At 44.8% G+C, this 68,615-nt stretch overlaps 9 protein-coding genes across 9 annotated transcripts; 4 read left to right on the top strand and 5 right to left on the bottom strand.

The window, feature by feature from the left end:
• The first annotated feature begins 19,744 nt into the window (after window positions 1-19,744).
• LOC131284907 (uncharacterized) lies at window positions 19,745-26,737 on the top strand. Its single transcript, XM_058313765.1, has 4 exons — window positions 19,745-19,871; window positions 24,313-24,489; window positions 26,203-26,317; window positions 26,524-26,737. The coding sequence occupies exons 1-4, from the start codon at window positions 19,745-19,747 to the stop codon at window positions 26,735-26,737; spliced, it is 633 nt and encodes a 210-aa protein (XP_058169748.1).
• A 7,066-nt stretch (window positions 26,738-33,803) lies between these two features.
• Window positions 33,804-36,366, bottom strand: LOC131286025 (microprocessor complex subunit DGCR8). Its single transcript, XM_058314882.1, has 3 exons — window positions 35,648-36,366; window positions 35,296-35,585; window positions 33,804-35,230 (listed from the first exon to the last, which is right to left on the bottom strand). The coding sequence occupies exons 1-3, from the start codon at window positions 35,898-35,900 to the stop codon at window positions 33,806-33,808; spliced, it is 1,968 nt and encodes a 655-aa protein (XP_058170865.1). The 5' UTR covers window positions 35,901-36,366; the 3' UTR covers window positions 33,804-33,805.
• Window positions 36,367-38,361: 1,995 nt separating this feature from the next.
• LOC131288080 (protein FAM32A) lies at window positions 38,362-38,943 on the top strand. Its single transcript, XM_058317179.1, has 2 exons — window positions 38,362-38,642; window positions 38,715-38,943. The coding sequence occupies exons 1-2, from the start codon at window positions 38,403-38,405 to the stop codon at window positions 38,835-38,837; spliced, it is 363 nt and encodes a 120-aa protein (XP_058173162.1). The 5' UTR covers window positions 38,362-38,402; the 3' UTR covers window positions 38,838-38,943.
• A 205-nt stretch (window positions 38,944-39,148) lies between these two features.
• Window positions 39,149-39,726, bottom strand: LOC131289641 (small ribosomal subunit protein bS18m). The gene is made up of 2 exons (XM_058318937.1): window positions 39,654-39,726; window positions 39,149-39,590 (listed from the first exon to the last, which is right to left on the bottom strand). The coding sequence occupies exons 1-2, from the start codon at window positions 39,694-39,696 to the stop codon at window positions 39,208-39,210; spliced, it is 426 nt and encodes a 141-aa protein (XP_058174920.1). The 5' UTR covers window positions 39,697-39,726; the 3' UTR covers window positions 39,149-39,207.
• Window positions 39,727-40,698: 972 nt separating this feature from the next.
• On the top strand, window positions 40,699-43,611 carry LOC131289639 (cytochrome P450 4C1-like). The gene is made up of 5 exons (XM_058318936.1): window positions 40,699-41,050; window positions 41,142-41,397; window positions 42,533-42,659; window positions 42,738-42,959; window positions 43,027-43,611. The coding sequence occupies exons 1-5, from the start codon at window positions 40,699-40,701 to the stop codon at window positions 43,609-43,611; spliced, it is 1,542 nt and encodes a 513-aa protein (XP_058174919.1).
• A 267-nt stretch (window positions 43,612-43,878) lies between these two features.
• LOC131284906 (general odorant-binding protein 84a) lies at window positions 43,879-45,312 on the bottom strand. Its single transcript, XM_058313764.1, has 3 exons — window positions 45,037-45,312; window positions 44,083-44,212; window positions 43,879-43,973 (listed from the first exon to the last, which is right to left on the bottom strand). Exons 1-3 carry the CDS (start codon window positions 45,310-45,312, stop codon window positions 43,879-43,881), a joined length of 501 nt encoding a protein of 166 aa, XP_058169747.1.
• Window positions 45,313-50,755: 5,443 nt separating this feature from the next.
• LOC131288875 (uncharacterized) lies at window positions 50,756-51,119 on the bottom strand. Its single transcript, XM_058318054.1, has 2 exons — window positions 51,074-51,119; window positions 50,756-51,000 (listed from the first exon to the last, which is right to left on the bottom strand). The coding sequence occupies exons 1-2, from the start codon at window positions 51,117-51,119 to the stop codon at window positions 50,756-50,758; spliced, it is 291 nt and encodes a 96-aa protein (XP_058174037.1).
• An 894-nt stretch (window positions 51,120-52,013) lies between these two features.
• Window positions 52,014-52,450, top strand: LOC131288874 (uncharacterized). The gene is made up of 2 exons (XM_058318053.1): window positions 52,014-52,059; window positions 52,203-52,450. Exons 1-2 carry the CDS (start codon window positions 52,014-52,016, stop codon window positions 52,448-52,450), a joined length of 294 nt encoding a protein of 97 aa, XP_058174036.1.
• Window positions 52,451-53,051: 601 nt separating this feature from the next.
• On the bottom strand, window positions 53,052-61,592 carry LOC131286562 (glucose dehydrogenase [FAD, quinone]). The gene is made up of 4 exons (XM_058315529.1): window positions 61,443-61,592; window positions 61,195-61,321; window positions 53,372-54,666; window positions 53,052-53,303 (listed from the first exon to the last, which is right to left on the bottom strand). The coding sequence occupies exons 1-4, from the start codon at window positions 61,590-61,592 to the stop codon at window positions 53,052-53,054; spliced, it is 1,824 nt and encodes a 607-aa protein (XP_058171512.1).
• Between the last annotated feature and the right edge of the window lie 7,023 nt (window positions 61,593-68,615).

Genomic DNA, 68,615 nt, shown 5'->3' with positions numbered 1-68,615 from the left:
TAGCTCAATTTGTTGCAGCCTAGTGCATAACATACGTTAGCAAATTGTTTTTGTTTAGGATTAGCAGGTTCAGTTTTCGTTGATTAAATATGAAGCGTTGGTTTATAAATTTAATGTTCAAAGGTAACTTAAAACTGGACAGTAATTTTGCATAAAAACAGTTAACAAAGGAAATTATTAACAAAACTGTTTGGTAAAGAGTTGAAGGAGATGAAAAATAAGTAAAGTAAGGAATATTTGCTTAGGTGCGATGAGTATGCAACTCTTTATCAGCTATATTACTTGTTTGTTGTTCGTGTGAAATTCCAAAACATCAAAAGGTTCAAAGGAATACAGTAATAATTGATTTGACGAATACAATTAAAAATTGTAAAAGAAGACAAAAAGTTTAAAAAACATAAAATGTTTTGTTATACCTAAATCTATTTGCATAATTCTATTGAAATGTTATTAAAAATCATTACAAGCTGCAAAGGAATTGCTGTTCGAAATTCATGATAGATTGTAAATTATTTCGTAATTCATCAAATCAAAATGCCTTGTTGGAATAATATTTCAATGTTAGCTTTAATAGCCGACAATCGCAATATCAAATTATCTCGTTTCGTTTAATCACGTATCGCTAGCGTAAATATTTGTGAAATTTGACTTCCAAGCCCACAATCGGTTTAATGATCTTTCGTTCGTTCCTTTTGTCCAGGGAAAACGGGACTGGCAGGTCGTTTACCCTTAAAACAATCCCATCGGAATCCGTGTGTCGAGCGGGAATGGGGAAACTATGCACACTAGACGCCTCGACGCTGTTTGAGGGAGCAACTAATTATGTCTCCCAAGGGAGGCCGCCCGCTTGTAGATAACATTTCACCAATGTTTGTGTATTTATGTGAAAGTGTATGCTTCGTCCGTGTGTGTCCAAGAAAAGCTACCGACGCTCCGTTTCACTCCGTTGTCCCCGGCGACACATTAGAAGCGGTTGCTTTCCCTGCGGTCAATGTCTCCGCTTTTTGGGTGTGGTTTGTCCTAAATGACACCTCGACACTTTCCACACATCCGAAGGAGGAAATGACACCCCCCGCTGCGGCGGAAGAGGAAATAATTTACATGCCTACACTAACAGACCGTAAAGTGACCGGAGTTGTTCCGGACTGTTGGCTTTGTGGTAAGTTCATCGGGGGACGGACTGTTTATGCTTTGCTGAAGCTTATCGTTAAACATTTCCGATGGTTGAGGATTGCTTTTCCAGCTGATTGGTAGGACATGATCGATCTGAGAAGGTATGCTTCCAGATATGAAGGACGGAATGATGAGTACAGTAATCTTGCTAACGTCGTCTCAAGGACAAACACTTGGAAAATGAATGAGAATCGATTGATTTTGATCAAACTTCGAGCAGGAAAAGTATCCTTTTGGCTGATCCTCTGCCGCTGTTGTCGGCCAGTCTTCACGTTTCACATATCCATCCCCGTACGTGTGCTGGATCAGCAATCGGGAACGATCCATCATCATCTTTTCGCACCGAGCGGGTGGGGGGAGGCAATAAATCACAGCACAAATAGCTTTTGCTAGTCTCATAAATCTGCAGCTTAGCGACTTGAAATTGCCTATCAAGGAGCGGCCCGAAAGCGTCCACTCGAAAGGCCTTTCGGAAGTTTACCAGCCCGATCTTGATAAGACATTAGTTTCCTCTCGCAAGTAACCGAAACAAATGTACCGTTTCCGGGCTCGGTCGAAGCGCCGGGCGAAGGAAATTCACCATGACCAAATTGACACTTGAAGAGGGACGGCTTTGTTAACCCCGAAGAACCCTCACAGATCGATCTCCGTGGTCGAACGCCGATTCGGAACCACTTTTCGACAGGGCGTTTCCAGTTGGGTTGGGTGGGAGCCCCGGAGCCACAATGATTGTGACCGGAGACACACCTCGGGAAATTGGGTGCATAAATTTTCAATGCCCATTCCAATCAGCTCAGGAAGGTCCCGTCATGGTGACTTCGGGATGAAGGTTAATCGAAACAAATGTATGTTCCGGTGCGGTTAGATCGGACGGTATCGATTGGTTCGCTGGAGCACGCACTCAGACACTTGGAAATCAAATTAAATCGCGAACCCATGACGAAGATGCATGCGTGAAAGTTTACCCAGATCCTTGTACAACCAGCCGAAGCCATTCGGAAGTCGATGGTAAATTGTTGCCGCCATCCCCAAGGGTATTCTCGGGCGGAACTGGTCGGATGTTACCAAAATCATCAAACTCAGATTGGGCCGCTTAAGCTTTCCAACCACGTACCACGGGAGCCAAGTGAAACTATGGGAAAACGTGTAAAACAACAAGAATAACGATTTGGGACGATTCTTCTCTCGTTTCTCAACACTTCTTGGTCCGATTCTTGGACGGCTTTCGGCGAGCGATTAGGATAAGTTGATTGGATTTATTTGTAGAAGTTTTCTGATTGAGTAGTTCATCGAATTAGCGAAGCGCTCCGAGCTCCGTAGATTTCAATCAATCGACGCGTTATCGTTTGCTCTTTGATTGCTTCTAAAGAAAACTCTTCAAGGCAGGAAGAATATTCGAACCTTCATCTCAATTTTTAACACTCGACTATAGTTTTAGCAAATCTCGCAGCTCATTTTCGTTCCATCAGCTCTTCCAAGGAACAGTTCAAACCCACTTGCAGCTCCAACCAGCTGGAGAAGGTGGTTTCATTAAATATTTATTGAAATACTTGAGAAAATATCCTTCCCCAGCCACCTCGCCAGTTCTTCGCCCGTCCATAAAGGAGAAAATTTCACGTTCACCCAAGTTGGTGAATGGTGTGCGATCGTTTGTGTGTGTGTATTTGTTTCGACCTTCTGTAAGTCTTTTTGTATGTGAAGCTATCACGGAAACCACCGCTTAATCGTCGATATAAATCGCAATCGTAAAAACCCGCACGAATTCCCGCAGAATTGTCTCACCGATGTTTCGAGCAGCGCTCAGAATGGTCAGGAGAACCCACCACCAAACGTGAGAGGAGAAGGGCCAACATTGCGTCCGGTGGTGACGCTAAGTGCTACTTGATGGACTGCTAAGAGTCAACATTTTGGTTTCTCCGGAAAAGGGATACATGAAAGCGCCTAGCCCCAGCGTAAATGCTCGGTGAAGGATGGATGGTACGTTGTGGCCAGGCAAAGCGCCTCCGGCACGGAAAGTGTTGCAAAACACTACAGCCCATCGAAAGATGGATAACCAGATGCGTTGATTGATGAGCCACGGTAGTGTAACAACAGGCCGGGATGAATGATTTTTGATGAGCGTTTCGAGTCGAGAAAGTTCCAAGAACCGCCAATCCACTAGACGTGGCAGGTGGGAAAAAGTTTAAGATTTTCGAGAGTGATTAAACGCGTAAAGTTTTCCACCTAGCACCATGCGTCCAATGGAAAAATATTTCTCCGGTTGATAGAAAATTGAATAGAGTCCAAACTGAAGATGGGCCGTTTAAGATTGGGCACTGTAATTAACTTCATCGTAAATTAAATTGTACGCTGTAGTGGAAAACTTTCGGCGTCTGACGCCCGATGGGAAAACTTCTGGGTCAACGTGTCCCGCAGGGCATCGATTTATCAAAACCCCGTTCGCCCACCCGGCTGTCGAGCTGAGCGTCGATAGGGAAAACCGAAAAAGGGTCACCTATGAATGTTTCGCCGTTAAACAGAAGCAATCTGGGGCGAACATTCTTCAACAGGCGCAGGACACAGGTTTTGATTAGGGTTTTATAGTGGGTTGTAGATAAAAGTTTTGCCCAGTGAGACCGTTCCGCAACGGTGTAAGCCTGGGAGCGCACATGCGTGCCATTGCGGGGAAGCAACAAATTTGCTGCCATTCGGGAAGATCCCGATAGTGGCGCCGATCCTTTGACTTCGCGCTTTGGGACATCCAGCCTTACGACACACATCGGGTGTGACATTTTCCTTCGGTCCTGCCGTGCACGAAACCGGTTTTGCATGCTTTCGGTTCCCAATCTTGACGCTGGCCGGTGCCAACCGATCGATTGATGGTGTCATTCATCGCCTTATCGGGGGGTGGTGTCAACATGCGGCAGATAGTGCTACAAAATGGTGGGTTGCCTTTTCATCGCCTGAAAATCCAAGTCAACTCACTTGAGGGCCGTTCGGTTCACGTGAAAGCGACGAAAATGGCAGCACACGATACGATTCGGAAATGAATTCCCCGGTGGAAAAGGTTTTCCTTTTGGCAATGGTCAGCATATCCTAGGGACCCGTTAGTGGAGGATATACCTACAAAAGTGTGCACTGAAAATGACTCGGTAACGTTTTCGTTCGCTCGAACTCGGTCGAAGCGAAGGAAGTGGAAGTGTAGAGGGCGTTTTCACTGGTGTGTGGATGGAAAAAAGGAGCAACAAAAAAAAAACACCGACCGGACCTTGTTGAATTGCAGATTTTATTCATTACAGTGATTTCGACATTTACATACACAACATGTTTCTCTTGCAAGTGGAAAAAAGCTACGGTCACGGGCGGAAAATTACATTTTCATGTCGCTACCAGGATCGGATAGCTGCAATACAATTAAGAAAGTAATACACTTTAATTTGGGTAAAGGACGTAAAGAAATATACAACAAAACTTTTTTAGTTCCGAAACGATTTGAAACGAATCTGTTCCTTTTCAGGTTTTACAGCTTTTCATGCTTTGTGTCATTATTAATTATTTTCTTTGCAAACATTTGAACATGATCAATCCATCTGCCACCTACACACCTTGTGCCACGTGTAGATCGTAAACTTCAGGTGCTGTGTGCAATAAAATAAAAACTGACAGGAAACATCCACGATGTAACGTTTCATGTAACTCTCAATGGAGCACGAAGGAGCAGCATAAAAAAGCCGATACATATGTTCGCCGCTAGGCATGGTATATCATTTAGGCCTGATGAGATTTATGTTGTAGGCAGAATACCACTCCTTGCCCCCGGATGATGCTCCACGGGGATCATTCATGGAATGTTTTGCGGAGCGATATTTATTTGTATTTTTTCACACCCTTCCTGCCCATTTTTATGCTTTGACCCACCGGAGATGTTTTACATGCTGCTTCTACTAACAGTGCTGCTTCGTTCGGTTTGTTGCGAATCCTGTTTCGGAACAGGACGGTCGAGTTCGAGCCGACATGCAGTCGCTTCCATTTCATTACATTTCCCTGCTCCCTTGAGCCGCATCTACAACGGTTGATGGAATGCTACACCAGTATGATGTATTTTTCCATGACCGCCTCACTTGACCTTGGCGCCACCGGAAAATGTTGGGCTGTTGGAAGTAAATCTTTTCCCAACCTCCAAAGTTCGTGAAGCTGCGAAATACAAACATAAGTAAAGAACGGAATGGAATGAAGTGGATAAGCGAACCGGAAGACAACAAGTGATTGTTTCATTTAATAAACTGAATAACTTGTGCTTTTCAACAAAACCCCGGTGGAGATGGAACAAGACAAAGGTTTCTCTTGCCTGGATCGGTTACGGAGGAGTTTTGTTTTTCGAATTCAAATAAATGATTCGGGCGGACGAATCAACTTTGAAAAAAACCGAATAAATCCTAAAAGTCACAGTACGCTAATGCTCTCATCATCGTCGGTTTTGGACCGTGGCTACATTTCGTTCGGTGCAGTGGAACGAAACGAGCCGGAGCAAAAGTTCTGCTGACGAGCGATGATGAAAGTTTGTGACAGATTTTTAATTGAAAACCTGTGGTTCCCTTTCGGATTTTTCTGGCCACAACTCGGCCGTGGAATGCCTGTTTGTGCCATGGAACTCCCATGGATGAAAAGAGCGGTAACCGGCTGGCAAAAGTTCGTCAGTCATTTTGACAATCGTGCGGCTGGAAGGTATTATAACAATTATTTTATTTGTTTGCCGTATGATGAAGTCAGAACCTAAACGGCCGCATCCCGTTTCGCAAATGCACCGGTAGACATTGGATGTTCTTTTTCACTGTCCGAAATTTGGATCCGATTCAACAATGTGGAATTGAAATCGGTCAGAGTTGATTGACGTTAGCAGTTGTTTATAACTCTCGAGGAAAAGAGAAGTTTGTGTGCGGAATTTCCGAAAGAACACAATATTATGGAACTTTTTGCAGTTTTGACTAACTATGGCCAAAGAAGTTTACAAGTTGTTTCACAGAATAATCTATTATATATTTTAGCTTTTTTGTACGGGGTTTTGAATACACTAAAAACTCCACCCATGCTGCACATGGATAAATTTTACATTTGAGACTTAGTTTAACTTACACAAATAAAATAAGTATGAACGATATTTACACAAAGCTTTAATTTGCGTTGAACAAACTCTCTACCATTTTTCATAAGTTTTACGTAAAACAATAATCATTCGTAGCATTTTCGGGGTTTTCATTCAAGTTAACCCAAATTTAGACTCATACACGGTTCTAATAAAAATAACCCTCAATAAATATGCCACAATTGTAACTATTAAATCAGACCTCCCAAAACAACTAAATATCATAAACCAAAAAGTTTGTTCTGGGTGTTGTTTTGTTGTTGTTTGATAGTTAGAAGAAATTTTATTCGAATGGATGAAAGCGTTACTTTTGAATAAGTTTAGAAACGTAACTCACAAGTAAAGAGTAAAAAACCCTTTCTTAACCGAGGATCACCGGGACGCTAAGTTTTTTTTATAATTGAAAAAAATACAGAAAATGTTTGAAACTGCGTAGTTGAAGTAAGGAATCCGAAGGTTGTTAGATATCTAATCATTCTTAAAATTCAATAGGCTGCTTGAATAGTACTACATTGCAAGGAATCTACTTGGAGTAAGTCACCTTCACCCTGGCTAAGCATCCCGAACAGGATCTATGACGCATCGGGCTAATTTATACGAGTCGCTTGGTTGGAGCCCGGGAAAAACGGAAATGAATATTTCATCGGCTACGACACGCTCCGTAGAGTGCGACGATCTGAAGCCATCTTTAAAATTGGTAAACCTCGAGCCCACCATGTGTTTTCTGCGAAGTCAAAGTTCACAGGCACGTTGCCTGGCAAACACACTCACCGCAAGATGAAGGATTATTCGTCAACAAGAAATGGCTGCTCTTGTTAGTTAGTCGACTGTGGTTGATATGACTGTTGTTTTATTACCGCAGCAATGATCATCGCTACCAAACATGCCCATTTTCTAGAATCCTTCATGCGAAATCACATCCTTCTTACGTTGTGCGAACCGACCCGAGTGGCCTGCTCCCGGATCTATCCTGTGGACTTGAAGCGTTTCTCCTATGACCTACAGCGGTGTGCCTTTTCAATTCGCTTTTCAGCCCATAAAAGCGCCTCTAATTGTGACGTAACAGAGCGTGGTACTTTGGCACGCTGCGGAGTTCTGCAAATGACGGTAACAAAATTGTACTCCCCTGTGTATGACCCCGAAACCACTCGAAGGACCTTTGGCGAGGATTTCACGGCTTATGATCGTTTCGCAAGGATCGTTTTAATGGACCCACTGCGTTCGGGAGTACGTGAAAGTCATTAGCCAGGATCTCGCGAATCACGGCGGTTGAAGGCGAACTCGAGGCTAGCGAAACGAAAACCAACCTACGCACATTGCGTAACGTGAGTGTTTGCATGTGTGTGTGTGTGTGTGTGTTTAGCAACGTGTTGGAAAAGCAAATCAAATTTTCCCAGAACCACGTACGTGTGGATGTGAAAGCATCGAACCATTTTCTGAGCTTTACTAGTAGACTGTTGGAGAATAGGAAGCATCGTGGAAAACGTGGGAGGCTCTCGGTGCTTGAAAGATTCCAGGAAATGCTCGCAGAGCCTGGCGCACCCGCAGCCAGAGCGGAAAGATTAATCATCGTTAGTTGGCTCGTTGTTTTCGTCCTGGAACGTGAAATGGTGCGCGATGAGTTATAGTCCGGTGGAGGTACAACCATTCGGGCGGGCAGAAGAGGGAGGTATGATGTTCATTAGAGGATGCTTTGCACTTCAAGAATGTACCTTAAGAATGTCGCGGTGTAACCCTTGCTAACAAATGTCATCATTGATGTCAACGAGCGAAAAATTCTTTTAGTGAAACAGAAGAAAATACATTTACCAAGAAGTAAAAACCATTTCATTATTAGCCAAATGACACAAGGAAGTATTTCTTTATAAATTTCATGTTACAAGGTAAAGGCTTAATTTTATCTGGGTTTTTTTGTAACTGGCTTGTAACTAAAATATATTTCGAAAGACCCTACCGTAGCGCGATAACGGTGAACGGAGTACCCACTCAAGCGCTGAAACCAAAACAGTGTACTCAACAGTTTCTTTTTAGCATCCTTTCGACAACTTCCGATGACACTCGAGAAACAATGTAACAAGTGTGTGTTTGTACGCTGCTCGACTGTTCGGTCGTCCTTTTTAACATTCCCTCCCAAGTAGTAAGAAGCAGTAATTTTCCACGACTTTCCACTCTCGCCAGGTCCACTGTTTTTTTGTAGCAGCAACGATGAATAACATGAAGCATCAAGTGGGCTTAAGAAGGCAACGGTATCCTACAGCTCGGAGCCGTCTTGAAAGCTTCTGATGAACGATCCCTCCAAGAGCGAGGAAAGGACGGCACCCTTCCACGATGTCGTTCAAGAGCATCAGCGTGAAAAACCCCGCAAAGAAAAAGTGTGATACGGACGAACAATGAAAAGGACAATATGTTCGCTAAAATGGTGGCTTCTGTTTGAATGAAGCGGAGACGCTTCCGAATGGCCGCACTGGATGAAAGGATGCCTTGGTTAGGATGCTTGGCGGCTTTACATAATACTATGGATGGGTTTCGATATTTTTTTCGCTCCTGTTGCCTCTCTCTCTCGAGGATGTGAATAAAACATACGTAAGGTAGACAAGCGCCGGTGCCCGAATGTCGGATGGAGCGGCTTTAAAATGCCAAAGCATGATGTCAGCCACGGTGAAGTACATTATGCTTGTATAGTGTGTGTGGTTTGGGGGTATCTAAATAGCAAAGCGAAAAACACCGGAATCTACTTTCTTTCCGTCTGCCTGTCTGACTGATGGCCCCCAAATGGTAGGCCTTTCTCAGCTGTCAGTCAGACAGCTCTATCGACGCCGGGAGGCCGCCCTTAAGAGTCGTACCGTTCTCGGGATTGTATGAACATTTGAATTTATGCACAAACGCTCCCCGCATTCATTGGCTTTGGGATTGTCACCGAGAGACGTCTTTTGTGTAGAGCATTTGTGAAGAAACAATTGCTACCGTTTGATTCTTTGTTGCTACAGATCTGTCCAACGAAAGATGACCAAGCCTTTTTCTGACACATTCGTTAGAAGTTGTGGAAAAGCTGTTAATAAAAAGAAAACTTGAAAAAGAATGTTTCAAACCTTACAACAAAAGTGAAACAAGTCGCAAACGATGGTCCATTCGAGAATGAAATTGGGTTCCAGCGCCATGGAAATGAAGCGTCTGCATGTTCGCTCTGCAGCGAATAAGAGTTATCGTAACAGTTGGTGTATCGATAAATTTTTATATGTGCCACCTTCGGAAACTCTGGCAACGACCGTTTTAACGTGAGCATATACAGCAGGTTGACATTTTGTCCGGAGGCAGAATGGCGAAATGCCCACCAGCTTTCCCAATCCTTCGCTTCTTCTCCTGAGGTGGAAATGTACTGACAACAGTGGATGCAGCAGCGTTCGGAATGAATAAACTTTTATGGACCAGTTTTCTTCTTTTTGGTTGGTGCTCCTTTCCCCCACCACACGCACCCACACATTTTCCACCTTTTTCCACGAAACGGGTGGGACCGGCTCCGGACACGGGTTCGGTTGCCGAAAGAATGTTGGATGGTGTGAAAAATGTATTCATCACTTAGAGCCACGCCCGTGGCCACATTCTGCTCGGAACCGCACCGTAGTGAACCCTTTTTTTTTAATTTGGACCGGTTTGCGTTTCATTGGTTTTGCATGGAAGCGAGCGGAGCGTGGCGGTTTACCGACCACGATAATGAAGGCCCGGTTGATGGGGCGAAAAATAGGAACTTCAAATAAACTGCTTTCTCATGGGTGCCAAATAAGGAAAAATCCGTTCACGCGTCTATTGAACGGTTACTGCGTAATAATGCGTGTTCATAAAATCAGTCGGGTTACGAAGGACATGTTGAAAAAGATATGCAAAAAAATTAGGGAAAGCATGTATTGCTGATGCAGACGGGATGATTATTAGAGTCCTTATTATTTATGGAAGTACCACAAAACCATTCGATTTGATTATTTGATAGTTGAAAGTGATTCACTCTAGACAATATCTGCAAAATCTTCAAAATATTTTAAATCAACGAAGAATGAATCATTAATTTGTGTAATTTGTGTAAAATAATACTTTACAATTTTCACATCTTAAAAATTAATCTAAAAAAAAAATGTGATTTAAGTGTAAGATCAGTTTGATTTAAGTATATAAACGCAGTTTGTAGTCAAACAAAATACATAATTTCTTTAAGGATCTTTTGATGTTTCTCGAGTAAGGATGTTTTTGTAATCCTGTTTTCTCTTCATACGCCTTAAAAGTAATGAATTTTGAAAATCAATTTATTGAAATGCGATGTTGAGTCGGAGCTACTTTATATAGAAACCGCATGGTTAAACATCTCAATAACCGTATTTGGTAGCAAATCCCTTGGCTTTAAAACCTTATCACGAGACACAAGCTTAAAGCTGCTGAAACATGTTGATCGCTTTCGACGTGCAACAGGCATGCGAAACTAAGCGCCATTTTATAATTCACCGCAAGAAATGCGCACATGAACCGCAGATGTCGCCAGATGCAGCCGATTTCGTGTCGACTCAACTCATTCACAGATTCGCCGTAGTTGTGCCTTTTCGCGCGAACACATTTGTATCGTTTCACCACATCGTTGTCTCGAAGCCGGTGGCGTTAATTGAAAACAGGCGCGCCAAGCCCAGTGGGAGCTTATGGTGCCGGCATTTTCCGACCCTACTCCGTTGAATCCACGAAGCGGGATGTAAGAGTGAGCCTCCCACTTTTCGAATTGATCTAGATTTCCCGCCAAATTGAAAAGAAACAAATCTGTGGAAGGTGTTGGAAAAGGTGGACACAGCTGGCTCGTGGACGTCTCGGTTTCAGCATCCTTTGTTTAAAACGCGTGCGAACATTGCCATTGGAAAACAATTTCCATCCAGCCTTTGCCGCTACCGATGTCAACGGAACGTGCTGGCTTTGCTGCTACCAGCGTATGTGCTCAGCTTAGCTTATCTTGTTTATGCTGGCTGGCGGTGGGTTGGAAGCATTAGGCTTCTAGCGTTCCTCCCCCCCAACGTCCTTTTTCACGCCCTTATACGGGTAAACATAAATTTTGATGTAAACAAATAAAGTACGTAATCCATTTTGTACGCTTCACCCGTGTGCCCAACCTGTCGGAGTTTACGTGTTGTATGTGAGTGTATGTGTTCGAGAGTCTACCCAGAACCCCGATCGGAGCCCCATGCAAACACAATCACTCACGGCATCGTGGCCGACGATGCCATGCACATCCTGCGGATGCTCACACTCATCCGGTTAAGCTGCTCGCCATATTTCCATCCATTCCATCCCGTGGCCGACGCGCATTTCATCACCCTTTCCACGACGCGACGCCGTGGTTTGGGTGGTTGGATTTTTGGCGCATTGGAAGGCCACCCGAAAGCTAAGCCATCCCTCCCTCCCGCCCGCTCGCCCACCCGGGCCGAAGGTACTTGAGCCAATATTTACCACCGCATTTGGGGCACACCTTTTGCAAGTCCAGCAGCGCCCTCGACGGAACGGGCCTTTCAGCCGATAACGCCCGATGCTGAGTCTTCCGTGTTTATGGTCGCACTAACCTGCAGACGTTTACAGTTTCTCCGGTTGCGTGCGTGTGTGACTGTGAGTGGATGTTTGTATGTAGGCTCGTACGTGTGATGATGGGGCAACCGTCAGTCCGCTGTATCCTCAACTCGTACCCCAACTCCCCGACAGCAATAATAAGTCCCGCCTCGCTTGCGTGTCATTTCTCGTCTGTTTACGGCTTTACGCGGAAGTTTGGCAAACTTTTGCCCGATCAGTCACGCGTCACTGATCCGTTTCCGATTCTTTGCACGTGAATTTTATTTCCACCATCTCGTGCGAGGTGTAACATATTTTATCGTTCCCACTTACCCCACGTATCGTGCGAGGACGATTGTCTGTAAGGTCGACGACGGGAAATGTGAACCCAACGTGAAGGAAGGCCAAACGCCTCCGAATGCTCCGAAAGGAGCGCTTTTGTAATTCGTGTGTGTTTTTTTTGTCAAATAAAAACTCCACTTTCATTTTTTCGGTTCGAAAACTGTCTAACCAACCGTGACTAACTGCTCAGTGTATCGATTTCGGTTGGTATGTTTCTTTTCTTGTGTCACCAATTTCTTTGCCACATTCTAACCACAAACTGTTCCACGCCCGATTGAATGTTCGTATGGGCGGTATTTATGATCATTTCTTTTTTCTCTGCTAGATAAAAACCTATGGGTTGAGATTCATTTTCTGTTTGAGTTCAACTTTTCATACATCTGTGATAATGGTTTTCATTTGCCTCAAAATTTTCATTTAATTTTCATTCTCTTAGAAATATCATAATTTACTTAGCAATATCTCATCAACTAAGTTTAAGTGCAAATTTTAATAGCGCATGACTTATCATTTCTCTCTCTGCGATCCTGAGCCTTCATTGACTGATTGGGTTCATAATGAACGACGATATCCATCATCCACTCCCAATAAGAACCCAGCTCGCAAATTTTATCAATCATCAGAACAACCGTCGGCTCCTACTCATAGCCAAAGGCCATCGATCGTCGACGAGCTTTTCGAGTGGGCCTACAATCGACCCACTTCCGGCGAGTACCGGGTCATTTTTCGATACTTCAAACCACCCCCACCCCCTCCCAGTGAGCGCTACGATGGGGGAATCGTGGGGAAACATTTTCTTCGTATCGAACTGCGCGCCACCGGGAAAAGCCGCGCCGCCTCACGCCCAGTAACAGTTGGCATTTTCCCGGCCGTGACTCGGGCGGTAATAAAATGCCTCATAATGATGTCATAAATCTCCATAAAAGTTCAACTTCATAAAATTCAACTCATCCGCGCTCGTCTTGCCGAGGGCCAAAGGGCAGACCGGTTCGCGTGCCGGTCCGCCAGTTTGTTCTACAACAATCCACCCCGGCAGGGTTGTGGGGTGAAAGTGTGTGTGTGGAGGAAAAGCCGACGGAAAGAAAGAACTGTTACCGAGTTGTTCTTTGTTGTGCTCGAGCCCCCCCGTCGATCAAGGGATTTCGCTTTCCCTTGGTGTCATTTAATATTCAGTTGAGTGCAAATTTCGAAGCGAATTCAAAGTGGTCGACTAAAACAAAAAAAAGTTAAATTCTGTAAAGAAATTTTCAAGAAAGGACGTCCGATGAACGTCCGGCAGGAGATGAAAACGCTAGGCCAATAATGGAGGAAAAGGTTAAGCTGCACTGCAGGTTTGCAGTACGTTCATCGGACGCACATTCAACGGACAATGCACCGGAAGGCCAATTATTAGCCCCGGGTTGACACGTGCCACAAGCCTAGCGTTCGAAATCGGCGAACGGGCTGGTCGAAAACTCGCAGAAACATTAAATTGACACGTAAATGTGGTTCCGCAACGGTTGTCACGACCGGAACTGACACACTCCAGCCAGCTTCATCGGTTTGGATGAATGTGTCCCCTGGGACGGGGCGGAAGGGGCAAATGCGCATAAAATGATAGTGTTCATCATCCATGGGCTACGAGGCTGGTGGAGCTAATTTCACGCATGCCTTCTTGAAGCAACGTGACCAGACGTGAGCTATGCTAAACATACAATTTATGCCACTGTCTAGCGTTCGGATGGACGTTGTTCCTTTGTGTGACAAATGTTCACCGGTTTGGGATTGGGTTTATGCGCGCATCGGGCTCGAACGTGTTTGAATTAGGATTGGCCATGCCTAAGGTGACATTTGCCGGGAGGAGGAAATGTAGGCATATGTTTACCGGTGTACCGGCCCGAGGATAATGTGTTTTCCCACGAATTTTCCTTGCGCTACATTAGTCAAGGTTTTTTTGCTTGTCGTTCCCCGAACCCCCGAAGGTCGTAGCAGCAGACAACATAAATTGTTTTTTGGTGGCTTCACTCCCATCCGCCAGTCCGGATCGGATGTGGAGCAGCTTCCTCCTCAGCCGTGAGTCTCCTTAATTGTAAAGACAAAAAGCATCCCCGTGCGAAAGGCGTCTCCCAGGATCGTCGTTATTGTTTTACGGTTTACGACACAACCACCCTGCGTTGGGAGTGGAAAATAGAACCATTTAGAGGCTCGGTAACGACATTCGTACGATCCCGAAAAAGTCAAAGTAGGCCGGTTTTACCGCTTGCTGTTTCGGTCGTGTCTCTAGTCCGGAAGATGCCACACGCACACACACAGCCACGAGCCGATGTGCGATGTGTTTAAATTTTAACCACCAGGCTTAATAGCCTTGAATTACCTTTGGCCATGCGGGTTCGGTGCTTCGCTATGCCGGTGTTTTCCATGGGATAATGGTTCGAGGATTGTGCGACTCTAAAACATTGATGTCATAATTGAATTTTTTATTAGTCTCGCACGCTTACGGGAGAAGGTCGACACGGGCGATGGGAACAAATTGGATTACTTACGGAATAACGATAACGACAGCAATTAAAACCTTGTGCCCGACGTCTACGTGACCGTGATGGTGATGGAGATTTACAGAAGGTTCCGCAATCCGGCGGGTGAAGGTGATTTAATTAATTCGCCTCATTTTTGAGACAGGTTTCCCTTTCGTATAACAACCAAAAGAAACGATTTCTTACTCTGTGTACAAATAAAGGAAGCATTAAACATCCTTGATTTGTCATTGAAGGACCAACAAAATACTGGAGGAAATTTCTCCCCTGGACACCGATTTTCGCGAGCCAAAGGTCAAACATTACCGCATTCCTACCAGGGAACAATTTCGGCCGACCGGTCGAGATTCTTACTTTGACATAACAGCAAGCGGGAAAGCCATTCGCGGCCAAAAACCTTGGCAATGGCAATATTTACGACCGAACATTCCGTACCGGACCGAAACGCTTTCCACCTAACCAGATTAGCTAAGCTCCAAGGGTCGCTCAAGGCGAACCTTAAGGGGCGCAAAAAGGTTCTTCGCCTTAATCGGATTTGTTATCGACCGGTCGGGGAAGGGAAAATGGGCGTTGTCCCGAAGATACACTTTTCCCCGGGGACATGCAAGATCGAATCGAATGAACACAGTGTCACTGGGATGCGACCGGCGGAACGGGGGCTTTCGGGAAATTTGCATAGTTTTAGTAAACAAAATGTTTATCTGATCATTTTGGGGTCTCGAGATTTTGGCTACGAAGTCGAAAATTTAAATAGTGTTGATTTGGGTTCTATGTGTAAAGACATCGAAGGAAAGATTTTAAGGAGCAAGAAGATTAGACCAACCATTTGTATCGCTTATCGATTCCATTGACCTTGACCCCGACCGGTCTCGAACGGAGGATTTTCCGACCCATCCATAGCCCATAGGCTTCGACATGCCATCAGGGAACGCATACTCGTCGCATCCTGAAAAGGACTCCTTTCTGGAGGGCGTTTTCGTTTTTCTCCACCTTTTTCGAAAGCCACCTCTGAAGCAGCTTGTTTCCGGAGGCGAAATGGACAAGAAATTAAAATTTCACTCACACGCCTTTGCACTTTTCCCTGATGGTTACCCCCACTCCCCCCCGCCCGCCCGTTCCCTAAGTCAACAAGTCCCACGGCGGAAGCGCTTCGTGCCGTTCGCTTATCGAAACGTTCGATGGTCGTCCGTTTTCGGTTGGCCAATGTCCTCCGGCTTTTAATGGGCTTTCTGGTCCAATCCGTCCCGGTCGGGCTTTAGCTGTAAGTTCCGGGAGACAAAAAAAATAACCGTCGGTTTCCTTCCCATTAAGGGTGTGTTCGAAATCATATTCAACACACACACACACACAGACACCAGTACAGGAAATTAGATTAGCTGACTTTGCCCAGGATCAGGCAAAGAATTAGATGATGGGGAGAGGGAAAATGGCTACAAGAAATATTCGCAACGCTGCAAAGCCCGCCGAAGCTTGATTTCAATATAGATTAAATTCTAAGCTAAGCTTTTTTATTGCTTCGTCCGTGCTTGCTGAGGGGTAACCAAGACACACACACACACGAAACAAAAGGTGTGCAGGGATCTGGAAAAAGGTGGAAATTAACTTTTTGCAGCCAGGAGTGAGAGATTGAAAAATTGGAACACCACACCTACACACCCACACCTTAGTCGGTTCCGTTGACCGCACGATGATTGGAGGCAGAGGCAGAGAAAGTACAGAGGGAGAAAGGGGAGACGGGAGCAACGTGGTGAAGCTATAAAACTAACGAATATCCGTCGCCGGATTCTGTGGCTCTCGAGTGGACGGTAAGTGGATCAGAGAGAGGACACTCTCACATTTTGGGGCGAACGGCGGGGAACGAATGTGCTGGGTGAAAGGTGGACGAATCTCGGTTTGGGGAAAACGTAGACATAAAACCGAACCATATGACCTTTGTAATCTTCTGCTACGGTCAAGAGGGCGAATTGGGTAAAAAGTTGATGATTCTTGAAACCACGCGGACGTGTGCTGTCGAGGGGGGGAGGAGGAAGCGAGGGGGGAGGGAGGCTTAAATCGGGGAGAAAATATGGGCCTCTGACAGCAGGGGGTGCTATAAAATGTTCCTACAAGAGAACACGAATTTTTTTATGATATAATCTTTCGGAGTAGAAGAGCACGCCGTCGAACAATAAAGTACGAAGTGCATATTCGGAACAACGGGTGTCCTTGTGTGTAGCGCTGTGGTGAGTGGTACATGTAGCGGGTAAGAGACCATACAACATTTCTACACAGGAGGCCACTTTGACACCCATTGAATTAAACAACTTTCGTTTGATCAAGGAAAAAGGTTTTACAAATGAAAAAAAGCCTTTTTCTCTAAAGGTTTAAAATCAGGTTTAAAGGAATTTATTCCTGATTTATTCCTTTTGTGTCGCAGTACTTGTAAAACGAAATAAATTTAACGTCGAACACAGGTTTGGTGGAAGCACAAATCATCACCGATGTTTTTACAACCGGTGCCTTTCTTTGAAATAATTTATTTCCACATAAATCCCAACCAGACATCCATTGTCCGCGCTAAAGCCCCGGGACTGTGCTTCAAAGGGAACCCAATTCCCTCAAACAACTCACCACCATTTTGGGACCTTCAATTGGTTTGACATCATTCCACATTTTATTGCCCACCAAGCACCAGGCACATAAATACATACACGAAAGGGCAGGGTAAAAAAAAGGAAAACGCGTAAAGTACTCAAAATGAAAATCAATCAATTTTTTTTTCTTGTTCTCCACCATTTACGGCGTTGTTTTTCGGGTCTTGTTGATCCACGGTGCTGTTTATCATTTTTCTTCGCTCGCTTTTCTTCTCCGCGTTATTTTCTTTTTCACGGGTCGATTGTTATCTTCCTTTCGGGTGCTTCACGTTTTAATGGCCATTTTTCCATCTCATCGAATCGTTTGAGTCCTCGTTTGAAGTTCTGCTACACCGTTTTCGTTTTCCACAAAGGCGCGCCACGTTTCGCCACGTACACTCTCCGATGGCGGTTAGGACTCGCACGGTTCCTTTTTACGATTTTCATGTGTTTTTATTTCCGCTCGTGTTTTTAGTAATTTTTCCTTTCTCCTCTTCCCTTTCTCTTTCCCAGGTCCTCGTGCCGTCCCGGGCCCGGCGTAATAATTGCAACGAACGAATAATCATTCATCAACGCCGGGCGGCCCGGAGGGGATGTCTGTGTGAGACGGTGGAAAAAGCGAAAAACCCCGCGCGAACGTGAACGGTGACAGTCCGTGACGGGGGATTTTGGCTTTTTTTTTTTCGGCGGGCGGACACATAAAAAGTTGCTGATGCGAGCTGTCCCATTTGTATTCATGCATTCGTTCGCACCGTGGCGTGTTCGGTCGGTGCGCGAACGGAATCCACCCATCAAATCCAATTTTCACGATCACTGCACAACAAAAGGCGCCCGGGAAGCGGCTTAGCGCGACAGGATTCACGCGACCGGACGTCGTCAAGTATATGCCCTTCGTGTGTCTGTTGCGTGGGGTGTGTGTGTGTGTGTATGTGAGAGAGAGCGAGGGTGAGTTTGGAGATGACAAATGCTGGATGAAACGTCAACACGGTACCATCACAAAGTCCGAGTTGTCCGAAGGCGAGCTGTGGTTTTATGGCGACATCCGAATCTGAACCAGCGTGAAGTGAGTGAAGGAGTATTCTTGATCAAAGCAGAGACATCTTGGTGGGCGGTGAGAACGTAATCTTGACGACGAGCAAGGAAAACAAAGGCACCGGAAGAAAGCGTCCGATTACCGGAAGAATGTGCTAGTCGAGAATAACAAAGAACAAGAAAAAGGCCGATGAAACCATCGAGGACAAAAGGAAACTAATATCAAACAACTGTAACTGGGAAGCGGATTAATGTGGACATAGAACATCGGTGAATGAATTGAGCTGTAAGACAAGCCGAACATAAAAGAGTAGCAGAGCGAACACTCGGCCGGCCGGAAACCTTATCACATGTCACATGCCGCTTTTGGGCAAAGAAGACGCGGCGAGCTGTCAACCGGAGCTGCCCAGCGCTGATCATGCGAAAGCCTACGGTGGGCTTCTGTACGCCACTGGCCCTCGTCGTCCCGCCGCCCTCGGAAAAATACGGTCCAACCCAATGTAATGCTCGTCGACTCCGGCTCGAAGCGAATCCGTCCGCTTGAGTTTTCGTTGGCAAGTTTCGGTCCGAGTGCAGTGAGCTGAAAACTAGGTTCAATTCTGTGCCCACCTTGGGGTGAACTTTAAAGTTTTCCCTCCCCCACCCGTCGTTGGGTGGGCAGCTAAACGCAAGCCTTTTTATTCCCCCTACGTCAGAAAAGGGATATACGTTGAAGTGGAGGAAGAAAACAAAAAAAACTTTGTTGCAACAAACCGAGTGTTGGCCGGTTGTAGTGTTGGGCCGAAAAATACACTACACCGCAAACCCGCAAACAAAGGCGAAGAAGCAAAAGCGGAGCAATATTAAAAGGAATCCCCGGGAGGATCACTTTCGTTCCGGTAGGCAAGAGGGCAAGCGGGAAAAGTTTGGTTGCGGTGGGCGCAAATATGCAAACATACCTTAATTAGAAAATATCATAAACCGCTCCGCCGTCCGACGAACCGGCCTTCCCCCTGGGACGGTATTCCCCGCACCGGACGCCAACGACGCGAGAGAACTTCCATCGGAAGGGCTAAACAGTAGAAGACTAGAGCAAGGGTGGGGAGCTGAGGGCAGGAGTGCGAACTGGTGAAAAGTAAACACTTCCATAAAACATTAATTTTTTACGAGTATCCCCAGAGTGGTCCAGGGGTTGGGGAGGCTGCTTAGGGCGTGCCACCGTAGCGATCGTACAACCGTGAGTGTGTCGTGCGCGTGTGTTTGTGCGTATTGGGATTGGAGCTTGAGCAGAGAAAGAAGCGAGAAGCGGCCGAATTCAACGGAGCATATCCTACTCCGGACGGCCGGAAGGATTCATGCACAACGATCCGGGAAAGCAACGGAACCGGTTTGATTCGGCAACGATGAAACGGGTCGCCTGGGCACGTGGATGCGGCGTCAAAATGGCGGACGTATTAAAACATATCAACAGATACGCGTTGGCGCAGCTCGTTCTGGTCACGCTCGTCCTGATTGTGCCGTTCCGGATGGGTAAGTTCATATTTCAACTGATTTAACAATGTGCTGGGGTTCAAACAGAGAAATACTTTTTCTAAATTTTAAGACAACTGGCAAAGATTTATGAAGCATGTGAGATGAAAAAACGTCTTACATAGATACTAAAGCTTTAAATGGGCCAATTGATTTTCGTACTGATTTGTAGTTACTTACCACAGTAACAAGAGAATGTTGTAGTGGATCAACAACTTTTTGCAGCATGTTCAGAAGAAAGATGATTTTTCGTGAAATGAAAATATTCACAAATATTCTTGAACAAGTTTTTTTTTAATTGTGGCACGACATCCCCTAGCGGGACAAGGCCGCTCTCCGAAGAGAGTTACTGTGACCGTAAAACGGTATATTATAGATCGGTGATAATACCGGAGGGTGCCTACAATAAGTAACCTTCACAATATTTCAAAAAGTTTGTCGAAAGTCGATGGTTAACAACAACCGATGGTCACTCTCCAATTTTGTTTGCCAACCAACCGTTTCAAGTAAGGTCCCCAATTATAGGGTAAACATCCCTTTTTCGATAGATCGTATACAAACGGTATTTGGAGCATTCGAAAAAAGCATCTTGACATCTTAAAACCATCAGTTTCCATTACTGCTATTTTTTTAAATACAACATACATTTTCATGCTTGTTGCAATAGTATAGATATTCTTGAAATAAAACAAAAAATACTAAACCAGTCGCGGCAGTTGCTATTGACTGAAGTGTTGAATCAATGTATCTGTGACGTGACTAGACAATTCCACACTGACTAAGAATAAGGACAATATTGTTCGATTCCATTGCCACGAAAACGTGTGCATAAACATGGGTTTTAACGGGAGCCTAGCGAATGTTCAAGTTATCTTTTGGTAGGCATGGCCGAAGACTGTCATAACGCCAAGACAACAAAGACCGTTTAGACCAGGGATTGGCACACGATTTCCAAAAAGGGCCAGATGATTTAGGAGAAACCAAAGGCGCGGGCCGGATAATTTAAACGATGCTTTAATGTTTTCTAACCCTTTGTAATGGAGAGAGGAACTTTCTAAATAGCAAAGTTACATAAAAAGTGGGAAAAGATAAAGTATTTAAAATGTTATCGATAAACATATAACAGGAACACCTCGTTAAACAATTTTCATCTTCATTTTGATCTTACCACAACTGCAAGAGGAGACGAATTAAATGAAGATAAATTTTCCCGCTCCGTGCGATGAGCGCTTAAGCAATTGGCCAAATAGTGTCACACGTTAGTTCTAGTCTCAGAGCTTAGATTATGTGCTTGAAAAAGCTCTGTTGTTGTACCCAGTGTACTATGTTTCTACTCTTTCTTCCAGTTAAGCGGCAAATGAACGAAGGTTAAAAAAATGATTCGCAAACAGTTCTTACTCCAAGCCAAAAGCTGGTGCAGTTAAACTTAAAGCCTAACATTAAAATAATTCAAACCTTTAACAATGACGTGGAAATCGTAACTATCACTAGTTGTTTAGTCAATACGCAAACCTTTAACAATGACGTGGAAATCGTAACTATCACTAGTTGTTTAGTCCATACGCAAACATTGTACCCATACTCGTTTCAGAAACAGAAATATCAACTTGTTAGTTAAGTGTTATGCTTTGGGTTGTGGAAAAACTCATCTGAAAACGGTAGCAAACATCGTCAGTTAGTAACACAAACTACTTGATTGTGAAAGATGAATCTAGAATTCTTTAACTGCATCAATTGTTTCAGCAAGGTTCAGCTAAACAGCATTCTTTCGTTCACCAATAAAAGCACTACCAAAGAGGATGATTCAAAAAAAATGTCGTCGAAGGGATCAAATTGAAATAAAAGCAACTAATTAAACAGTTTACATCCCATCACTCTAGCAGTTGATTCATAGCTGTGGCAGCGTGTGATGCCACGAACCAAGCACATCTACATGAAAGGCGTGAGAAGCTCACACCAAAACACACATTCCCTTTTAATTAAAACGTTGACCATGATAAAATATGCGGATCCTTTCACCTTTTCACGGTGGCATACGGTGTTGCCTGTTGTGCTGCAAAGCTGTGATGCCGACGCTTTGATTAGAACGCTTTGCAACACCCCGGTTCTGGTCATCCCCCCCGATGGTTTACCCCACATGGGTGATGGACGAAAACATCGTTTGTTGCTGAGATGGTGACCTGCTTCGGGGTCAACTACATCGGCCGCCGGAAAGCTTTGTGTCGAAATGAAGCTGTTGACATGGTAGCACCCGACTGCGTACCGGTTGCATCCAAGGCAAGGATGCGAACAATCACCGCCACCAAGACGACATCAACGAGAATGGGTTGCATTTTGCAGTGCCCAGTTTAGATGGGGCGCAGTTGATTGCATCCGAAGCGGGTGCCAATCAATCCGATCAGTTTACTGATAGCACAAATGTTGGAATACGTTTTTCCAAGCACATGGAATCGACGTTGGAAGACGTTGATATGAAACCCCGTGTGAATAACTATCACAATATTTAATAGGTTTCAATTTCCAACCTTAACATTTTTTTAGTGTTAGTTTCCATTTGTTTCATAAAAGTGAGAAAAACTACTCAACAAATAATAAAATAGAGTCCATCAAGCGAGCGTTGGGACTCTTACATTGCGATGCGGGCTTCCATAAAATCAATGAAACCAAAAACTATTACTCATTTTACGGCCAAAACACGGCTTGCCCCCCTTCAAGAGCTTGTCGCCATGTTTTTCACTTTGCGTTTTTCCTGAATACCAACGCTGCACAACGCGGTCAGCAAAAGTGCTACATTTTTCTGTCCCTTTTTATCTCCTCCGCATCGTAAAAGTGCTTTTCCGAATATCATTGTTAGATTGGAAATAAATTCTGTCAGTTTTTACATGCCCTCCCGCTCACCGGAAGCGAACTGAATATTGTATGAGGGCAGCAGTTGGGCTTGAATGCAGTGACAGCTATGGTTGATGAACAATTTGCAATCGGATTTGTGTACCGTACTACCGAATATGTGGTCCACAAACGGGACCCTTGCATGTTATTTGCACTTTCCAAATTGTCCGTTTGTATGGAGATTGTCGTGACAATAGTTGCATTCATTCAGTTTAAACATGAATGAAGATTAGATAATAAAGGAAACAATATTTTTAATAACTTCGAATTGATTTAAATCAAATGACCTTAGCCAATTTTGGCTTGAAATTGCCGCGTTTAAAACATGAAATACATTTAAACACGGTATATTCCTTCCTCGCCAGAGCGTGATTAATACTCTCGACCCGGACTTAACGAGTGGAACAAAGTTTAACGAAACAGTGAGCAATTAAACGCGCCTCCCGGGCGGCGCTTTACTCTTTCTTTGAACAATTTACAAATGACTCACGCACGGGGCACCAGGCGCCTCCATTACCGGAATCGCTGTACCGTACGCGAGTCCATTATTTATGGCTTTTGGCTAACCGAACCGACGCTCCGTTGTGGACGCAGCGACGCATAACCACCACATGCATTATGCCAACCCAAGGGTCGGCTGTTGCGCGCAAACGAAAGTGTTACAATAATCCGCCTGCCGTGCGGATGAAAGCTTAATGCGCGCTTCCATCGGAAGCAAGCTGTTGTAACGTGGGGTGGAATCGAAATTTTCCGATGCGATCGATTGACTCGCCTCGCGGTTACTCGAATATGGCAGGTTGGATTCACTTCTCCCATCGGGTGGGCTTTCCCTTTCCATTGTGCAGTTGAACGCCAGGTCCGGCGGTCCACAAATACATAATTAATCAACACGCATCACCACACGACCACCACTTGGAACGCGTTGGGAGTTGGGCAGGCTGTGGGAACGGATCCAATCAGCCCTGTTATTCCTAGAGGGTCATCCTGTCTCGCGGGTTCTTTGGCGGGTGGGATTGGTTTTTTTTGCGGGGCTGGCGCAGGTGCGCTTGGCAAGGGGGTGAAAAATATTTTATTCATAAGCCAATTAACGTAAATCTTGAATTTGCATAGCTCTCACATTGTTGTGCGTCTCGGTTCCGGAATACGCAGCAGTACGGATGGATTTACTGAAATACTGGTTGTTTCTTTATTTGCTCGTCGTTTCCATTCCGCTTGGCCCACAAGGGAATAACAAGCAGCAAAATAAAACAATGCAATTTCCGCATGCAGCATGTGGAATCCACTCGATGGATAATTGCCAACGGGAGGAGGGAATTCGATTTTTCCTGCACGGTATTGACAACTTTTGGCTACAGTTCGCTCGAAACTAGGGACGGTCCGATTATTTGTGCATCGCACGAAACTACGATTTATGGGCTTTCTTTGCCATTTCTGCCGTGGGCCATTTTATTTGAAACTCTCTGTGGGGAATTCCGGTTTGGTTTGTAAATTGTTTGATATATTTTTAATAAATAAATTTCACCCTCCCTTCTACTGCCTCTCCCTTTCACAGTGCACGCTATCGATTGCTTCAAGTGCGTCTCGATGAACGGTGCCAACAAGGCGTGCGACGATCCGTTCCACAACAACTACTCGGCCGCCATCCTCGAGTCGCCGTGCATGGGCGGCCGAAAGGGACGGGATGGGCTGTTTCCGGCTACATCGTGCATTAAAATTGCCGGTTATTACGGTGAGTATTATGGCGGGTAAATTGCTCGACGTTTACCAACTGTGGCCCCACCCGTTCGTCGTTTGTGCGTTCGCCGATTGTCGGCGATACTTTGTTGCATGCGTTCGAGCTCCGTCCGGCTGGTTTGAAGGGAAAGCGTCAGGAAAAATTGGCATCAACCATCAACGACTAAAGGAAACGAATCGAAATTGCACAAATTTTGAAATCATTCGTTTTGAAAAAAAAAAAACTGTACATTTCGCTTTTAGGCGGCTTCTGTGTTTCGCACAATATCTGCAATTAGCTCCCACGCGACCGCCCATTCAACCACCGGTGGGAATTTAATTTGTTGGAAAACTGGCCAACGTCCGGCGTGCAATGATGTTTCCGGCTCGTTTGTCAGATGCACTGCCGCCAAAAGCGTGCTGCGAAGCGACCGATAGCAAATAGTTGATTAGCTTGCAAATTTCAATTATCCACACATCAGCACATAAGCCCGGCCCGGGGCTGAAGAGACGCAAACCGGGCCCGGCAGCCAGGTCCGGAATGCGTCAACAAGTTGGCTTGATGTCCCGGGGTGTACAGCGTACATTATTGCTCCGGCGCTGCACCAATCTCGACCGACCTGGCCGAGGGCCGCTAGGCAGTGATGTGTGAAATTTAGTGCGTCTGGTACGCATGTTACCGAGCAGGGAGCGTAGGGAGAGCGTTGAAAACCGAAACAGCAAAGCACCACCTACCTTTTTGCAAGCGATACAGCGAAAAGGACGCACCGGATCAGTGGGGAAATTAGCATGGAAATTGCGTTAATTGCAGCTATTGCGGTTGAAGGGTGTAGCTGATGAACACATGGCCCAGATGAGATGCGAAAAAATTACATTGGATGATGCTTGAATGTTGGCAGCACGGCATCATAGTATGATACAATAATGAACACAATAAATCAAAGAAGAGAAGTTAGAGAAATTATATATTACAGTCGTTGCCACCTATCTTTGTCCCTAATCCACGCATAATTAAAATAGCTCATCACATTCTGCCTCTAACATATCTGACTTTGTCTTTAACTCATCAGTTTTTGTCTCGTGTTCATCTGAGTTTATCTCTTTTGTGTCTATCTAAAAATGTTGTTATTTACAATGATTGTAAATATGAAGATTATTGTTTGTATTGAAAATGATTTTATAAAGCTATCTAAAAAAAGAAATAAGGCCAAATTATCAATAAATTGAATGTTTGTTACTGACCAAAATTAGAAAAGTATACGCCAACGGTTATGAACAAATAAAACAAGTGGCGTTTAGTAGCTATAAAAAATATTGTATCCCAGAATTTACTGTTTTTGTGTTACTTTATAAAAAATTATAGGCATAAGTTTTTACAAACACCACCTGGTTTCGAGCTAAAACTTGGTGGCAACGACTGTATTTAATATGAAGCCTAATTGATGTTAAGGAAGGTAGTTAACACAATTTAAAACTATCTAAAAAAGGTATCAAACCTTTGAAATTTACGGAATGAGCACGAAGGCCAGCAGATTCATCCACGATATGTCCCAGAAAATTGATTAGGCACTATAATCTGCCTTCTTTAAAAGTTCAGTAATTTTTTTGCAATGTTTTCATCGTTATTTTCTTGTTTGTGTTTATCACAAAGTTCCATGACAGCGTCTTTTAAATAATTATGTTCTTGAAATGGGTCCTACTAAAACAAACGTTTACCTTTCATCCATAGATGATACCGGCGAAACTATAACGGTCCGTGGCTGTGCTCTGGACAGTGGCACGTTAACTACGGACACCGAAATAATTCGCATGTCCCACTGCGGGCGGTTCTACTACGACGACAGGTAAGAAGTTGCAACAGTTCAGATTGACGGTTGGCAAAATTGCCAGAAAAAACATACAAGCACATTTAAGCACATTAAATACCACTTCGCTACAATCCATTGTGTACCACTTAAGCTAATATCAAACTCTTTTGGGTTTTTTATTTTTCCACGGTACGTTTGCTGCCGGATACACTTTGCACCGGTATGATCCACGTATCGGCCAGATACGTCCACGGGTGTCTACAAAGTTGCAACGATGCCGACGCCTGCAATGGAGCGCGAACGGTGGGTGCCCCGGGCGCGATGGGAATGGTTTGGTCCGTGCTGGCATTAATCCTGGCCGTCGCTGGCAGGACGCTGCTGGGAACATCATCATCATCATCATCCTCCACATCACTCCACCCGACCGTGGATCGTCTGGGCGCCGACGGAAGCTAACAACGTGACCGAAAACGGTAGAGCCAAACGGTTGGCTTGGTTCAGTGCCGGCCAGATTGGACGTTATGAAGGCATCGGAGCGTCGTAGCATCGTACGTAGTGGCAGCGGGTTGGCGGAGGGTGGCACGGGGGATGATTTGTTCATGACAGACAGTAACGTAGGAATGTAGGACGAATGTTCTCCAGTCGGCCATTGGATAGATTTTGCAGGCAAACGGAACAGGAGCTGCCTGAACACTATGACCAAGATACCAAATACCAAGCATGACATACAAAACCAATCGATAGGATGATGCTTTGAACAATGATTGCTTTTCCGATGAAATTCTATTTTAACATGGAAATTACCATTATTTCATTTGAATAACCTCATACCAATTCGATGCCCCACTAAAATAGATGAATTTAAAAGTTTTCGTTTCATCTGATTGTTTTACTTTGCAAGCTCAACCCAGCATAGTATTCAACTACATGGTATCACAATTATTAATCAACCATAATTGAGAAAGAATCAAAAGATCAGATTGATTAGCGTAAAACACAAAACAATTATTAGGTTTAGATAAATTGTTGAAGCACTAAGGTGTCAAGTAGCGTTAACGAAGGTGAATACGAAGCAAAACAAAACCATATTACCCAACAAACGGTGTTTCACATTGAACTGGAGGGCATCGGCTAGCTTATTATAAACATTCTCTACCAATTGCATAAGAAGCACAAACATATACCAAACAAAGGATATTGAAAGTATCGAGCGGGATCATTTGTACATTGTATCGCGAACGCAAAAGTGTAGAACAACGGGTGATTCAAACAGTACTATTTCCAAACGATCGCACGAACCGTGGGTGCTGTGCAATGCAGATTGAATTGAAAAGGGTAGAGACGGCGGGGCCGTGGGTCGCGCGAAGGGGAATGATGTATAGTTTGATAGTCGATAAAATTGTTCCAACAACTTAATGTTTCCGAAACGATTGTCGAACCGGTTCTCGATGCGATTCGTCTTCGCTAGGTCCAAAAGGTAAAGCGAATTTTTAATTAGAGATAATTATGAAGGTCTACCTTTGTTATGTAAAAGTGCTCTTTCGCCAAAGTGCTGTTTTATGTTGTGGTTAGTTCCATTCAAGGACATGGACCAAGTAGGGTGAATACTTAGCTAAATGTGTAACGCAATATGGTTGCTCGTGTTTTGGTAAATTACAAAACAATGTGTTTCCCTTATCTCTGTTAATGAAAGCCAGTAACCAAAGGATTAGCGACAGGAATAGACCACAAGCCCCATTCGAGTAGGACAACTTCAAAGTAGTAAACTACGGGATCGTGTCTCTTTTTCCTCTATAAACCCTCCATCGGACGGTTTTCATAGGAAACATATATGCGGGGGATGGATGTAATAATATGTCTATTACTCCAAACCATACGGACGCTAGCTTCTTCCATACTTCTCACTCGAGGACTATTGGTGTGTGGTTACTTAAAGTGCTACAGTGTGTAGTCCCATCATTGGTAATGCGCTTATTTATGAAGAAACTTTGGGCCAACGAACGGTACCAGCTCGGCACAATCCATTTTCCCGCCCCAAACGAGGGGTACTTTAGCAAATTGTTGGACTCTCTCCTTCTTCCAAGAGGCTACACTATCTTCCTTACGAATTCCTTTGAGGAAAGCGTAGTTTGCGTTCATGCTTTAACATGTAGCATTTAAGAAAAGGCAAGCACGTTAAGTTATGTATAAAATAGTCAGATTTTGAATGTTACACATATAAAAGATCTTCTGTCCTTGATGAACACAAATCAAAAATGAAAATTTATCAAATTTGTAAATATCGGCGGGCTAGGGAAACGAAATGATGTTCTACTCCCCTGCAGGACGGGTTCGAAAGTCAACTAGCGATGGTTTCAAGTAGGGAAAATCTATTCGTTTAACTCGATGTGCCGCCAGGCTCACGGTAGGAATGTTTTAACTGTGTTTGCAATTGCACAACGTGCTTCGCAGTGGGTTTGCTAGCAACAATGCCGATCGTATGTTATGCTGCCGAAGAAGCACAATAAATCCTGGACCACCCTCCTGGTGTACAAGAAGGGAATTTAAGAGTCGTAAAAAAAAAGAAAATTGTATTATAAGTGCCTAATAATATAACTACACTCCCCCCTCCCCCTTCCCACTCAGTGTAACAGAGCACGTGGACGGCCGAACGATAAGTAACACGATGTAAAGAAGCAGCTTCCGAAGGGTTCGCTTATCTCGCGTACATTGCACCTTATCACGCACAGCACAGAGCACCGCTTCCAAACATGAGCAGCACCAGCGAACCGACAAATTAGCGTAATGCCATTACATTAACCGATAAACACAATTTTGAAATTACGGTTTCTCCGAACCAGCAAATAAGCTAACGAAATAAAATAAAACAAAAGTATCGAACGTAATACCAAAATGATCAACTGTACATAATGATCAGCAACATACAAATATACTTAAATGTGATATCGAAAAAAGAAAAAATACTATGGAGCGGCAATGCATCAACGCACCGTTGCAGAGCTAAACAAGGCTTCAGGGATGATGCAGCATCCGGTGGGCAAGAGCACGGACGGACAAATAGCCATAGTGTAACCGCTATCCTGCTTGCAATGGGGAGACGAGATGGGCTTGCAAGAGAACAATGTATGCAACATAAACTGCACCTAGTGTACGATAACATAATGTTTCAAACAACTGACGTTCATAGAAAACAAGTTAGGCACAACATATGATGCACATTCGAATGGGGGATAAGCTGGATGGAAAGGTGAATAAATGCGTCCGTTAACTATAAATAAACAATACAATCGTTGCGCAAACGACACCCAAGGACTACGGTAGGCCAGTTAAGGGACGGTGTACGGTGAAATCTTTAATCATGGAATAAATGTAGCATAGATGGTATATTCAGGTGTAATGCAACTCGCATCTCCTCATTTGGCGCTGGGAATACACATGATTTTATGAAAATAGTGCGAGTTATTCCTACGTACGAGTGTGTGTGTATGTGTGCGTTCAGACAGCAAAGCATCATTATGGAAATTCGCATACAATTGACCAAATAAGAAGATATGTCCTTTACAAAGCAACTTGAATGCCGACGCGAAATGGTTAGATATTCTTTTCACACAGATCAAAATTAACACTTAACTCTATCAATGGTAGGTGGAAACGTATGGGAAAAAAAACATGAAGATTTGAAATAAAATATAACACGACTGTTTCCTACATCGCGTGTTGTTCTTTCTCTTGATCGGCGGGAATTTCATATCAAAGTTATAAAGGAATTGATGCCGTCTGTGTATATTTCTTCTTCGAATTAAAATGCCAAATGTCAACAGCTTTCGAATACCATGCCTTCGTTGACGCGTTCACTTATTTATTGTAAATTAAACACATTATCGGTACATAAGTAAAAGATGTGCATGCCCTATCGCTTGAACATGTTTTAAAATTAATAATGGTTTTGGTTTGTACGCCTGCGGAATACATCGAAAACCTAAATTTATCCTGCGACAAAAACTTTTGTACACCCTTGCGATCGTCACATGACGAAAATGTATTGTTTTTAAGTGTACGTTACTAAACATACAGTTGCTTTCAAAGGTTAAAGTACAGTACCGATTTGCACGTTTGACTCAACTTATCTTGGTCAATTCTTCCTGTTCCCAGCAAATATTCAAGGTAGCTACGTGCGAAGGCTTTTGGTGAGTTTCATAAATGGTGTTTTTTCAGATAATGGTATGCACCACGCCGTGCTGATATAACCTGGTCACCAATCGTTCACCAGGATACTCTGTCCATGGCTACAGCACTGCATCCGATGTGTCGCAAGGTGTGGTCTACCTGGTCTATCCACCGAGCTCGATGGACTTCTTGTCGTCTTGTGCCGGGCGGATCGTAGGAGAAACTTCTTGGTTCGGTGGCGGTGAGCACCTTCTTGGCTTGGCGAGCACCGCTGTGTTTTCATGACATGCTCCAACTAACGGATCCGGTTGGCTTTAGCCCGGCTGTTTAGGATATCCGGCTCGCCATACAGCTTAGCTAACTCGTGGTTTATTCTACTCCTCCATACACCTTACTCATGCACGCTATCAAAGATAGGCAGTAGCTCGGGCCGCCCGACATCTGGGAGCGCGTTGGCGTCCTCCGTGAGCAGAGTCCAGAATTAACGCCCTTACAGAACAACCGGTCTTATCAGCGTGCGGTATATGGCACACTTTGTGCCCATAGTAGGCACGATTCCCCTGAACAATGCACCTCCGGATTTCACAGCTAAAGTTGTTATTCAAAGTCGCGATAATGCCGAGGTAGCAAAACTCTTCAAGTTCTACAAGCTCGACGCCGGTCCCTGATACATTGCTTCCCATCGTGGCCCTGTCAATGTCAGAGTCACCGATGGAATTTTAGACTTCGACATGAATTAACTCCTCGTCATCTAGTGCCGGGCGGGTCGCTGGAGAAACTTCTTGGTTCGGTGTCGGTGAGCACCTTCTTGGCTTGGCGAGCACCGCGGCGTTTCATGACATGCTCTAACTACCGGATCCTGCTGGCTTTAGCCACCGTCAGGATATCTGTGGTCAAACGTGCAAATCGACACAGTATCTTCATTTTTGGGAGTAACTGTACATGGTTGCGATGTTGAATCATAATGTATTCTGCTGAAACGCAGGAAGTTCTGATCGTGATGTCGTTATTCTTTGTACAGAAGCGAACTTATGCTTCTGGTAGATTCTCTTTACGTTTACATTCCATAATTACTCCTTTGTTTATCAAATAGTAGGAAAAGATCGAATCATAGAGGTAATAATTAAAATAGCTACAATCTTTGTGAAAATACCGCATTTGATGCTTTCATAAAGTTACAACATTGGTATTACTTGCATCTCATGAGACAGGATCGTAAGTGTAGTTCAGTGTAAATTTTTTACCGTTTTAACACGATGACATTTTTAGCATCCATTTTTGGTTGACTGGAAAAATCAACGTTAAATCTAGAGAAAATGCACAGAACGCTAGAGACTTTCTGAAAGCTACCGACTCAACTCGATTGTTGATTTGCTGTGCATATGGTATACGTTCATTTTTGTAATATCTGATCTCGTTGATTTTTTTTTATTATATTTGCAGAATTCGCTTTACTTTAACAGAAACGCAAACTTTCATTCATTTCGCATTTTTTTAGGCTGTTTCGGCTTTGGTCGTCTTGCCCAAACTTCCAAAATTAGATGTTATTCAAATCTTATGTACAAGAGAAACGTTTCATACTTGAGTGCTGCAGTTTTTAAGGGATGTGAGTCCACTGTATCGAAGTTCGACTCTATTGACGATGATGATAAGTCACACCGCCTACCTTTACATAGGTTTGAGAAGGACGAATGTATCTAAAGATATTAGCTGTACATCATGGTGCATTACTCTTCATAACATTTGCATCGAACTCCATTCGTACAACGGTCACCATCAACTGCACCAATTGGTATATCTTAGATTTCCCAATTAGCAGAGGGTGGCCACTTCAGAGGGAGAAAGATACACCGCCAGTTATCAATGGTTGATAACATGATGAAACTTGAAAGACCACTTAATGGGCCTGATCTTGTTCCTTGCATACAACGGTCACGATCAATCACCTCGAAAGGTAAATCGTGAAATGATTGAAAAACAAAAAGCACAAATAATGTTAAGCAAAATAACTTGGTGTGGATCGGAAATGCGCAGGACATTACTTTTGATAATCCATGTCCATTATCCTATCAATCGATCTCATATTTTAACCCAAAACCTCATCAAGCATTTGATGAAAACAAGCAACTTTGATGCAAAATAATAAAAATAATTCAAAGATTGAAATTAAAAAAAAAAATGGGTCAAAAGGACGGGGCCTTCGAAATCGCGGGGCCGCAAGCAGCTGCTTAGTTTGCTTAACCCTATCATCCGCCTCTGCTCTCCGAAGCGATGAGGGGTAGTTGTGCTCTGTTTGTTGTTCACACCGCCAATTACCATTGGTTGATAAATCGGTTGTGTTAATGGTTCTAGTTCTTTTCGTACAGCCATGTCAACTGATAGTCCTCATTTATGCGAACGTGTCTCAAAACTTCTTCTTCTTCTTGGTCTAACGACAGTGTTGGTCATGCCTGTCCATCAAGGGCTTACTAGACTTTTTTCTTTTTATATACGTGGATGGTAAGTCCTCTCGACAAGGGGAGAGTCCGGCCATGTAAATGATTCGAACTAGGTTTCAAAACTGATTTGATTTATGTGGCGCTACAACCGCTGAGCGGTCTTGGCCTGACGAAGCTCCATCCGAAACCGCTCACGGTTGCTCGCCACACTGGTCCAATTCCGTATGCCGGCTTTACTAGCGGCTTCGTCTACGCCATCCTTCCACCTCAATTTAGGCCTACCACGCCTCCTCTGTCCTTGGGGACAGCCTAAAAGGACTTTACGGGCTGTTTCGTCCGGTGCCATTCGCATGACATGACCAGCCCACCGGAGCCTGGCGAATCTAATTCGCTGTACGACGGTGAGGTACAGTTCGTAGAGCTCGTCATTATATCGACTCCTCCATTGTCCCTCCTCCAAAACTTTCAAAACTATGTAGACTAAAAATTGCGGAAATATGGACCTACGGAAACGTAGCACAATAACGTTCAAACCGTAGTTTTCATAAAATCACAGTAGTGTGCTTAGCTGTAAACATTACAATGCTCCACTTTATGGCCCAGTAGCGGTTAGAAAACATCATTATGTGCGTTACTATGTCAACATGTTAAAACTTTCTCAATCAAACAGGAGAAGGACTGAGTTATGTAAAACTTAAAGCATAGTTTCATTACAAAATTGGCTTGATTGAGCGGATCATGGTAAAATTTACACTAAACTACTCTTAATCCTATTTTACTATTTGCAATTAGTTTACGACAGCAGCAAAGCCCTATAAACCAGGCTAATGCGCTGATCGTGACATTCACTGGTATTGTGGAACAGTTTCAAGTACGATGAAGATAGTGCGGTTGGTGATGGATGCGAGATGGCTGTTGATTAGAGGTCTACGTTTTTCAAGTTTGTCCCGGCACCGGTCGGCAGTTCCACATCCGACGGAGGCACAAACTTTCCAATTACACGCACATTACGCTGACGCTCCTCCAGCTTGGACATTTCTCGTTTCAGCTTCTCCAGGATCGCATAGTTGGGTTGGTTAATGGCGGCTTTGCTCTGCAGCACGGTAATTTCCTGTTCTTCCTGCTTTTTCTCCTTGTACGACTTGACCGACCGGTTACCGTAGAGACGCAACAGCGAGCCCCACGTTTTAATGTGCGGATGCAGTATCTGTAGGATGGCCTGTGAGGCGCGCTGCTTGCCGTCGCGTTTGTTCTTGCACACCACCGTCGCCACGTGCTTCCCGACCGTCATGGTGAACTCGTTTTTCCGGTGCTTCATCGTGTTCACCTCGTAGTTGATGTGTACCTCGCCGAGGCCAAAGTTGCGCTGGAGGCAGGTGAGCAGAATGGCGTGTGGCGACGGTTCGGTCGTTTTGGCACAAAACTCCGCCACCCGCGGATCCTCGATCTTGATCTCATCGAACACGGACAGCTCGCGCAGATCGGCCGACTGCTGCTGGGAGCTGCCACCGTTGGTGGCACTTTTCGCATCCTTGCTGGTGATCTTGTCCTTCATGTCGGGGATCAGTATTTCCAGCGTTTCGCGGGCGGCCTCACTCTTCGCCTGCTTCTTGCTCGTCCCGTAACCGGTGCCATACTTCAGATCGTTTATCGTGACCGTTGCCGAGTAGGGTGTTGCCGCATTTTCCAGCTCCTTAAACTCGTACGTCGGCTGCTTGCGTAGCGCGTGTTGGACATACTCGTGCAGAATGCAAACGTAGCTCTTGCCGTTCGGGTTCATGATCCACTCCTTTTTGGGACGCGCGTGTGGATTGCCCTGCTCGTCCTCGATGTTCAGCATGGGAAAGGTGATCAGTTTGGTGCCATCGGGAAGCGTTGGACGCTGCAGGTTCTTGATGTGCTTGCGGTGTTTAGTGAACTTGCGCCGTGCCGACCAGGACTTGAAGCGCAACACTCGTATCGTTTTGAAGCGGAACAGCTTCTTACAGTACTCCATCACGGCGTCGGAGGAGAGCGATTGTGCTTTGAGGTTTTCCGTCACCGTTTCAATTTTGGCGCTTACCTTTAGTGGGAGCAGTTTCGCGTTCGCCTGTGCCTCAGCGGTCGTTGTGGCGCCCGCAATCATCTTGCTCAGTTGAGCGTTGTGAAGCTGGCGTTGTTCTTGGACCGGTTCCGCAGGTTCCCGGTTTTCATCACCCGTCTCGCCATTCTCGTTACCATTTTCGACGGCCGTCGCCGTTTGGGCAGCTGCAGCAGCAGCGAGTTCCTTTTTCAACTCGTCCTCTTTCTCCAGTGCCTTGCGGTAGTTAAGGCAAGGTATTGCACTAAGTGGTATTTCGTGTTTCTGGAAAGGAAAATGTACTCCTCAAATGATCTGATTCTCGAATCGAATATTCCTTCCCAACTCACCCTCACACTTCCCGGGCCAAGAAAGTAAGGTCTCGATGCGGTACAAACGCGTGACGCCTTGTGTAGGTAAAGTGGCATGCCGCTCATGTGTGTTGCCTGAACCCAACCCTCCGGAAGTACCTCGAAATGATTGCGACCCTTCTCTTCCAGCACCTGCTTGAAGCGTTCCTCGTACGGTTGCTTCTTGTTCGTGTTTTTCAGTTCCTCCGGAAGACCTTCATCGAGCATGGATTCAATGTCGTCATAATTGACGTCCGATCCTTCCGAACTTCCATCATCGGCCTCACCACCTGGAACGGGGAGAGTATGTAAGTGTACCCGGTGTATGCTGTTTTAGAATGCTAAATCTTACCGCCCGTTTCCGAATCCTCGTCCGAATTGTCTCCCTGCACCTCGTCGAGGACATCAAACTCACGAAGATTGTCACCCGGGTCTATAGCGCCCGAAGTAGCATCCATCGGAGTTTCTTCTTCGTCCGATTCGCTATCTTTCATGTTCACCGCTTCTGGAACCGTTGCTTCATCGACTTTACGTCTCTTGGCCATCGGGCACTCGGGCGGAGGGTTCATCACGCCCTCGACAAGTTCACAATCAGGAGCGGCCATTTTTTACACAACAGATAATCCCCGGACCCGTTTACGGAAACCGAATTACCCCAAACGAAAGACCCGTTGCACGTTGCACTTACGGTTTACAGGATTCGATGCAAATCGACGGTAACAATCTTCTACCAAACCACCCAATGATGAACAAAATCAATTCCTATTTGGTATGCGTCGGGTGGTATATCAAAAATGCATGGTTCAAATTGAATTGTTCACATCGGTCGGTGGTAGAAAATCTGCAAAAGTGAAGCTGGATAAGACGGCGAACACACATCAACGCACAGAACCACACGACCGCCTTCCGGTCGGTATTGATTTTAGGTGGTGTTTAGGTTTATTTTTTCTTCACACATGGCGTTTGATGACTTTTTCCAGATGCAGAAACTTGTAACCTGGCGTTCTTGAAGCAACAAATTCTATCGCAAGAACGTCAAGCCGTTTAGCTTCCTGCAATCGAGATAAACACTACCGGAAAACCACGATGTTTTAGTAAGGTTTCGGTCAGAAAATAACCACAAATATCACAGCTCGATGGATCAGCATCAAACATGCTAATGGCCGTTGTCAAGATCAATCAAAAGGCAGGTCGGGCCAAAGCTATATTTTGCTCCACCATTGTTGTGACAGTTGGTTGAAAAAGTGTTTACACAAATTTCTAGCATACTTGTGGGAGATCTCCGCCAAAATCACCGCGAAATGGGTAATTGGTAATTCTAGATAACAGTTTCAATGATCTCACGGATAGAAACTGCTCTTCTGTGTGAAGTTATGGGATATGGATCCTTTTTCTCGCCGTGACTGCCGAAATTAAGTGTGTTGGTCTGCCTTATGCGCAACCTTCCCCCAGAATATATTTCGAACACCTCAATTGTTTGTTCTGTTGATGAAACATACCAAATTTGCAGTTTGACTTCACTTTCCTGGCTGCTCGTGAGAGGTAAACAAAATTTCAACCAACTGTCAAAAATTTTCCCACGCCTGCTAGGCGATTTCGAGAAAATCGTCAGTTCCAGTTCGGCGTCGCATCAGAGCGGATGGTTAGCAGTGCACGAGGTTCCTGAAAGGGTTAGCTGAAAAGTAAGGTTATCTTAGGCACGGCCGCGTGGTGCCGCCGAGCTGGAGCTCAAGTCTTCTTCTTCTTCACTTCGTCGAGGATTTACTCCAGTACGGCTATTGAATCCAGCTTCCTGGGCCTTCGCAAGCTAACCTGGAGACATAGACCTCTTTAGGACTGGCAACTAAAGGCCATATGTCCTGATTTTCTGTGGTTTTCGATTTTCTGTAGGCGTCGCCTTTTGACTGCCACCATGCGGCCAGGAGCACTGCTAGCCAACCACGCTAGTGAGCAGTCAAAATGCGGCTGTTCACCCGCCGTAACGAAAGGAATATTTCCTTCCGTTTGTCAGATCGCACGAAACTCGTGATCCGCTTGATTACTCAAACAGCACGAGATGTGCGTCGGCTAGGATTTCTCTGACTTGAGCTCCAGCTCGGCGACACCACGCGGCCGTGCCTAAGATAACCTTACTTTTCAGCTAACCCTTTCAGGAACCTCGTGCACTGCTAACCATCCGCTCTGATGCGACGCCGAACTGGAGCTCAAGTCAGAGAAATCCTAGCCGACGCACATCTCGTGCTGTTTGAGTAATCAAGCGGATCACGAGTTTCGTGCGATCTGACAAACGGAAGGAAATATTCCTTTCGTTACGGCGGGTGAACAGCCGCATTTTGACTGCGCACTAGCGTGGTTGGCTAGCAGTGCTCCTGGCCGCATGGTGGCAGTCAAAAGGCGACGCCTACAGAAAATCGAAAACCACAGAAAATCAGGACATATGGCCTTTAGTTGCCAGTCCTTAACCTAAAGAGGTCTATGTCTCCAGGTTAGCTTGCGAAGGCCCAGGAAGCTGGATTCAATAGCCGTACTGGAGTAAATCCTCGACGAAGTGAAGAAGAAGAAGAAGAGAAAATCGTCATAAAAAATGTCCTACGTGAAACAAATATCGAGCGGTTTTGTATGGTGAGTAGACCGAAGTAGGGCGATTGCTCAAAAAACATCCTATATTTGTTTCATCCCCAAACAAAAAAGTAGGACGTTAGTTCGCGCGTAGGACGTTTTTATTGCGATATTTCAAGCTGCCTAGCGGGTATATACTTCCTGTGATAGAAAATCTATTTGATTTGAATCTTAAGGCAAACTCCTATTTGTGTATCTACAGCACATGCAGTTCTAACCTCAAAATTGGATCAAAATGTAGTCATCAGTACCAACAAGGTAAAGAGACATGAAAATCTGTGACGACCCAACCTCTAATTTTAGTAATCTTGGTTGGTACATAGAAGAACAGTTTCCCTTACTGATGTTGGCAGCTGTCATGTAATTCTGTAGTTCTTCAAGAATCGTAAACAATCAGTTAAATGCAAGTGTTTGTTTACAATCAGTGAAATATCATTGTATTTTACTATTTCGTGAACAATTTTTTCCCCACAAGCGATCAGTAAACCATGAGCAACGAATACCAACATGTAAGCAAGAGCAAGCTCAAGCTGAAAAATGAGTCAGATATCAAAATCTCGAAGAAGCGCAGCAAAAAACAGAAGAAAAAAGATATGGAAAAGCAGATCCGAGCGGTCATGCAAGAGCCACCTCGCACCAACAATGAACCACCAACACCAGCTACTACAAGCAAAGGACGTGTGCTAACGAAAGCGGAAGAGTCCTTCAAGAAAATGCAGGAGAAAATGGTATGTACCCTGTTCTCGATGGATTATTTCGCTACGTTTGGATGTTCACCTATATTTTTTATTTTCTTTCAGCAAAACAAGCGGATCGTGGAAAAAGCACAGATGACCCACAAACAACGAGTAGAACAGTTCAACCAACATCTAGACAGCCTCACGGAACATTTCGATATACCGAAAGTTTCATGGACAAAATAAGCAAAGCGACACGCCACCGTCTTGCAAATATGTATCACAAAAAGCTGGTTTATATAGCGATAGGAATTCAAGGTTGAACACTTTGATAGCTCTTGATTCAGTTGAGGGGTTTCAATGGAATCAAACGTTTGTTTGACTGTTCTTATTTTTGAAACATTAATTCATTTCAAAACGGTTTAGCTATGCATTTGCGTATCTTATCGAACTAGTACCATTTATAAGTAAGTATAATGATTATTTGTGTTTTAAAGATGCACCACAATACACCTTAATTTTATCCCTAATAAAAGAATGTTTTTTAGAATCTTCTACTGCTCATTTATTTGCATGTATGGTATACATATGCAAACCATATATTTGCAAAACAGGCTTAGAACTTATGCGGTCGAACAGCCTTTTCCGGATCGAATAACTTCGGATCGTTCAGAAAATCAACAGCTTTATGGTAAGTCGGCATAAATCCAGCATTCTGTGCCTTAATGATTTCCCGTTCCACCTGCTCGTGACGATTTTTGCATAACCCAGTAATATGCCTGCCGTACACACGACCAGTGTACGGGCTCTGGAACTGGGACAGTAGCTGGACATTTTTGTAATCCGGATTGATGTCGTGCTTACACAAAATGCATTCAACTTTCTGCTTTGCAAATGGGTTTTCCTTAAGTTCTATCGGCGTGTCACTATCCGTACGGTAGAGTCTGTAAGCTGTTGCGGCCAACGCCGGCTGAATGCGTTGAACCGTGTTTATGTAACCTAAAACAACCGAGAAATTTGTTTGTATGGTTTTGAAATATAAGAATTGTTTTGGTTAGTCACCTATTAAGGCGGTTCTACCGCTTCTCAGTATCGTAGTTATCATTTTGTACGAGAAGATATTGATGCAGAGGGTAAAATATTTATAAAACTGTGATCGCTTCCGAAATTTCACAAACAGCAAAACACATTGTTTTTATCGCTGTCAGAGCTGTCAGTGCCGCAGCACGTTTGTTTTGATTTGGGTTCAAAGTTACAGCCTTCTTACAGCATACTTTTGAATTTTCGGTTACTGTTATGAAAAGAACTTTCATACACATTTCATGATATTTCAACCCAATGCGTGATACTTTCAATGAATATTATCTGTTGGAAAAAGGTGCGGTCATTGTTATCATTGCAACGATATTACTTGCCGCAGTAAATAGGATACCATAGGAAAATATGGGTTTGCGAAAGCAATATTGATTTATTGATTCATAAGAGATTAAATTAAAGTTTATAGAACAAATGAATTTGAACATGATTATCCATGATTAAAATAACCTGCGCAATATGGTCACCTAGTTTTATTTTTATTTTGTTTTAAGTTGTTTCTTGGCTTGATTTGATTATAAAGCATGCAATTTCTTTGCCATCGGACCCATAATGTCGCTTGCCAATCCACAGATATTAGGGAAAGACATTAATTCATAAGTACCAGGTGAAAACATACGACAAACAAGAGGTCTATTCGGTCTATTAGACCCCAGACAATGGGAGGGAGAATGCAAGTCGCAAAAATAATTGCATAAATTATGCTCGCGTACGCATGTTGACTTCGCTAGGCATTACTTGTGGCCGCACGCAAGCGCTCACCACCATAATTTTCCGTTTTATTGTACACGCACCGATGGTCGGGCGAAAAATGCCACCCTGCACCAAGTGCAGGTTTTGGTGGCGGTTTGTGCGGTTGGCCAAAGGCAAACAGACACTAACCAGAAAGGGGGAAACCACGTGCTGCGGAAAACCGTTTACCATAGCGCACCAGCTAGCCCTGCTTGTGCAAACCCGGAGCCGGGTTGGCAGTTGCACTTTCGTTGGCGTTCGATTCGGTTCGTACGGAACCATGCTTCCCGGACTGTTGTTTCTCGCGGTGATCTTGTGCGGAGTGACGATCTCATGGTACTGGGCGCAGGTCCTTCGCTGGGCCGATGGAATCCCCCGTGCGGTCCCCAGCAATCGGTGGCTAGGAAATATTGCGGACTTTTTCGGCAAATCCCCCAGTGAAGTGTTTATCGTGCTTGATCGACACTTTCGACAGCACGATCGGTTGTTCACCTTCCGCTTCGGGCCACAGGTGGCCATCGGGATCACCCATCCGGAGCTGGTGCATAAAGTGCTCACCCACCCCGACTGTCAAGCCAAACCTAACGTGTACAAAGTGGTCCGGCTACCGAACGGTTTACTGGCCGCTAAATGTGAGACACGCGCTTCCAAGCTCCTGGTGAAAACCTCACCGGATTCATTTTGGAAAGTAACGAATGTTTTTACCTTCCCCTCCTCCTCCAGACGACATCTGGAAAATGCATCGCAAAACGCTCAACTCAGCGTTTAACGCACGCATCCTGGAGAGCTTTGTACCGATCTTTAACGATTGCTCCCGGCGACTGATTGGACGGCTGGATCGATACGCTCAATCCGGCGACCGGTGCAACATTCTGCAATACATATCGGCCTGCACGCTGGAGATGATTAGCCGCACTTCGTTGGGTGGAAAAGTGCTCGAGCGCGACGGTGCCCAACAGTTCATCCACAATCTGGAAATGTAAGTTGTTTTTGTCGTGCTTCAAAATCCCAAGCCTTTTCCGGGAACGCTCTGGTTGAAAAGCAGAAAGTTTTCCCATTTCATTGTACGTTCGTGCGTGAAGCTGCACTGGAAAGGATGCTTCGGCCAATTACGCGGGCTTTCGTTTTCAAAGTTGTTCAATGTTGAGTGCAGCCGTTGTGGATTATTATGTGCCAATTTGATTGGAGGCGGTTCTGCATCAGTGGCCCTGCCTAACTGCCCTGGACTATGTGGAAGGGACACTGTGAGGAAGTGGAATAAATCTATCTTTATCTTGTTGGATTCATGCAGAAAATAATAATTACAAGGTCCGTTCTGTTTTTTGCATAACATTAGAGTTAACTAATCACTCGCATACCAATCGAAACAAACTCATGATAGTATTCAATTCGTAAAAGTGATCGAGCGCTAGAAATAACTAATTATATTACATCAGCTTGAAAGTTAACATCTATATTAATTGCGCAAGTATGGAAGTTTTCATATTTTCAACAGTAAGCTCGGGTAACATCTCCCGAATAGAGCTTTGTTTGCTATCATAGTTGCTATCCTATTAATGGTCATAGAACCTTTAAATAAAAGATGGTAAAGCAGTTAAACTTTTATTAGTTTCGTTGTCTACTGTAGCATTGTCTGCTTACATGCATTATATTATATGCACGATATGTTCAATTGTATTCCGAAGCAGTCTAAATGAGGGTTTAAAAGAAAAGGACAAACGGTACCACAAGCAGTAACGTATTTAATTTTAGGTAGTAGACATGAATTTTAAAGTTTTCATGATGCTGATTAGATTAAAACATTATTCATAGCAGATGCTACACGTGCACACGTACGTTATAAACAATATGTTTATATAGGAAAATTTAATAAAACCGCTAGCACGATAAACTAATGTATGGCATGCAAAATTGAAATTGCTAGGGTGATCAAACAAATCTAGTGATGGTGAAATTCATGGAAAAACCATATTGTCTATTGGAATAGAGCAAGAAATTCGAATGAAGAAATAGGGTATTCTGATAACTGTGGGCATACTAGGAATAATAATATTAGCGTGTCGAATAACTAAGAACGGTTTCAATTACATCTTAAACTTTACATCCCACCGAAGCGCGCTGAAAACCGTTGGCGTACGAATTTTCAACATTTTGCTCCACGTTGATTTCATCTACCAGTTCACCGAACTGTACCGTAACGAGATGAAAGCAATCGCGACTTGCCAGCAGTTTACTAGAAAGGTAAGTCGGACACGCTCTAAGCCGCCGGGTAACCACTACATTGTTAGCCCTGATTTCGCTCCACTTCCGTCCCGCCAGATAATCCAGGATAAAAGGGAAGAAATTGCCCGCCTGTTTGACGAACGCACCGGCAACAATCCCGCATCAACGTCGGAACTGGCCGCTCCCGAGGAAACGCCCCACTACCGGAAGCCCCAGATTTTCATCGATCAACTGATGAAAATTCCGCTCACCGATCCCGGTGCGCGCCAGTTTTCCGACGACGAAATTTCGGACCACATCTACACGATGATGGTGGCGGTAAGTAGGGTGTAGGCCACGGTTTCCGCTGTCGCATCGCGGTGCTAATCAGCTGCTATCGTGGCAGGGCAACGAAACATCGGCAACTCAATTAGCGCACACCTGTCTGCTGCTGGCCATGCATCCCGCGGTACAGGCCAAGGCGCACGCCGAAGTGTCCGAGCTTCTGTGCACGCCCGACCAGGAGATAACGACCGACCTGATGAAGGAGCTCCGGTACGTCGAGTGTGTGCTGAAGGAGGCGATGCGTCTGATGCCGGTGGCACCGATCGTCGGGCGTCAGAACCTGGCCGAGCTGGCACTCGATGGGCATCGCATTCCCCGTGGCAGCATCATGCTGTTCAACTTTTACGCCCTCCACCGGCGGAAGGATGTCTGGGGCCCGACGGCGGACGAGTTCGATCCGGGTCGGTTTCTGGACGAAGACGCCGGCCGGATGCGGCATCCTTACGCGCACCTTCCGTTCAGTGGGGGCCCGAGAGGGTGCATCGGGTACCGGTACGCCATGATGAGCCTTAAGACGCTGCTGGCGCTGATCCTGAAGAGCTACGAGCTGACGACGAGCGTTCGCTACGAGGACATTCGCTACGAGTACCAGATTTCATTAAATCTCGCATTTCCTCACGCGGTCCAACTTCGACGACGAAGCTGAAAAGTTGTTTTTCATACAAATAAAATTTAATCTTTCTTCCGTCACGCGACAAATTCCCTAACACCATCACAAGAAAGTTTACGCCTTCTTTCATGCATCTACAGATTCAGTGCGTTTCGGTGTTGCACGATCCGCTCCGTTGGGTTTATTTACAGATAGATACTTTCATTAGACACCAGGGTCAGCGTGGGCCGGTTGGGCGGGAAAAAACTCCTTCCCCCATCTGGGCTGCGACGGAAATGAAGCGTTTTCAAACCGGAGTAGGCGCTACTTCCGCTTGTTGTCCTTGCTCTTGCCGTCCACCAGGGCCCTGGTCATCACACAGCGGGTCAAATAGTACGCCTTATCGCACGGGGAGCCAGCTAAAAATGGACCCGAAAAACAAAACCAGTAGTGAAACACCATACGTAGTGTTTGCTTTCCTGGTTTTCCCATCCTCGTTCAGAATGGGTGGGTGAAAATTGTACTCACTCATCTCCTCCAAACATTCATCGATGGTTTCCCCGGAACTGGCCCATTTCAGCTTCATTGCCGTCTCCTTGTTGACCTTCTCGTCCTCGGTCAGAATGCCGAGCGTCTGAAGATAGCACCGCATGAAGCACTGAAGAATCGAGGAAGAGGAGGTGTGGGTAAGTTTTAGGAAAAAATCAGATTTTGGCAAACTTTCTAGTGTAAAGGTTCAAGCAACTTGAAAGTGGATGATGAATTTGTTTTAAGAAACCCATACCGTAAACAAGTTCATTCAGAACACTAATTAGTTTAAGGAATGGCATTCTGAATTTATTTTTCAGAATACTTTTTAAAAGGGATTATTATACAGGTATAATTCATTTTTAAAAGGGGTCCAATGGTATAATAAAGCATGATTCACGGTTTTAATAAAGCATCAACGGAATAATAAGAAAGCTACATTGTTTCTTTGGAATGAGAAGATCTGTCAAAACAAAAAAAAAATTTAAATAGTCTATTGCACAACTTTTGAACTAATATATCCTTCTTGGAATTGGGCGTTTGGAATTTGCATCATCGTAAAAGTAATCTCTATTGTCAATAAATCAATACGGCCAATAATCTTTTGTCATTACTGACTGGAGTAAGTTTTTAAAAATATTTGCTAGACTTGTTATTAAATACAAAGTTGATGTAATTTGTGGAACACTTCTGAACTTGTTTGTTTGTCTAAACAAAGTGAATCTAAAGCAAAACTACTCATGGGAAAATATAGGCATTAATCAATTTCCAAGATGTTAGAATCGTGTTTTGCCGCCCACTGGAATTGAATTTTCCAGAATGAAAAATCGATCATCCATCGTAATTTAAATGTGTCGATGCTGAAATAGAACTCAGCGGGAAGCGGATTTCGTGTGCAGATTTTCTCGGAGGACGCCTTCAAACCATGAAAATTCCCGTCCTCGTCCGACTCACCAGCGGTATGCGGTCGGTTTCGTCCGGGAAGCTTCCGGTTTCGTTGAGCTCGCTCAGGTAGTCCGGCTGTATGACGAAGCTTCGGTTACACTCGGCCACCGCGTCCTGCATGGAAATGTCGGGCATCTTTTTGGCGGTGGCCGGATCCGCCAGCAGGGCGCCCCGCTGCTCGGCGCTGTCGTTGTTCATCATGCTGCAGGCCACCGTACCGGCCGGGAGAGCGATTGCCAGCAGCAGGAGGGCACATATGGGCGCACCGGCACGACGTTGGTTCATTGTTGCTGTTGTTTCTTTCGGTCGGGGAGCTTCCTTTCGGTCGCTTGGCAAAGCAGGAAGGCTGTTCTCCGAACGCTACCGTGAAACATGGGCACGACGGACAGACATAATGTTTTTGAACATATTTATACGCAGCATGGTTTTGCGAGCGGACCCGCCCGGACGTTGCATCGAAGGAAACCGAACACTGGGAACATGTGTTTCACTACATGCAGGCATGCGGCACTCGTCCGTTATGTAGTAGATGTTTCTTATTTGCAATGAGTTGAAAAAAAGAAACCCAACAGAAACTGCCCCGGGTTGTGTAAATTGTTCTCACCCAAGTGAGAACGGTTCGTCGACGAATTTCCCTACGGCGGAAGCCAAAGGGGCATTCGACACGCTGGTGTGAGGTTGCTTAATCTTTCGCATCCCACGTGAGGGTTTTGCAATTAGCAAAGCAAACAAAGTCCCACTCAGATGTGGTTTACATAATGCGATTAGTCCCCATTGCGGGCGGCGAAATTTTGGCCACTCGGGAGATCTTTCAAATCGGTGGGTGGTGGAGTTTTCACTCGCAACCTTTTTGACCTCTTTAGTTATTTCCCGCTGTGTGCACACATTCAAAAACGTGATGATGGAACCAACGGCTTGGAAATGTCGTCACAAATAATAACATGGGAGTATCCTTACAGGATGGATCGTTTTTATGTGGTATTCCTTTCCTGTTGGTTTTCCCTAGTAATGAGCTTTCCGCTGATTATGCTAATTCAATCCGATGTGCTGCTTAAATTCATTTTAAGTAAAAAGCACGTAATATACCAAACAACAAACCCTTCAATACACCCACGAACTCGAAATGTTTTCAACAGCTCGTGAAGTGTATCGTGATGTATATCGTGATGTAAAAAAACGGAATCGAACACTCGATCGATCTCTTGAATGGCGCACACGTGGCGCCATGAACCGTTAGCGTGCACCTGAAGTTTTCAATTTCACCCACTCCAATTTCGATGCAATTTGCACCTTACACCAACATCCGCCACAGTTCCATGAGTCAGTTTTCCGTTTACCACCAGGATCCCGGTTTCCCGGCACAATTGGAACTCAGCTGGGCGGGAAAAGCAAACATCGATCGTTGTGCGCTCGTGGCTTTAACTACGGAGCGAGATCAAAGGTGTCGGAAAATTAAAATTTTCCTATCGATTTGTGCCATCGCTTGAGTGAGCCGGGTTTACGTTCGATGGAATTGCTTTCATTCGAAGCATTTTCAATTGAATATCTGTCGCCTAGCTGTTGTTGGTATTGGCATTCTAAAGGAGAGCAATTTGATGCATGTTAAATTTAAGAGCATGCCAAACATTTTCAAATGGGAAGGAACAGTGAAGAATAAAGCAAATATTGACTCTTGATGTTTGTTATTTTAAAATCAAGCAAGAAAAAAAATTTATATTGACTGTAAGAATCAAGCATAATCTTGCTCTAATAATTGCTTCCATTCAAGCACAACAAGGCTCCGCTTAAAAAGTTCATAATAATAATTTCGCCAACTTAATCCACCTCCCACTGCTGGTCCACTAGCCGAACTGGAAGGAGAATATTTCCGCCCTTGTTATTTTGTTAAAAATATGATAAAAGGAAACGATATCAATTTCACGGGATACGGTCCCGGAGCGTTGCTCAACTTGGCCGTCTCGGGTTTCGGGTCCCTGAATAAATGTGGCGTACATGATTCATGCGGTAATTCCGGCATGCTGTGGGTTGCCATTTTCGCGGGCCACGAAATATCCGACATTCTACGCCGGCGGAAGCCGGGCGGGCAAATCTTGCATTCTGGAGTGGGTGGAGATGGTTACCAACGCCCGCGGCATCTCATAAGCGTTCCGTTCGGCGCTTACGGTCTGTTTGTCGGCAGCAGTGAAGCAAACACAGGCGAAAGTTTGCTATTTGCTTTGCCTACACAAGGGAGAACTTTCCAATAACGATCCCTTTCTGGGAGCGGTCGGGAAGATATTTGTCTTGAGATGGTTTGAAGTAACAAACGGTCTTGTGTGATTCTGGTGGATATCCTCGTTGAGACGGTTTCGGTTGAGCTGGTGCTGTGCTTCTTGCTTCGCTGAGGAGGTTTGTTATAATGAATCAATTTTAGAGCAACACAGATATTACTGCAGACAAAGCAAATACTGTTAAATATTCTTTGGAAAGCACATTTCTACTGTACTTTCATCATGCTGTTGGCAAAGAGTATAGAAAGAAAAACAAGTTTACGACTGAATACTGAGAAATGGCAACGTAAACATGCTCAAATGGTTCACATTTCTCATGAGCATGGAAAAATTACATGCCAAATCACTTTCGACATGCAACCAAACAACCCAGCACCTCCATCCAACCGATAGGCTTCCATGTAATTCCGGAGTCCCGTTGTAGCTGGGCGAAAATTTACATGAAAACGTTTCCCATTCGTAGAAATTCGATCCTTTCCGATTTGCGCGGCTAATCCGGTAATGTGTTCTAAGGATTATTTATGCCTTTGCCGAATCGATAACACTTCCGAAAACAAGCAGCACCGAGCAAATGGAGGCGAACGAGTCGTCCTGTGTGTGTGTCTGTATGTGTGTTGTTTTTATTCCAAGGAAAATCGGGCACGGGAAGGGCAGCACAATTTTCCAAGCAGGCGCGCCAAAGAAGTCACTACATGAGTAAGCACATGTAAATCACACTGAATCAGCAATCAATTATGGAGGCTTTCCGAGTGAATACCATCGGCAACGGGTTTTCCCAACGATTGAAGAGGCGGATGGAAAAGGCGTTCCGTTTACGTCTGTATAGGAAAGCCCGAACGTATCTAAGGCAAGGGTTTCACAGGAGATGCTCACGATGGAACTCGATGTGAAAGTGCTACACCGCCCTGGCGTGCCCTGACGGGCTTCGGCACATTGAAAGCCAATCTTCTTTAGAAACGGACCGACAAAAAAAATATTACCAGACTGTGGAAACACGAAGGATAAATTGGAAAGGATGGTGACAGCGGATGGGAGGCCGTCGTTTGTTGCCATAAGTTTCACTCAATGTTCATATAGCGGAGCTGCAATTTCCTAACCTAAACGATGACATATGAGCCAAAGTCGGAGAAGATTGGAGCAGTTTTTTGACGGTACGCTGGAAAATGGTAGGTCTTTTACATTTAGCTGTACGGTTTCATTCGAAAAGTAGATATGCTGCGTTGCTCCATATATTCTCTAAATACCACGTTTCTTAGTTTCCTGTTTTAGTGCTCCAATACAAATTAAAGGAGATTGTTATTGGCGAGTGACAAGGATGGCGAGAAAGCTCTTAAAAAAAACAGCACTTCAAAAAGTCTCCGTAGAAACATATGTTGAACGACAAAAAGAGGAACAAATAACGTACTTTGGAGCTTACAAATACCGCAGTTAACACGAAGAAATTGTTCCAGCATAAATCAATTAGTATTCCAATATATTACCTATGCACAATTCAACAGTAAGGAAAACTGAGAACAAAACTAACGATTCTGCAAATAAAGACCACACTGCTAGAACACTGAAACTATCAACTGTAACTCTCAACTCGGCCGGATGGTGGATTTTATACTCACCGTAGACAACGACAACGTTGGTATGTGACATGTAGGTTGACATGCCGTGATGGACAATTTTAGCGAATTATCAATTGACTCTTCCTCGTACTAAGTGCATATTGCTGCCCTATACAGTATAGTGCACTGTGGCTATGGTTGTTACAATTTTAGTCCCATTGTTGGAGCAATTTGAATGATTTAGTAATCTGAAAATTTACTGAAAACTGCTCCAAAATCGATTTCCCGACTGAGGAGTGCTGATGCCACGTGGGAGTAGACACGATAACGCTCAACTACACAGATTATACCGAATGTAACGATAAGCTGTCGTTGACTATATCATCGCAACGATTTAATGGAAATACATTTGATAGCCTGGTTTGGCTGTTACGACGTAAGTACCAGGAATTTAAGCAATGCTTTACAGAGATGTGGTGGATTGAAAGAAATTAATGATTTAATAGAGGAGTATCTCTATTTTTTGCCATTTTCGCTACTGGATATGGGTGAAATTGGAAAACTGTTAGAGATGAAGGGTGGTGTGGCATATAGCTGTATGATTGAGTAATTCGTAGGAACTACGCTAAACTATTTTATTAATCGGTAGTCATCGGCAGTGGCATATCAATTAAGGATAGGCCGCAGGATACGCATTTTCTTTGAAATAATGTTCTACGTTATGAAAATTTATTCCAATACACGTACATAAATTCTTTGTTACATAAAAGCTGTTACCCAGTGCTACTAATGCAGAAGAGTGTTTTTCAAAACAATGACGATTCGTTCGACAAACTAACCAACGCCGCCGTATCCTACAAAAGAAACACAGTTCAAATTCGCTCAAGGGATTACGGAACATAGTTAGTTTCTCTTAGCATGCCGAGTATATGTACCGTATCACATACTACAAGAGGAAACAGAGTCGTAGAATCGCACATACTTTAAGTAAGAAACACTCTCTTTAATGATTTCATATTCCTGGAAGACATGCTTTGAACAGATACTAGAATAAAAAGTACTTGAAAAAATACATCTAGGGAAATCACTTCCAAGAATATGTGCGTTGGAAAAATATACAAGTAGCAAACATGCCAGCTAAAGGTATGTTCGTGAAAGAACGATGACTAAAAGGGTTAGTGGGAAATGTGGCCGTGAAAAACACAATCCCGATCCATTAGAAACCGAAATATAGAATATTTGTATTGCGTGTTTCAAAAGAATTTAAAAATTGAAAATTTAGCTGGAAAGTATTTGAAAGTATGTAAAATTATATACAATACAATAATACAATGCAATTTAGCTCCAAAGCTTCTGTAAATACATTTGAATATTTTCTGAACGGTTTAAAAATTACTGTCCTCAAAGCTTCACAAAACACAGGTCACAGACGTACTGAAAAATGTTCTATTACTTTTGGTCAGTTCAACATTTTCTTCTCATAGTAAGAGAGTGTCATTTTAGTTTGATGAAGATTTGTGACACCAGGGTGGATCTAGCAACAATGGAAATGGAATCCATCGAGAAATTTGGTGATGGGAATGCAGATACTACTGGGTGGTCCGCGACAGCCGAGCGGTAGCGCCGGTTAGAAAATCGGCCCATGAGCGCCGGGGTTCACCACCTCGACGGCGTGGGTTCGAATCCCAACCGAGACCGGACCCTCCCCTGTACGAGAAGACTGACTATAAACGTACAACAGGGAAACAAGTCTCGTAAGCCCTTAACGGGCAGGCATGACCGAGAGGTCATTACGCCAAGAAGAAGAAGAAGAAGAAATGCAGATACTTTGAACAGAATCGTTTTATTTAGTAATCAGCATACGTGGGTAACTAGATTGGAATCGTATTCACATTCGAACGACTTCTAATTCCTGTTGTTCAGTCGGTTGATGCGATTGGTCAACCGATTCGGCACTCCGCCAATGTTCGAGGGTACGGTAGCGTTCTCGGCACCTCCAACTCCACCGGCCGGGTTCGAGGGGACGGTCGTGTTCAGGTTGTTCGTCAGATCACCGGGATTGGTCTGATTACCGCCCACCGGGACCTCTCCCATGCCCGGAGTCGTCATACCGCCTGGCAGCTGGTCCAGCTGAGGGGCAGCATTGATGGCTACGGGGAAAACACAAATCAGTTAATATGGCATTCAGGTGTAAACAACATTCTTCCTGTTCAAAACACTTACCAACGATGGTCAGGAAGACAGCGAGGGCAACAACTTTAAACGCCATTGTTAAAATTCGGTTGACTTTCTCCGTGCGATTCGTGCTGGAACTCTGTATGATTAATGCTTGCCTCGATCGGGGTTGCTTCACGTTTTTATAGTGCTCAAGTGTAACACCCGATGGGTGTAGGACAATTAGCAAACGATATCTTTTACAAGTTGGTGTACTTTTCCATGATGATGATAAGACGCTGAAGTAGTTCGGAAGGTGGATGGTAAATTACATTTTTATCGTTAGTTGCATACATAAGAATGATGGTTGGGTATGTTTAAGAAATGTTTGAGTTTTAGGTTATTTTGTATCTTTTTTTTTTTAAACATAGTTTAATGTCAAGTTTATTACGAAAATCAACACATTGTAAATTTGAAAGCTATATGCAAAACTCATGGGTGATTTTTTTTGCAAAAAATGAGTAAAATAAATTAATCCTCTGTTCATAGATGATATAAACTACAGTTTTTGTTCTTTCTTTTCTTACATTCTTTTTAAACACAGTTGCTATATACTTTCACACTGTTAACTTCCAGTCAGTTCGACGATGTTTTAGATTAATCAATTTTCAACCATTTTAATAAAGGTACATAAAATTTAATGGATTGTAATCGAGGCTAATGTGCATACGAACACGTTTAATCAAGAGCATTTAATAACGCATTCCCATACAGTGTTCGTCTGCCAGGTGCTTGTAAGACGCTTGGTTCATAATTAATATTCTTACGTGCGATAGCAGTATGAGGTTTCTTATCCGATTGGTTCCCCGGTGAAAAAAGCTCCCAACAAGTGGCAAGTTGAAACAGAGTATAAATGGCTTCCCCCAGCCGGTACGACGGCATCAGACGCAACTTGTGTGTGCTTCAGACCGACAAACAAACCAAACCACGTAATCCCCTTCCAATAGAAATGGCTTTCAAAGTAGCTGCCTTTGCGATCCTGCTGGTCGTTGTCGGTAAGTGCCAACACCGTCAGTGTCCGGAGCACTTTTAGTGCCGTGCGCGGTGCGTTCGGCAGTCAGGAATATCGGGCCAATTGGACGGTGATGGCAGGAAGGTTAAGTTAATGCTAATTGCTAACGATTTTCTCCCTCCTTAGCCATCAATGCTGCCCCTCAGCTGGACCAGCTGCCAGGCGGTATGACGACTCCGGGCATGGGAGAGGTCCCGGTGGGTGGTAATCAGACCAATCCCGGTGATCTGACGAACAACCTGAACACGACCGTCCCCTCGAACCCGGCCGGTGGAGTTGGAGGTGCCGAGAACGCTACCGTACCCTCGAACATTGGCGGAGTCCCGAATCGGTTGACCAATCGCATCAACCGACTGAACAACAGGCACCAGTAGGAGCAACCGACGCGAGACCTCACGAGCTTACCGAACCTAACGATGGATTACGTAATTCTGGGTGATAGGAGATGAATAAATGTTTGGCAAACCATGTGTTCCCGATGTATGTGTGTGATTTATCCGAATTCCAGCCCACGTTCCTGTTGTTCAGTTGTACCATAGTTATCGTTTATTGATATTCATAATTTAACTTTACATTAACACAATTTGAGCGGGACGGGTGCGGGTTTGAAAGTGGGTCGCAGAAATAGCGAGCCGCTACGTATGCCGATGTCTTATCGCACTTCCGAAATAAGTACCTTTCTCTGTTTTCGAACGGTCCCTGAAGTAAATAGATCGATCCGTTATGCGTTAGCTAGACGTAGGTCGTTAGGTCATGGGTAGGGAAAGAATCCAAAGTGAGTGTAGAGAGTGGAAAAGTGCCTGATGGTCTGAGAACGTTTTTGATGTAGCTTCCTAGAGTCCACCCATGTCGTTAAACAAGCGACCAGGGACAGGGTCAGGCCACGGGCCTAAACAAACAGCTTACACTAGTAATGAATCCTTCTTTCGTCTTGTAAATGCTAGGAGATGCCTGTTGCGTCACTCCGGGCAGTTACTAGCGGGCACCCCACGCCCGACGGATCAGGTGGGCGCCCTTCTCGGCGATCATGATGACCGGCGCGTTCGTGTTGCCGGACGTGACCTTCGGCATGACGGACGCATCGACGACTCGGAGATTTCGCACTCCGTGCACGCGCAGCTCGTGGTCCACCACGGCCATCGGGTCGCTGGTGGGGCCCATTTTGCAAGAGCCTGCCTGGTGGTTTTCGGCGCCAGTGTTCTGTCGCACGGCGCACTCCCAGTATTCCTAGAATATAAGCAAACAAACGGCTGTTAGGTAGTAGTCCTCGAGGATCCCAAATTTTGTGAAGGTACCTGTGTGCCGAACTCCATGTTCTGGCAAGCTTTCACGTGCGTTCGGTCGAGCTCCATACCGTACGCCTGCAGTGCATCGGTTTCCGACAGCTGCACCGCAAACTTGATGCCCTCCACCAGCACCTTAATGTCGTGGTCCTCCTTCAGGTAGTTCACCACAATCTTCGGATGCTCAAGAGGGTCGTTCGATTTCAGCTCGATGTAGCCGCGGCTCTTCGGGTGGAGCACTGCCGGGAAGACCTGCACCGAGCGAGAGTCATTGCTGAGCAGCTCGCCAACCTGGCCCGTCTTGGCGCAGTCCGCCAGGAAGCCGCCGAAGTAGAACTGCAGATCCGGATCGTTGGCCCGCTCGGCGTACTTGGAGCTGATTTTGGCCGTCACGGCGGACACGCCGGTGCCGGACATGAGCCCGTCGCGGAACAGCAGGTACTCCATCGCCGTCGCCCAGTTCAGCGGTGCCGTGTTGGTGTCGTTGAGGAAGAAGTTGATGAAGTACGCCACGTGGTTGTGCAGGTTCTTGCCGACGCCGGGCAGATCGTGGATCGGTCGCACGCTCACCGACTCCAAGTGGGCCTTCGGACCGATGCCGCTGAGCAGCAGAATCTGGGGCGAGTTGACCGCACCGCCGCTCACGATGACCTCCTTCTTGACCAGGATCTTCCGCATGTGCCCGTCCTCGTCGACGATCTCGACGCCGTGCGCCGTCTTGGACGTCGGGTGCACCAGCACCTTCGTGACGGTCGTGTTGAGCAGAATGTGCAGGTTCGCCCGGTTCACGGCCGGCCGAAGGAAGGCACGGGCAGCACTGAACCGAATGCCGTTCTTGTTCGTCATCTGCGCAATCATGAAGCCGGTCGTGTTGGCACCGTTCAGGTCCTGCACCTGGAAGCCGAGCTGCTCGCCCGCCTTCAGCACCGAGTAGGAGAACGGAGGGTTGTACGGGAACCGGCCGACCGGGAGCATACCGCCGGTGGAGTGGTACTTCGAGTCGACCTCGTTGATCTGCAGATTATCTTCCGACTTCATGAAGTACGGTAGCACATCCTTCCACTTCCAGCCCGGGTTGCCGGCCGCCTCCCAGTCGTCGTAATCCTGCGGATTACCGCGGATGTACATCATTCCGTTGAGGACCGACGTGCCACCGAGCACTTTGCCTCGGGGCCAGTAGCAGCGCTGCTCCGGCGACCCGAGACATCCGTACTGCTCCGGCTCCGTGTTGTACCGCCAGTCGATATCGCTGCCGAGATAGTTCAGGAACATGGACGGAATCTGTGCTCCGGTCGGTTCATCGGGACCTGAGCCAAATAACAAAACGAAAAGAAGAAGATAAAATATGTCAAACAATTAAATCGATTCTTCATTCAAGTGTTTCGTTGAACCAATGAATCAAATGAATGTGTTTGCAAAATGATTTTTTGTTTTCTTTATAAAATCACAGTTGTACATCGAGAAAAACATAAATAGAGCCTCAGTCAGCCTTAACAAGGTCTTCAACCGAATCAATCCGAACGAATCGAGCTGTCAATTGGTACACCTATTGCGCCAAAGGTTCGGTTTATTTGACGTGATATGTATGAACATTGAAAGCTAGAATCGATCGGATTAATTAGTGTTGAATATCTTTTCAAATTTAAAGGCTATACAACTGCATTTGAATTATTGGTCAATATAACAACAAATGTTTACCATACAATATTCGTACAGTTCATGAAAATGATTAAACTATTGCTGGAAGTCGGACAGAGTAGTTGAAAACAATTCAAGATTGAAAATTCTGATGGAGAAGTGTATCAAAAATTTAAATAAATCAAATAATTTAAATCGATGAAGCATCAACCAAACAAAAATGTCACAAAATTGTGAGCAATTAACATAAGGTAAATGAGGGGTCTCGTTAGTATTCATTTGATCATGAGTGCCGAAATTGGAACACACATACGCCATTTAGACGCTGCACCTAAATTCTTCTTACACACTCGAACGATTAAACTGATAGGGAAACAATTGATTCCGCGGCAACATTTGTCACGAACGCACACGGTCTGCAATCGGCAACGACGACGACGACGCGCACAAGATGAAATCCGAGCTAAAGATGAAACAATATTTGATATGTGGAAAGACTCATCCAGCACGAAAGCATTACCCCACCAGCTCCACCGTGGCCAACGCCCCACGATTCGAATCGAATGAAATAGTAAGTAGTGAAGTAATCGGTACAAAAAGCTTCTTCTGCTCCGATCTACCAACTCCGGGGTTGCCCTTTGCCACGGTTGGTTGTGGCGTTTTTCTCTCGTGTACGAGTGCGTTTGCTTTCGTCTTCTCGCCCGGATGGGTGGGATTTTTGCATCGAACGAAGAATTTTCCACAACATTTACTTTTCAATTGTGCGATGAGGTTGGCTTCGGCCGGGCAACCGTTTGGGTTGAATGGTGTGTGGCAAATCGGCTTGTCGGCGACCGAAACGATCCATTTGCTGCGGGTACGTTGAAATGCTGACTATGCCGTTAAGCTTGGCATGTGCAGCATAGCTCCATGTTTGCTCGTGGGCAAGATGTTAGATTTTTCTTATCGTGATGTTTCGCGATTTCATTCTGAGCTTGCAAGTTTGCAAGAAAATGCTGTCTTTTGGACATAAACGCCATCATTCGCTCGAGTTTTGTTTATGTACGCATGAACTCATTGGAATTTGATGCCTATTATATTTTTCTAAAATTTGCATAGACTATACCACAAAAACGAATGAAAATTTTCAAAACTAGTTAGTGGTCTAAAACAAACCCTCTTCCTACGAACCACTGTTTCATGCAACAAAACTACTGGCACAGATTTCCACAAACATACTCAGTCTTTTCCCCATGCAGTGCCATTGCCCGTCGGTCAATGTCAATCAAAATCACCAACCATGGTCCAGTTTTTCATGTGCCTCGCATCGTCAGCTTCAACTAGTGGCAATTTCAAGAATCACCCAGAACAACGGAATGTCACTAGCTAACCATAAAAAAATGAAACAGCTTTCAGCATTCATGTATCAGATTTGTGCGGTCATGTAACAGGTTTTGTTTTTTTAAATGTGTTGTTGGATGCATGCCGGTCCGAGGATCGACGGTACCCGGAAGGGTAAGTGATGCAATTTCGGAAGTAATTGATTTTCCCGACGCTTTTCCCCGCAGCGTGGAACATGACAGACACACACGAGAAGGGGACGGTTGCGGCAGGATTTCCTATTCGACTCGCATCAGTGCATACGCGTGGGTTGACCCGATGGACTTTCTGCCATGTTGAGTGATTGGTGTTTTGCGGTGAATTGGGTGCATCACTCGGTGGTAGAGTTCCGAGTAGATTGATGTATTTTGATTTTACAGCTCATTGAATCGATTTACGGGTGAGTAACGAGCGTATTTGATTTTGTTTTAAATTGATAATAGAATTTAAACTGAATGAACGATTGAAATTAGTCAAATGTTCCTTCTATCAAATGTAAGTACATTTTTGGGTAGGTTGAGGTCCTCTCTCTGTGAAGCAACTGAATATTCCATTTATGAACGACTAAACTAACTTTTTTTAAATCGCTAAAACCAAACTGTTGTGATAAGTAATTTAACACGTTGACTGTACAGTGTGTTTTAGTACAGTCATTTTTTATGCAATTTTTATATAAAAGGGGCAAACACTTTTCAAAAATGACTATTGGCTATACAAATTGATAGCCATGACAGTCAACGTGTTAAGCATAATGTTATCTTATGCCATAATTCTCATATTCCTAGTAGAACATAACTAAACGTATTTCGTAAACATCATATTTCCAAAGTTGAAGCTAAAAATTGGATATTAAAAACCTCAACGCTGGTAGGAGCATTTGAAACGTATCCTAAATAGAATAGTGATTTTTTTGATAACTCAGTGATTTGTGAACTATGTGAAGTGAACTATGGAAGAATAACTGTTTAATGTTGGCTATTTGTTGTTTCAGCTATAAGCAGCTTTCGAGCTACATGCATTTCGACCATTCGATTGGAAAAAGAATGAACGTTTTTTTACTTCACTTTTGAATATACTCGTTTCGAGTGGAAAAGCCTAATCAATTGCTCACGCTCTATGCTAATTAGCTAAAATTAATTTTCTAATCGAATGCACTTCGGTCATGGTGCGCGAAATAGGCGAAACGGAAAACCATCGTGATTTTACTTTTACTATTTCAAATGTGTCAAACCGTGCAAAACGGCACTCGGGCCCAAATCATGTGCAATACCACCCAAGCTTGCAGTTTTTCTTGCAGCGCCGCGCCAGATCGATGGACGCAGATGCAGATGCGAGTTGCAGCAAACAACCGGCGCCGATAAACGAGCCTCCCGAACGGCCAATTGCGACCTAGTTCTCAGACTTTGGCTGGCCGGCAACGTCGGCTGTAACGCCGCTCTCGTCTATTTTCTTTTGTCGGGCGATGCACATCTCCCAATCGGTGCCCCGGTTTCCGATGGATGCATATTGCGTCCCGGCCCGCGGTGTCTAATCGGTTCGATCCGTCCACCCGGTGCCCGGCGGTGTCGGCCTGCTCCGGCCTGGTCACGCCTAACGAGATGGCCGCCGATTAGTCAACCGGTCGCGCGTTAAAACGGCTGGTCCGGCCCTTCGCCCGCAATTGCATGCCAGGCTCGAAATTGGCCGGCTGGATTTCTACAACGGGGCCAAAAGGCAACATGGTGCACACTTTGTGCCACATTCGGGGATCTCGCGGCTTTCGGTTTGGCGTTCGTTAGAAGTGGCCCATTTGTAAGCACACACACACGCGCCAGTTCCTTTTGCATTCCTCTGAATGTACCTCACGGGTTCCAGCGAGGCGAAGGTTTCGGGATCTTGGGGGCAGACGAACCGGAGGCGGTGTGCGATGCCGCAAGAGATGATTGTTTCCTCGTGAGTCGAAGGCGAGCGGTCTCACTGCGGAATGGAATGTTTCGCGAATCTTGGCCCACCATCGGGGTATCGATCGGTGCTGTTTTCTGACGTCGCCGTACCGTTCCCGCCGTGGAGTCGTGTAAGCTTACGTCGAAGCTATTGTAACAGCACGTGCACGGTTGGATGTTCTTGCTGTGTTTTAGGATGTGCCGCCGGAGACGGTTCGTTGTATTCCAACCGATTCTTCCATTTGCCGGATCCATGGAGGATATGAAATAGTTATGCTTGCAGTACCGTTGGACAATTAAAGCGCGCTGACGATGCTTAAAGGTTTATGCTACAGTTTTGGGTCAAGGCCAGATGCGAGAATTGATAATTGCATCGGGCCAATTGCAAGCTTCAAATTAAATCGTTTGTAATTGTGTGAAATCATCCGTGACGCGAGAGAAGCGAACGAGATCGGACCGTTCAATTTGGTTTCCGATGCGCTTGACGTTGAATTGTGACCATTGAACGCGTCATTCTAATGGTCGTTTGCCCAAGTCGTTGGTTGATCTCCATCGTTTCCTTCTTATATAACCCCTGAAGCTTAATTTTTAATTATTGCAAATAAGGTTCAGTAATTTCTACATTTTTTAAAAGTTCTCTTCAACAACTGAATCATCTGAATTCCTTATCATGTTGACTGCCAATTTCAAAAGCCACGTGTCATTATTCCTAAAATGTTTTGAACATGAACAAACAACAAAAAACTACAGTATTATTAAAAACTAATTCTTTGGGAAGCTAAGTCTTTGCTTGGCCTTCGAAAAGCGTCGGTTTAATAAATGTTATAAACAAATAAAAAATTTTACTAAAAAGTAATAGTGTGCTAAAGACGTTTGGCAGACAACGTGTTCTACTTACTAAATGAGCCAATGTAAAAGTAAAGAACCATTCATGAATGGAATATATCAATGCGAGGTTACCTTGAACCACACTTCTAGACGTTACGTAACTCTAAAGAAAACTTTTTGTTAAACGAAACTCACACACTTATGCGTCGAGGATATTTAATAACAGCTTCTTGAAACAGGTTCTTGAGATAAGCCAAAATACCATCCAGTTTTCATAGGAAGCAAATACAAAGTCAGACAATTTGAGACGCTTTTCTTTGTTTTCAATGATGTTTTTCTTTTTCCAACAGAAACGACAAATAAAGTCGCATAATCCTTCTGCGTTAAGGAAAAAAAATACCCTTTCTCAGCGAAAAAAAATAAACCCTGCGAAACACGTTTCCATCGCCGAAGCAGTAATATGCTGGAATGTCAAACGAACCCTTGACCACCGTCCCGGAGCTCGATATCTGGTGCAAGGATTTCCACTACTCGGCTCCCGAAGAGATGCGCACACTGGCGTAGCGTATGTACTGTGCATGTACAAAATGCCACAATAAACACGGTACGAAAAGAGGGGGAAGAAAATAATCTGCCAAAACCCAAAACATAAAGGCAATAAACAAGAACGGAATGAAATGCTAGCGACCCCGAAAAAAGGCCCTTTCTCGGGAGCGGGTGGTGCCGGGGGTCCCAGCTGGTGGCCGATTTTCGTTTCGTTTCATGCTTCGCGGCTTAACAACCCGACGTGATGCTGCAGTAAATGTCATCGGGGCCGGATTGCCGGGTGAAAGACAAGTGAACGAAAAAAAACGAGAGGACGGCTATTTACACCCGAAAAAGGTAGGAGTTACGGAAGGGAGGGAAAGGCCAAAGTCAGCTCAGCAATAAGCGTCCAGCTCCCGGACGTAAGGTTACAATCACTGACATATGTATGGGTCGTCGCACTGTCACCGGGAGTCCCCACCGGGAGCTTCGCCAGCCTCCCCAGGGGAAGGAGTGGGAGCAGAAAAAAGGGATGGAACGGTATTTTATAAAAGTAAATGTCAACCCCGAGCGAGCAGAAGGGTCAGATGGCTTAACGTTGGCCTCCGGCTCCGGTTCAGGCGGGCTGTTCGGGCGGGTAGAGTGAAGGCCGGAGGAGCAGCACTATAAATGCCAATCTCGGGGCCCCAGAGAGGAATCTCCATTTTGGTGTCGGTGCTGCTGGGCATACAACTTGGCGGCACACGATGGCACGAGACTCGTGCGAGGCCATGGTCATTGCGATTTAAATCTCGCCAACCGGCAACCACTTGGTCGGGGAACTTTCGAGCCCGAAACCGGTAGCCGAAGATGGCGCTGTCAGGGGCCGTGTACTGAATCAAAATGGAGTACGAAATGGTTTGAAGATGAACGTAGTCGGTCTCGAACGCACTTAGAACTTGTTGAGTTTGGCTACCGGGCGATGTTCTTCGTCCCTCCGATGACGTTTAAGGTAAGCACCGATATGGAAGGATGTTCTTGGAAAGGAGATTTGCCCGTGTGTGCTTTTTAGAAATGGAAATGGTATGGCTTAAACACGTGTGGCGAAAGGTGCCATCACACTTCTAAAGGAGATTCTACGAACAAAAAACAAAAACCTTGTGCCAATCGCACGCAATCATATCGATCGGGTCTCGCAATTCCAATTTCGATTGCTAATGAGCGACGGTACGAGCGGGCCACGGAATAGAAAATTTGCCCATTTGCTTCAACATAACCTCAAAACGTGACTGAAGCGTCACAGCAACATGGTCGGGTGAACGTGTGGAAATTCGATGCCATTTGATTTAATTTTCTATCCTATGTAAGGTTCCTCACTAGAGCAAGGGACAACTTCAGGCCCTCGACGGTTATCCAAAACGTCTGCCGCACGCGAAAGGTCTGCACGTTTCGATTGTAATCAAGGAATCGCATCGAAAGCCTATGGTTGGGCAAAGAGAATCTTGTTCTTCGGTTACCCGACATTCGATTATGTAGCGTCCTTTCTCCACGTGCTTTGGGTAAGGAAAGCCAATCCCAACTCACCTGCTTCGATCAGCAGCACCTTCCAGCTCTTGATTTCGGACAACCGTGACGCAATCACCGACCCACCGGAGCCTCCACCGACAACAATGAAGTCGTACTCGTAGTCCACGTTCCGGGAGGTTTTGGCCTGCGGAAGGGAAGGAAAAGTAGGATAAGGTCGTTCGCTGGCCATTAAATAAACACCATTCGGTTTTGGAGTGGGCATTCGACCCCCGGGTTGCATCCTTTCACCGGCGCTGGTTGCTTACCTTCGTGCGCCCGCAAGGATCTTCCAGATCGCACTGCGACCGTATGAACACCTCCAGCAGGCCCATGAACAGCATGTACTGCGTACCGCCGCACAGCGCGGCCAGGGTGGCCCCGACGGGGCTCGTCATAGGGCACGCACAGGACGACATCCTGTCGATGCGTGTTCCTCAGGGTCTCGAAGGGGTTTCTGGTCTCGTTCTGCAAAATAATAGAGAAGCACATTCCGGTTAAGTACACTTCGCTGGCTGGCCCTGAAGGAAGCGGTCGAGCTGCTTTCGAACGAGCCCGACATATTCCGATGGCTGGTGGTCGCATGCATCTTTCTTGCTTATTTCACGCCGCGTGTGTGAGAGGTAATAATCGGAGCAAGGACACACCGGTTCACCGAGATGACGCGCACCTCGAATGAAGAGCGGTTCGATGCTGCGTTGTGTGCGATCTGAAGACTTGCCATCTCCATTGCATCACGGAAACGGACGGGTTCGGACCTTGTAGCGGCAGAAAAGGCTGTTGCGCTTTTGCAGAATAAGTGAGTGGTTACCACTCGGAGTGTGTCGGTGTATGTAGGGATTCGCGCCTGCATGCGCGCATGCGAAGAACATGAGAAGAAGTGTTTCGCGATCTCGCGGTATGAATCCCGCATTGAAAGGTTGGAAAGGTTATTGGTGCTTTGCAAAATAAAGAAAACCAGTCCGTTGTGATCTTTGGAATGAAATATCGTGTTATAGTTGAAAAAAGCAAAAATAACAGCAAAAATAAAGATCATTGCCCTTTGCAAATATTTTAAAATGGGGTTTTAAAAGGTTGCCGAATTTATTACATTGAAATAGTTTCGTCAACATTCTGAAAGGTATGTTTCAACTCTGTTCTAATACTGTCATTTACTTAACCGAACGTTGAATTTTAAGAGATAATCTGTGAAATTCATATATTATCTTCTAGTTTGTTCCTTTTAAATAACATTCATCGAGATTTCTAAAAATTAAACAACTAGCAGACTGACTTTTTACGAATGCTTTTTGTTATAAAAATAAGACCTTTAAGTGAATCGGTACGTTGATCTACCCTATCTACGACCCACATTAGCCTAGATTGAAAGGTTTCTGAAGATTCTTATTCCTCCCCAGCAGCGTGGGTGAAATTGTTTTCCAATTAACCAACATCTCTCCTACGTGCGTCGTGAAGAACGCCTGTTGAGTCAAGCGACGGCAGCTTCACCGCTATGGGAAGCTGCCCCGGAGCATAAGAAACATAAGAAGCAAGGCCGAGCAACCCCATCCAGACGGCTCCATCGTTTGGCTTTGGCGATCGATCAATCTCGTCATACTTTGCACGACACCGTACTTGCCACTGATTGCGTCCTATCGTGCCATCGGAAACCCGTCCGTCCGGTCGGAGTGCGAGCTGCCGGAGCCCGCTCGGACGGACGAGTGGGATGTGGAAATCGATTCAATTTGCAATGCGAGCCACCCGCCGAACAAAAGGTGGGGAAAGAACAACGAAACGACGGTCGGCAATGATGATGCTGCTGATGATGCATTTGGGGCTGATTGTGTCCGAAAATAGGAGGGAAAAAGTGAAACACGAACAAGGGAGGAAAACATGCCGCACGGAAAAATCGAGATGTCCGGGAAGTTGCTGTTGTTGTGCCGACGACTAATCTTCATCAAAGGTATGGAAGCAAAACAAAAACAAAAGCGATAAACTGCACCGAAACATAATAGATGCAAACGGGAAAAAACACAAATGCACTTCGAACTAGTAACAATCATGCCGGAGCTAGCGGGCTGCCGGAAGATATAAATTGGATCTTCATCTGAAAAATAACAGCGATAATACCGAAACATGACTGCTAACGAGATGCAGCTGAGCTGAGGAAGGGAAAAACTGCAACGATGCAGGCAGCAGCACGACCGAACAGATCCGATGCAATCGTGGCGTCTTCACCGTCACGCCGAAGCTCCTCAGCAATCTTTCCCCCATGATCGGATGAGGTGAAGAATAATTCTCCCATGCACACGGAGCACGTTTACCCGCACGGTGAGCATTTCGGTGGATAATTGAAAGATTTGATAAAATTGCCGGTTTCGGCGCCGAAGTGGCCCAACCACTGCTCCCGGTTCTCCATCTCGACGGCTCGTCTAGCCGAGGTCGTCTGCCCCTCCGAAGTGGCAGCAGAGTTGGCGGATGGAGTTTGTGTAATCAAAGGTTACAAAATTATGATTATGCCCCACCGTTCGGCCGGGGCTAGGGGAGGTTTGAGAATTTCGTGCGACTTTAAACATGCGTGGGCGAGTCGGCGGTCGAAGCCACAACGAGCGTCAATACTCTTCTCAAGGGTCCCAAAGGGCAAACCTTCGATCTACCGTTGATCAAATGCAAATGCAATTCGTTTGGGAAGAAGCAGTCGAACAATTTGGAAGATGGCTTGTGGAGATACAAGCGATGCGAAAGTATTGGAAGCTGTCTTCCGGAAGAGCTTGTGTTGAATAACAATAAGGAAGAGAATTCCGCTGCTTTCGGTATTCAATTAAAATAAGCTGCATAATGTTGTCGCTGATAGCATCAAAAGCTTTTCCAGATTGTCTGGAGTCGCTGTGATTTGGTTACATGTTCATCCAATTAATGCACCGCGTCGAAGGCGGTTTTATAATTGATTAAATTTCGGGGCAGATCAAAGCCATGAGCTTTTATGCTGGCCAGGAAAAATGGAAATTTTTGTTTTTCATACGAAAGTTTTAGAATGCAAACGAAATAATCCTCCCAAATCCCTCAAATTTCCTAGTATTCCAGCAATTACTATCGCTTGCAATTACGTACGATAATTTCGTGTAAAATTGCCGATTGGTATCGCCCCACGCTTGTACCATCCAACGACTTAAGCCCCCTCCCTAAAATCTTCATTTATTAATTACGCTCAGAGTAATTTCATTTTACTTTACGGCCCCTATCCTGGAGCGTATCTTTCTATCTTCCGGTCTGAACGTAATTCGGCTTCTTCTATCGCTCGGGAATAACCAACAACCCACACCCACCAGGAACCTGGTAATTGAGCTGCAACCGGGCCGATGCCGGGCGCAGTTTATCCGGCAATACGTTCATTAAAACGATTGATGGTGTAAATTACATTACCAACGCCAATCGCTAGTCGTTGTGGCGTTCAGCTACCGTCGAAAGCCTGCGACGATTTCCGGCAGTAACGGTCTGCGCACCGTGTGGTCGGATGCTTCAGCCTTCCTTAATCGTGCTTTATGGGATGGGAAGAGAAAATAGAATTTCATGCTACTACCATCGCAATGTGGCTGGGCCGATGGTTGGTCGATGAAGATCACCAACGTTCTACAAACAACCGGTAGGATTTGATCCGTCTGGAAAACTCTCAAACCTACGCCAATTTCGTGAGTTTGGCTCCAAACGACTTTAAGACATCCATGGATTCGAGAAAATACAGTTACACCACGAGAAACATCTAATTAAAAAGACAGAAGACCGGTAGGCAAAGGTCAAATGGGAACCAAAGTTCATTTCAAGCCTAACGAAAGCAATTACAAGAGACGCCATTTGAGACGCCATCCGTTCGGCCAAAAACGGTCTAATCAGTTGCAAATTACGGTTGTGGCTGCGAGCTTGGAGGTTTGGAATTTGAATGCAAGAGGCGTTTTGAAGACCTCTAACGAGCCATTTAAGGCAAAACAAAAAGAACAGACGAAATTGTTCTCCAAAATCTTCAAACGCGAGTAAATTGAAGATTTTTGGGCTTTCTGGTCTCACGGTGCTCCCCGTGGCAACCGAAAGCCTACCGTGCCAGTGGTTGGGAATAGCTTTCTGCGAAACGTTTTTCACAAAGTTCACCACAAGCGGTAAGGAAGATTGGTGTGGCGCAAAAGTGAACAGCGTGGCATTAGCTTGGCGCCGTTTACCGGCATCGGTTTTCGAGTGACATCGGATGTTGAAGTCCGATTGAAGCATCTTTTCAACAGCATCTTCATAGCCTTACATGAAGTGCTTTCCAATAGGAACGTAATAAAATCCAACTCGAAAAATAATTTTTACTGGAAAAATGGTTAAGAGCTTTTCCTAGAACTTTTTACAGCGTGAACTTGTCCCCTGCAGATATTTCTGGTCGTGTCGAAGAAGTCGTGTTTTGATGCCTGATAAAATGGCATACCAAAAACGCCAACGGAAGGTGTTAAATGTTTGTTGTTTAGGTTGTCTGTTTTCAGAATCTGAAAATTTTGACACTGTCATCGATTCGTCTAGATAATCAGTTTCCGATATAACACTCTCTTTTTTCCTCACAAATCAGTATTTGTTATTTAACTGAATTTTATATCAGTAATGCGACTAAACACAGCTTCTCAAAATAAAAATAATTAGTGAAAATATTGAAGGAAAGTAATAGATCGCTTAAAAATATGTTCAAATGATATTGAAAATATTCTTGCATATCTATATGATCTTTACCGGTAAATTATTTTGTAAAAAACCCGTTTTCATCCTTCTGAAAACTTTTGCCTGATTTCTTCAGCGCTCATCACAGCTTCTTTTCTCGTTAATGGATCAGACAGCATACACAAACAGTATGTTTATCGTTCGTGTTAAATTTTCAATTAGCGCCACGGTAATTTATTCAATTACTAACCAAAAGTGGAATGCCAAAGGCGGGGAAATTAATAACAAAACTAACTTTTTCCATATGTACTTTTTGCTGTCTTGTTTTTACCAAGGTATGCGAAAGTGTTTCATGGAACGAAAACTTGTGTGGGCAATATTACGTCCGCGAGCTTGAAGAGAGCTTTGAATAAGATCAACGTTGCCGTAGTTGAACTTGTTTTTTGTAAAGACAGAAAAAGGAACAGCGTTGAAGGCAGAAACCTTCAAAGGTAGCGAAAATGATTAAAAACTGTGTTTATATTAAACCAACAGAACGTTAATTAACATTCATTTTCAACGAGGTGCTTCACCTAATCGTTTTCTGTTTCATACTTTTTAATTTACCAGTTTCTGCTGTGCTTGAAAATGTCAAGTAGTTTTTCTCCAGGAGAAAACGAACCAAAACGCACTGGGAGAAAATCTCAGAAGACCAGCACACCACGAAAAGAAAATGCTCTACGTGATGTTGCTTGCGGGTTTTCTTGCTTCGGTCGGGTTTTCTTGCTTCGGTCGGGTTTTGCGGTTGAAATCAGTACACAAGGAATGAACAGGATGAACATCTAGGATCGTACAAGGGCTCTATTGTGACCACCGGTTGTAGCATTTCTTGAAAAACTTTATTTACGCTTCCTCTATGTCGTCTCGTCTCGCCGAAGTGGTCTTATTATGCATTAGTGGTTGATACAGCTCGTGAAGGGAGAGGAAAACGATGTCGTTTATTGCAACGCTTTTCCAACGAGTATCGTAAAGAATGCACTTTGCGTTCGAGATTGAACAACGTGTGTCTCTGGTGCTTGGCCAATTTGTATCAAGAAAATCGGATTGTTCCACAGCACGAACGTTTGAGCCAATAAATATAAAACACTTTTGCAGATACCTTTTCGAATACTAATGAATGGGCTGTCTAGGACTAAAGAAAATTCAAGGTGGCCCCCTAGCTGCTAGAAGAAACGGGAAAAAGATTTATGTACGGGTTTCTTTTCATCCCCTCGGAAGTAACGGCTTTCCTTCACCTTCGCCCAAATGGCTGACTTCCAAAGTTCAGGCTCGATAAAACGAAACATCCAGCAATGATTCAGTCTTATCTGTGGCTTGAAGCTGTGGAAGGATACCATTCCAGAGATACGCACGTCATCGCACTCTCCGGGCACGGAAAGAAAGTATCCGCTGAGCCGTATCCCCCGAGACTGCGAAAGGTCTGGCCTGGTGGTGGATCGTAAAACGAAAAATCATGTTCCTTCGGTTGAAAGACAGCGGGTCGTTCCAGAACGGTGGGCAATTGTGGTCGAAAACGGATGATGGCGGTCAAGGGCACTATCATCTCCCGGCAATTCGGTGGACATTGTACCCCTTTGAACTAGATCCCACTGTCGGGCATGTCGTTTTTTCTTTAACTTTTATTCTCTTCATTCTGCTCCACAATGGTGACGTTCTTTAATGTTTTCTTGAACCCCAAGAAGAAAAGTAGTTATAAAATAAATCTGCGTCTTCTATAGCATCAAATGGCAGTGAAAAGCAAAAGAGCCAAAATATGCACGCTAAATAAAGGAGTTAGTCTTCTAGAAAAATACCCCGAAGAACAACACTCCAGAGTTTGTTTTTATGGCGTATTTCCGTTTTATTTGGGACACCAAAGTAGGAAACCATGGTAATATTCTATGAGCATGATGACTTACAACTTCTAGCACGCAGATGGCGAAGTGCATCATAAAATAAATCAAATAGTTTTCTCTCAGACATGCAATAAAAAAAGGATTTCGTCGGCGATGGCATAATCAGATTATTTCATTACACTTTTGCTTCTTTAGATTATGCGCCGCCTTGGCTGACCAACAGAATTTATTCATATCGTTTCTAGCAGTTCATTTCTATTCAGTTTGTTGTAGGGATTTTATGAATCCATCTTCGAGTATGATTTTTTCGCACTTGGCTGTAAAAATGCGACCAAATATTAGATTTTTCTTGCCACTTCAGCTGTGCGTCTATCACCATCAACGCAAAGAACAATAGAAAGAGCGACGCCCATGGGGAGCACGTGAGAAACTTACGCAATCAGACGCCTTCAAAGCGCGGCCAAACGCAAGAGAATGAGGCCAACACGACTAAAACCAAGGCGTCTCGAAGTAGAGGCACCTTCAAAAGCCTGCGAGCGTCGGAGGTTTCTCGATGGTAGCGTTTACGCGTTTGCATCGCCGGCCATACCACCCTGCGATGTACAATCGGCCATGACGGGTAAATGTGTCGGCAAATGTGCCAACCTTCTGCTGCCCGTGTGCGTTATTTGGCAGTGCGCACACCGAAACATTGTTCGGCGCAAGTTTCGTAGCGAATGCACTTTCCCGGGATGCACGAATGCTTCCCTTTTAACCGGTTTTTCCAGTCGTTTTATGGCCTTGATACTTGACATTTAACCGAACTGGCCATCCAGAGGAGAAAGGGTGAACAAACCATCCCGCAGCTTCTACAGCTGGGGATGCAAAGTAATTTTGGGTGTTTTGAATGTTTCTGCCATTTTAATC

The sequence above is a fragment of the Anopheles ziemanni genome, chromosome 3, assembly GCF_943734765.1.
Source record: "Anopheles ziemanni chromosome 3, idAnoZiCoDA_A2_x.2, whole genome shotgun sequence".
NCBI lineage: Eukaryota > Metazoa > Arthropoda > Insecta > Diptera > Culicidae > Anopheles > Anopheles ziemanni.
Note: the sequence above shows the minus strand (reverse complement) of the source record. Positions and strands in the feature narration are given on the sequence as shown.

What these genes read in the sequence shown, in the direction of transcription:
- LOC131289641 (XM_058318937.1), bottom strand. Translation starts at nt 39,696, where the DNA reads ATGATAACTACGATACTGAGAAGCGGTAGAACCGCCTTAATAG. An exon ending in CGGTAGAACCGCCTTAATAG is followed by an intron (nt 39,591 to 39,653) that starts GTGACTAACCAA and finishes CGGTTGTTTTAG; the next exon opens with GTTACATAAACACGGTTCAA.
- LOC131288875 (XM_058318054.1), bottom strand. Translation starts at nt 51,119, where the DNA reads ATGGCGTTTAAAGTTGTTGCCCTCGCTGTCTTCCTGACCATCGTTG. An exon ending in TGTCTTCCTGACCATCGTTG is followed by an intron (nt 51,001 to 51,073) that starts GTAAGTGTTTTG and finishes TTTTCCCCGTAG; the next exon opens with CCATCAATGCTGCCCCTCAG.
- LOC131286025 (XM_058314882.1), bottom strand. Translation starts at nt 35,900, where the DNA reads ATGGCCGCTCCTGATTGTGAACTTGTCGAGGGCGTGATGAACCCTCCG. An exon ending in CGAGGATTCGGAAACGGGCG is followed by an intron (nt 35,586 to 35,647) that starts GTAAGATTTAGC and finishes TCCCCGTTCCAG; the next exon opens with GTGGTGAGGCCGATGATGGA. An exon ending in TTGGCCCGGGAAGTGTGAGG is followed by an intron (nt 35,231 to 35,295) that starts GTGAGTTGGGAA and finishes TTTCCTTTCCAG; the next exon opens with AAACACGAAATACCACTTAG.
- LOC131288874 (XM_058318053.1), top strand. Translation starts at nt 52,014, where the DNA reads ATGGCTTTCAAAGTAGCTGCCTTTGCGATCCTGCTGGTCGTTGTCG. An exon ending in GATCCTGCTGGTCGTTGTCG is followed by an intron (nt 52,060 to 52,202) that starts GTAAGTGCCAAC and finishes CTCCCTCCTTAG; the next exon opens with CCATCAATGCTGCCCCTCAG.
- LOC131284906 (XM_058313764.1), bottom strand. Translation starts at nt 45,312, where the DNA reads ATGAACCAACGTCGTGCCGGTGCGCCCATATGTGCCCTCCTGCTGCTG. An exon ending in AAACCGACCGCATACCGCTG is followed by an intron (nt 44,213 to 45,036) that starts GTGAGTCGGACG and finishes TCGATTCTTCAG; the next exon opens with TGCTTCATGCGGTGCTATCT. An exon ending in TGAATGTTTGGAGGAGATGA is followed by an intron (nt 43,974 to 44,082) that starts GTGAGTACAATT and finishes GTCCATTTTTAG; the next exon opens with CTGGCTCCCCGTGCGATAAG.
- LOC131288080 (XM_058317179.1), top strand. Translation starts at nt 38,403, where the DNA reads ATGAGCAACGAATACCAACATGTAAGCAAGAGCAAGCTCAAGCTGAAA. An exon ending in AGAAAATGCAGGAGAAAATG is followed by an intron (nt 38,643 to 38,714) that starts GTATGTACCCTG and finishes ATTTTCTTTCAG; the next exon opens with CAAAACAAGCGGATCGTGGA.
- LOC131289639 (XM_058318936.1), top strand. Translation starts at nt 40,699, where the DNA reads ATGCTTCCCGGACTGTTGTTTCTCGCGGTGATCTTGTGCGGAGTGACG. An exon ending in CGGTTTACTGGCCGCTAAAT is followed by an intron (nt 41,051 to 41,141) that starts GTGAGACACGCG and finishes CTCCTCCTCCAG; the next exon opens with ACGACATCTGGAAAATGCAT. An exon ending in GCCAGCAGTTTACTAGAAAG is followed by an intron (nt 42,660 to 42,737) that starts GTAAGTCGGACA and finishes CCGTCCCGCCAG; the next exon opens with ATAATCCAGGATAAAAGGGA.
- LOC131286562 (XM_058315529.1), bottom strand. Translation starts at nt 61,592, where the DNA reads ATGTCGTCCTGTGCGTGCCCTATGACGAGCCCCGTCGGGGCCACCCTG. An exon ending in ATCCTTGCGGGCGCACGAAG is followed by an intron (nt 61,322 to 61,442) that starts GTAAGCAACCAG and finishes TCCCTTCCGCAG; the next exon opens with GCCAAAACCTCCCGGAACGT. An exon ending in GGTGCTGCTGATCGAAGCAG is followed by an intron (nt 54,667 to 61,194) that starts GTGAGTTGGGAT and finishes TATTTGGCTCAG; the next exon opens with GTCCCGATGAACCGACCGGA.
- LOC131284907 (XM_058313765.1), top strand. Translation starts at nt 19,745, where the DNA reads ATGAAACGGGTCGCCTGGGCACGTGGATGCGGCGTCAAAATGGCGGAC. An exon ending in GATTGTGCCGTTCCGGATGG is followed by an intron (nt 19,872 to 24,312) that starts GTAAGTTCATAT and finishes TCCCTTTCACAG; the next exon opens with TGCACGCTATCGATTGCTTC. An exon ending in TAAAATTGCCGGTTATTACG is followed by an intron (nt 24,490 to 26,202) that starts GTGAGTATTATG and finishes TTTCATCCATAG; the next exon opens with ATGATACCGGCGAAACTATA.